Source organism: Muntiacus reevesi, chromosome 3, assembly GCF_963930625.1.
Source record: "Muntiacus reevesi chromosome 3, mMunRee1.1, whole genome shotgun sequence".
Taxonomy (NCBI): domain Eukaryota; kingdom Metazoa; phylum Chordata; class Mammalia; order Artiodactyla; family Cervidae; genus Muntiacus; species Muntiacus reevesi.
Window position 1 is genome coordinate 237,540,791 of NC_089251.1, and position 72,089 is coordinate 237,612,879.

The window sequence follows — 72,089 nt, forward strand, 5'->3', positions numbered from 1 at the left end:
TTGAGGAATATAATGGAAGACATATAAAGTAGGTAGGAAGTCTAAATTTTAGAAAAGATGTCAAATCTCCCCAAAAACTACTCTGTAAATTATTGTAATTCCAATAAAATGTCTACAGTTTGGGAGGTTGATCAAGTTGAAGTTTATTTTGTTCATTTGTGTAAGAAAAGAAATGCTACAGTATAGACAAAAAAAGTTTGGAGCAAAATGATAATAGATTTCTCTAACTGGATATTGAAATATTTTATAAACTCATTTTATTAAAAGAATATGACAATGCAAAATGATGATCATATCCTTGGAACAATGTAGAGTATAGGAACTTAAATTTATTATATTAAAAATGATAGCATTTCAAATCTGTGAATGAAAGGGCACATCATTTATAAATAATATTGAAAATTTGGCAAAATTTGAGAAAAAGAGTTAGATCCTTGTTTCACATCACTCTACTACTAATATGTCGAAAAAACAGGACTTATAGGTTACAATTATAAACTAACTTTGTCTTGTCTCCTTTTTCCTTTAAATGTGATCTGTGGTCTGTTGATACCTGTCTGCCCAAATTGATGACTCTTAGGGACAAGACCAAAGCTGACCCTACCTGGTATGCTTTTGTGCTGAGAGGCATGGTGAAGAAACTTTTGATCACAGGAAATACTCAGGAATCTCTGCTCTGAGAAATTTTCTCTGCTCTGGAATGGAAATCAGCCAATAGGCAGCAATTTGCCTTCTTCTAACATCAAAGAACCTATTAAACTAGCGACCTGTCCCTTAAGTTCTCCACCGGGCATCAGACAATTATTATCCATCATGTCCTGAAATTTTGTAAGACAAACTGAACTTGCTAAATGGTCTCCTTAAAGTAAAGGCAGACCCACCTACATCATCCTTTCCACTGACAATGATAGTAAAATGCATGGTACACTAGGAACTTTGTCTCAAGAATATCCATTCCTTTAATCAGCAACGTTTGACCTTTATTCTATCCTTGATGCAGTCGAGACGTTGAAGAGCACTGAAATCATTAGAATATAAAATTTTAGTGGCTGTATCATGTTCTGGGCCCTCTAGATATTTTAGCATAAGGTATCTATTGTATCTTCTCACCTTAACATAACTTCCAATTGTAGGATCTTCTTACACATATTTATAAAAATAAATTCAAAATGAATTTAATATACCATGAAGAATAAGAAGTATATATGAAGATATATTTATAATGTTGAATAAGAAAGGACCTTCATGGTAAAGAATCTGCCTGCCAATACAGGACACGTAAGAGACCTGGGTTCGATCAAACACGAGAGTTTGATACCCAGTCAGGAAGATCCCCTGGAAAAGGGAATGGCTACCTACTCCAGGATTCTTGCTGAAAAATTCCACTGACAGAGGAGCCTAGAGGGCTATAGTCCATGGAGTCACAAAAAATCAGATATGACTGAGCAACTGAGTATGCACACACGTGCACACCTTAAAGGGTAGAAAAAACCTATAGATTTGACTATATAAAAGACTACACTGGAGGAGACATAAAGAATATTAAAAAGAAATTACAAACTCAGAAAAACACATGCAACATATGTGACAAAGAAATGGTTAATATCCTTATTGTATAAAGATTAGCATAATAGAAAATGACAAAAGGGGTATAAACAGGCAAGTCACTAAAGAAGAAAGAAGCATGGCCTTTAAATACATGAACATATATTAATCTCATTAATAAGTGAATGCAAATTAAAACAACAGTGAGGATGTTGTCTATCAGGTTGGCAAACATTACAAAGATTGATAGTTCTTCATGTTGTTAAAGATTTGGGGCAACAAACATTCCACACACCACTGATGGAATTAGTATATTTTAGCAAATTTTGGGATGGTAATCTGGATCTGGTACAATTTATCAATTTATATATGTATCAAGTTATATGACATGCCCGGCTTATGACTCGGTGCAGTGACGCTCACACAGACCCCCTTTCAGGAAGTCATTGCCCCAGCTGCTGGGAGTGCTGCTGGCAGAAAGCCTTCAGCTGTCAACAGTCTTTGGGTGTCTGAAGAGGACCACCTTGCTCAAGGGCCAGCCTCCTTCCCTGGGCAGCCTGCATCCATCATCTACCTCACTCCAGCACAAGAAAACTCAAGCCATCCCTGGGCCATTCCAGTTTAAAATTTCCCTGGAAGGTCTACCAAGGTTTCCTTGAGACTGCATGGCAGCTAACTCCTCATCAGTTCTGCTTCCTTCCCTTCCAATCCACAGGCATTGCCCCAGAAGCACTCCTTGATATACCTCCTAAGTGCAATCTTATCTTAGAGAGTGCTATTGGGAGACCCAACATGCAGCACCCAGCAATTCTACAGGTAAGATTTCATCATATGGAAATAGACACAGGTTTATAAAGGTAAAAGGGGCAAAATGTCCATTACATATTAGTCTATAAAAGGAAAAAAAAAACAAACTAAATATCCATTAATAGGAGTGTGGTTAAATATACTATAGAAACCATACCACAAAGTTAAAAAGCCAGTTATAGAATGATACACATATGGTTAAATTTTTAAATATCCCTAGAGGATATGTTTAGATATGTATTTATATATGTGTTAAAGAATTTGGGAAGATAGCACAGACTCTCAGCCATGTTTATCCAGGTCTCCACATACTATTGATACCTCTCTGTGTCTGATTCTGTTGTTATTGTTAGTTACACAAAAAGCTACTAAGCTACCCAATAAGCAATGTTGAAACAGGATCAATAAACAGATATAAGCTGAAGGTTTAGGCTTGAACCTCTTCTTGGATAAAGAACACAATTTGGGCCTTCTCTAACTTTAATGGCCACTGGATCATCACGTTGCAAGTTCACAAATTATTTTGATTTTCTCAATTAAAAAGTATTTCATTAGGATAATTGTTAACATGTCCCTAGAAACAAAATCATTCCTCATTATTTATGTACATTCACATAAATGCAGAGACAAGAGCCGAAAGTGAAAAGTACAACAGGCTATAACTTTAAACATTTAAGTTCAAGTTCTGGTTTGAGCTCCAATTCAGTTTATAGCCTGAAATACCTCTCTGTGTCTCCTCAAAGATGAGAAGTGAATGTGAGAATGCATGTCTTCTTCACAGCTGTGAGGATCAGATGCAATGACATCTAGAAAGTTTCTTTGAAAAAAGAGGAAAGTGAGATTTTAACATAAAGGTAGAAAGTAGGGCATAAGTTTTAAATTGTTTTGCCATTCTTGGAGATCTATGTTATCTCACCTAAGTCTTAGAAACCTATTTGTATTGGGTATTCTCATACAGTTCCAGTTCCCATGTAACATCTGTGAGCTCATTTGTTTGGGCCAAATCGAGAAATAGCTACTGGGTCCATGCATGAGATAAAACAATATTTTTTCCAGATGTATAATATGTGAGTGGGAAAGTGGTATTTTAGCCCAGGCTCTGCCAATAATTCCTGATATGACCTTTACTAGTCATTTTCTTCTCTGGGCTTGTCATTTGATTAAAAATAATAGACACAAGCATATATACAGACATCCATCCATCTACACATATGTAAGTAGTTCAGAAAATAGTGAAGATATCACAATGTAATAGCTAAGCCTTCTTCCAATTCAGAAGCACTTTCACTATGTGTTTTTTGACCTATTGTTTATCCTGCTTTTAATATTCAGTTTCTCTGAGCTTCAGCATCTTAATTAGTAAAATATGGACAAATAGTGGAAAAGGATAACCTCTGGGATCACTCTTGATTCTGACATTTAAAAACCTCTTTATGGAAAAACTGTGTCAAATGTGTGGATGTAGGTATATGTATGTGTCTCACTTTGGCATCGAAAAAGCAAGAGAGTGCTAGAAAAACATCTACTTCTGCTTTATTGATTATGCCAAAGCCTTTGACTGTGTGGATCACAACAAACTGTAGAAAATTCTTTAAGAGATGAGAATACCAGACCACCTGACATGCCTCCTGAGAAATCTGCATGCAGGTCAAGAAGTAACAGTTAGAACTGGACATGGAACAGACTGGTTTCAAATAGGGAAAGGAGTATGTCAAGGCTGTATATTGTCACCCTGCTTATTTAACTTATATGCAGAGCACATCATGAGAAATGCCAGACTGGATGAAGCACAAGCTGGAATCAAGACTGCCGGGAGAAATACCAATAACCTCAGATATGCAGATGACACCACCCTTATGGCAGAAAGCGAAGAAGAACTAAAGAGCCTCTTGATGAATGTGAAAGAGCAGAGTGAGAAAGTTGGCTTAAAGCTCAACATTCAGAAAACTAAGATCATGGCATCTGGTCCCATCACTTCATGGCAAATAGATGGGGAAACAATGGAAACAGTGAGAGATTTTATTTTCTTGGGATCCAAAATCATTGCAGGTGATGACTGCAGCCATGAAATTAAAAGACACTTGCTCCTTTGAAGAAAAGTTATGACCAGCCTAGACAGCACATTAAAAGGCAGAGACTTTACTTTGCCAACAAAGATCCATCTAGTCAAAGCTATGGTTTTTCCAGTAGTCATGTACAGATGTGAGAGTTGGACTATAAAGAAAGCTGAGCTCTGAAGAATTGATGCTTTCGAACTGTGGTGTTGGAGAAGACTCTTGAGAGTCCCTTGGACAGCAAGGAGGTCAAACAAGTCAACCCTAAAGGAAATCAGTCCTGAATATTCATTGGAAGGACAGATGGTGAAGCTGAAGCTGCAATATTTTGGCCACCCGATGTGAACAAAAGATCCTTGGAAAAGATCCTGATGCTGGGAAAGATTGCATGCACGAGGAGAAGGGGACGACAGAAGATGAGATGGTTGGATGGTATCACTGACTCAATGGACATGAGTTTGAGTAGGCTCTAGGTATTGGTGATGGACAGGGAAGGCTGGAGTGCTGCAGTCTGTGGGGTCACGGAGTAGGACACTACTGAGCTACTGAACTGAACTGCCTGACTGACACTTTAGCAGTTAGTCCCCAAGTGAGAAAACTCAAGTGGGGAGGCACTGACTCATTCACACATCTTAATAATTTTAGTATTTATATTTGGTAAAGCAGTATGGTGAATGTAAAAGTGAACAACATAAATATCCTCTTTCCCTGGACTAACATTTAAATAGGAAAAATAAAAATTGTATGGAAAAAATGATAGCATAAGGTAGAAGCTAATAAGAAATGCATGAGAAGTATAGATGAAACATTAGAAATTCAGAGTAGGGAGACGATAGTGCTCCCACCTGAGGGAGTCCTGGAAAACTTCATTAACAATATGACCTTTGAACGAAGCCTTAAATATGGGGAACAACCATTCCAAAATTTTTTGTCTACAAAGATCACAGAAAAAAATTCAAGAGCACTATCAGAATTTCTTCCTTCTACCAGCAAGTCACATACTAAGTAACTAGCTGTTTATTATAAATTTTAGAAAGTTCTTGCCTTGTATTGATAGCAAATTAAATGAAAATTTACTGGATTATCCCCCTTGGATTTACATTTGAAAAAACACCATATTACAGCCTAGCTGACTACTATAGAAAACCTAAATATCAATATTACTCCAAAGGTGACCTGGGTGTCTCTGAATAGGTGCACTAATGCTACTTATTGATAACACTCTTAATAATAAAGCTATTTGGATGTGAAAGACATCAAACATGTGAGTTTCTTTCTTGTTTTATTGCCCTAATAGACAAAAGCCCCTATAGCCAATAAAGTGAATCTGCTTTTGTTCTTATTGCTTTCTCTTTGAAATTACTGCCCTTGGTATTAAAACCAATGATAGAGTAGTTATAGATGAGGAAAAGCAATGGGCACTTTGGCGTGTGATGCTTACTTCCTAGAAATAAATAAGCCATTTCTAAAAAATAAAACTGACTTAACTCTGTACTAAGATCTCAGACTTAATAGCCACTCCAATTCTCTCTGACATTTAAAAATTATAAGGCACTGCAAAAAGAAATTCTTAAATGTCAGAATCCTCATAATTTCTTCAACTTTTGCTACTGAATTCTTAACTCTTTCCCCACACCCCCTGCTACCACCCCCACCTGGGAGTACCACATATACGGTTCTGCTGGTAGCAAGGCCAGTCAGCCTGAGACCCACTTCCCATCACTGTCTTCAAGCCAGCCTATCTGAGAGGCTCCTTCAGAATCATTTCACTGCATCATTTAACATCCACATGCTAAAGGTGGAGTTAATGAAAGGAGAAAGGCTGAGAAACTGAGGCACCAGTTCTCTCTCCTGTGTTTCTTTTCCATTAACTTATCAAGAGAATTCTATTTTTGACCACCGCAGTTGTGTCACATTTGCCTTTTATCAAGTGAAGTCTGAGTCAAGAGACAGCTGAAATCATATGGTAATTCTAAATGGGGAGGCAGTGGCAGGGAATTTAAAAATAATAAGATGATGAGGAAGGAAAAATCAAAGGCAAGAGGAAGACAAGAAGGAGGGGGAAGAGGACAAGGTGGAGAGGAAAGAGCATGGAATTTATTCGTATTTACAATAGGGAGACACTCTGGAATTTTGTATAAACCATGATATCAGCACAGGACACATGGCATAGTAACACCTCTTTTATATACAAATATCCAGCGGTAGAGGTTCAGAGGTGTATATAACTTGCCTACAATCACATAACTAATAAGTGGGAGAACTGGGATTCAAACTCCCACACTATGTCTACCTAAGACAGGAAGCTGGTAGCTCTAAGTATGTTTATGTTTAGGAAAATTTACATAAATAGTCCTCAATCTAAAAGTACTAACACATTTCACATGATTTATTGAATGTCTCTCAGTATAATAACATCTTCCAGTGTATTTCTTCTAGTTTCAGTCACAACGCTGAAATAAAGCAGAGACATTCTCATCTATTTCTTAGTATTTTATGTGAAATTATTTCTTATAAATTTCAATTTTAGAGACCATAAAATAAGGAAAGGCTGCATTCACTTTTTTCTCCTATCATATTTCAACATATATTCTCAGAGATGGTGTGCATGTGTATGTGTGTGTGAGAGAGAGAGAGAAAGAATATGTACACATTACACTGCACTTCATAAATTATTATTGTTGGGCAACATCTTAGTCAATCCCCTTTTCTCAGTTCCACATTCTGAGGAATCCTGCTGATTCTGTTTTCAGGTTTTTTTTTTTTTTCAACATTTACTGACTGCCAACAAAGGAGATTTTATTTTCTACCAGTTTCCTCAATTTAGAAATATAGTAATTATCATTATGGAGGGTATTGCCTAATGTTCTAAAAAAAGGAGATTTAGAAAAGGAAACCTCATTTCCTAGTCTATCAAACCATCACATTATTATAGGAACGTTTTCTCTTAATTCTTAAAATATTTTCTAATCAAACAATGCAGAAAAACCTTGATTTGAGTGTAACCGTTTATAGCAACAGAGCTAGATTATATTGCCTTGTCAGAAGTAAATGAACTGTATTCTCTCTAAATTCTACCATGTGTGCTCATTCTAATTATGTTTAGTTGTTGGTTATAAAACTACTACTAAGCAATAAAACACAGGTCAAAAGTATTAAACCTTTGTTGCAAATACCGCCAAATTTTAACAAGGAAATATCAACTAAAAGCCACAATTCCTAGCATTTACTTATAAAAGAAAGTTTAAATAACAGGATTCTTTTTCTTCTTGTAAAGGCTTAAGATTTTGCATTGTTCCCATTGCTTGCCATCCAAATGAAAAGAACTGTTCCTAGAAACTTCTGTATTAAATTCCACTTGACAATAAACTATCTTCAATTATTAAATATTAACAGAAGGTTTGGGTTATATTAATTTTGTCTGGCAAGGAGTTAGTGCCATATAACATTTTGTGGCTCAGATGGTATGGAATCTGCCTGCAATGCAGGAGACCTGGGTTTGATCCCTGGGTTAGGAAGATCCCTTGGAGAAGAAAATGGCAACCCACTCCAGTATTCTTACCTGGAGAATTCCATGGACGGAGCAGACTGGCAGGCTACAGTCGATGGGGTCGCAAAGAGTCAGACACGACTGAATGACTAACACACAACCATTTGTCTCTAAAGTATAATGAAGGAGGATGAATGCTTCTAATACTTGCTCTGGCTAATTCTTCCCAAATCATTTCCCTTCTTTAAAAATGACAGTACAGTTTTGATCTTTTTTATGATGTTTTAAGTTTCCGTAGAGCTCTTAGAAATGTTCTCTGATTTGTAGTTTTGCGTAAGGCTTTAACACTCATGTAGACCAAGACAACCAGGGACAAAATAGTGAGGCAGCGAGTCACAGAGGAGAGCTTGGGCAAAACCAAGCAAGCAAAGCTAAAAAACAATGCTCTGTGGTGATACTGTTGACTTTTTATTATTACGTGACACCTCTCATTAATAAACACTTACTTGACCAAATATTTGTTCCATTTTCCTCCCTTCATTTGACATCTCAATAGATTTATGGCTAGCATTTCTCAACATATACCATTTTTTATTGGAGTATAATTGCTTTACATAGTTGTGTTACTTTCTACTGTACAATGAAGTGAATCAACTATATTTATACATATATCCCCTCCTTCTTGGACCTCTCTCACATCCCCCATCCCACTCATCTAGGTCATCACAGGGCGTCTAGCTGAGCTCCCTGGGCCATAGAGCAGCTTCCCACTAGGTATCTATTTTATACATGATAGTGTATACATGTCAATGCTACTCTCTCAATTTGTCCCACCCTCCCCTTCCCCCAACCACCATGTCTACATGTCCCCAGGACATGGAAGCAACCTAAATGTCCATCAACAGATGAATGGATAAAAAGTATGTGGTACATATATACAATGGAATATTATTCAGCCATTAAAAAGGAACAAAATTGAGTTATTCACAGACACGGATGGATCTAGAGTCTGTCATACTGAGCTAAGTAAGTCAGAAAGATAAAAACAAATATCATGCATTAATTCATATATGCAGAATCTAGAAAAATGGTACTGCTACTGCTGCTGCTGCTAAGTCACTTCAGTCGTTTCTGACTCTGCGCGGCCCCATAGGTGGCAGCCCACCAGGCTCCTCCATCTCTGGGATTCTCCAGGCAAGAATACTGGAGTGGGTTGTCATTTCCTTCTCAAATGCATGAAAGTGAAAAGTGAAAGTGAAGTTGCTCCGTCGTATCCGACTTTTCATGACCCCAGGGACTGTAGCCTACCAGGATCCTCCGTCCATGGGATTTTCCAGGCAAGAGTACTGGAGTGGGGTGCCATTTCCTTCTCCAAGAAAAATGGTACAGATGAACCTATTTGCAGGGCAGGAATAGAGATGCAGATATAGAGAATCAACATACATTTTTAACAAATGGTTGAAAGAAATGTTAGCAGATGTTTACTTGAAAAAGTGTTTAAAGATCAAAGAAGTCTGGGGAATACTAGACTGCAGAAAGTTAGACAGGTTTTTTTCTCAAGATCTTCTTAGAACTTTTAGTATGATAAATATTCACTGTGAATCATAAGAAGTATACAGATTTGCAATATTTCTTTAATATATTTGTCCTGTGAAAATTTTTTCATACAGTATGTTTATGAGAATAATGCTTGACAGAATCCATTTTGGGAGACACTGAAATACACAACTATCAAATTACTGCTGCATGCATCTTTACGTGAAAGAGGCAGGCAAAGGGGTGGGTAAATGAAGAGCTTACCTCTTCTAATTCTGAAATAATTGGCTACAAAGGGAAAGGAACTTGAAACCATTCCAGGAGAAACAATTAATAGAAAAATGAGCATTTTACATGGAAATACTAACACCAACACGATGTGACATGGCTTTCTTTTACATAAATGGGTTTAACTTTAATTCTAACCTCATGAGGTCAAACTGGTCACAATAATTGTGGTTACAGTGTAGACTATCTCAAAAGGTGATGAAACTTCTGTCACTGTAGATATGAAGTACAAACTGAATGACTATCTTAAAGCAAGTTGAGGGACGATGGGATTTTGTTTGGTTGGGTAAGATACTCTAAAGAACTCTTCCAACCTTGACAGTCTATGGTTCCAAGACTGCAGTTTACAGAAATGTGAAAAGTGTTAGTCACTCACTAGTGTCAGACTCTTTGCAACCCCATGGACTGTAGCCTGCCAGGCTCCTCTGCCCATGGAATTCTCCAGGAAAGAATACTGGAGTGGGTTGCCATTCCCTTCTCCAGGGGATCTTCTTGACTCAGGGATCAAACCCAGGTCTCCTGCATTGCAGGCAGATTCTTTACCATCAGAGCCACCAGGGAAACTCACTTAGAGTAATCTGTTCCTGCACAATATTACAAACCTACAATTGGTAGTACATTTTCCTTTTAGAGATTCTTTAAAGAGTGTCAAAATTGATTATTTTGTTTCTTCTCCCCAAATGATTTAGTGACTCTTACAATGTGGGAGCTAGGAATGCAGGAGGCATTCATATAGCACATCTACCCATGCAGATTTACAGGGAGAGATTCTTATCTATATTTCAAACTGTTTTTCTCATATCCTATAGAAAATCTCAATGCTTCACTCTAAAATTCTGAAAGAACCTTATCTGTCTCCACAAATCACAGAATTGAAGATAGTCGTCTCAGTTCATGTACTGCAAATGAATTCATGGACTCTTACAAGGTAAAGCTAGCATGAGAATGTATACACATGTATTTTTGAAGATGAAATTATCATCATCCATAATGACCTTGTGAATATTTGCTATTTATTTTTTAAATATTTATAAATTATTCATGTGAACTTGTTGAAGTGTTATGCTTTTTAAATAGCTGGTAAAACAACTTCATTTAGCAGTATCGCAATTTCTGCAACCACTTTGTTTTACATATGGCCAGGTCCTAATGTTAAAGAATTCAACAGCCCACATACTCAGTCCAGGAGCTGACAAGGAAAACAAGTTCAGTGTTATGTGACTGCTGTCACTGCAGGACGATGTTTCTCTCCATTGCTAAGTCTATAGCATTAGTGGGAGGAATTATTAGTTTATCTCCTCCAAATTAATGAAGCCTGTACTCTTTCATGAATTGTGTTTACTCCTTACAAATACCCTATCTATTTGAGGAAGATTCAGGCTCCTAGGTTTCTCAATCTCCCATAATGTCCCTCACTCCAGAATCATGGGTTGAAATTCATTTATTCCTTAAATCCTATATAATTTTTAACATCCTGATGTATTATTTCATTTAGTTAAACAAGAAGGTTTTAAAGGATAGCTTATGTACATACATATGTCAGGGGACTGCAACACATGCTGCAGTCCATGGGGTCGCAAAGAGTCAGATACAACTCAGTGACTGAACAACAGCAATATTCATATGCACAACTATTTAAGCTCTTCTGTCATATAAGTAAGTACTAATTATGGAGGATTCCTACCAATTTTCTTCTCAGCATAATATTTAAAAAAAAAAAAACCTGGAACTAAGAGTCAAAAGATCTCTAGGACCAATCTTTTGCACATATATGCGAACTGTGCCTTTAACTTATGTATCACCAATAGTGAAATTCTCTCCAAGACATACTCCTCAAAATTTAATAAACTCTCAAGACATAAGCTTCAAACTTAACAAGTTTCCAGTAAAGCCCACTTTCTAGACTATTGTTTTAAAATAATATTATTTAAATAACAATATCCACTTGAATATGGGTTTCATTCCTTTGTAAAATCAGTAGTGTTATTTCATCTATATCTAAATTTTCTATTGAATATATTTCTACTCAATAGAAATTATAATGAATGGGTTATACATTTGCTTAAAAATTGTCAATGTTAATCTGTCTCCATTAAGTTCATTTCTTTTCATTTATATCTAGGAAAATTCATGACATATGTATTTGGCTTTTTTTGTAGCACAGAAACCCTTAGGCTCTAATGTTGAATCTATCACCACAACCCCCAGGGAAAGAGCTAGAAAAAAGGCAGCCTGCCATTGAGGGATATCAACACCCCCAACACACACACATACCCAATTTCTCTCTTGTTACAACAAGTTAATATTCACAACATAAAGTACAAGTTTGTTGCTGGTGGTCTTTGCCTGGGGATCATTGAGAAAAAAGAGAATTCCCAGATTATTTTCTCTATTTTATCCATTTTGTTTCATTTTAAATGAGAAATTAAAGTTAATGAAGACTGTGCATTGCTTTTTTTGAACTTGATTTAAAATAGTCAATATGCACTTATTAGTCAAATGTGCAAATTCAAATTAGCCAATATGTACTTATGAATCAAATACCTTATTTATTGATAAAGTATCTACTTGGATGATTAATTCACTGTGAAAGCAAAGTGAAAATAGTGGAAAGAATGAACAATCTTATTGTGAATAAGACATAACATTATTGTGAACATAACAATATTCACTTCTTATTGTATCTTATTAAGAATATGACATAACTCCTTAAAATGCCTGTTCAAATTAATAATAAATACATTGATCTTTAGTCACTACTGATTGCAAACACTCAAACTTCAACCATATTTTAAGAAAGCAATAAATAACTAACAGATTTAAATCTATATCGAGCTATAAGTTTTTGTCATACAAGTGAAATATGATTAGTTACAATAAGCAGGTGTTGTTTAAATTGCCAGTCAATGGTTTCCTTCATTTTTTACTTAACATAATTTTGTTTCTATCATTATATATGAAAAGGACTATTTACATAAGAAATATGGCAGACGGTAAATCCTGCTTTTTTCAGTAAAAAATAGAAAAATACCTTATTTTTCATTGTTTTTGACATGATATAATGTAATCAGATGTGACTGATGCAATCTGACAAATTCAGTCACAATATGAAATGTCACAGGAAATAAGGGAAAACTACTGTCTTTATCCAAACTGAAAAGGAAAAAAAAATACTTATCATGAAGTATAAAAACAAAGGTTTTAGAGTATGAGCAAATAATATACCAGCATAGAGTTTGTTCAAATATCTTATATTTAGCCCTTTTGAGACATATACTATGATGGATATTAGGCTGATATCACGGATTTTAGAAATTATTTTTTCCACCAGAAAGTATCAGAAATATCACAACCTGAAGCCCTTTTCTGTTTGTAAGCCTGTTTAAACACTACTGGGAACCCATGATTTCTAAAGGACCTCTCATCTGTGGTGTTCATAATTCAAAGTTTGTGCTTTCTCATAGGCTCCAAGGTAATTCTTAATGGACTTCACTTCAGCTGAGCTGTTTTTCTGAGACTGTACCCTGCCTCTGAACTGTGCTAAAATAACCTTGCATTATCCTAATTAGGATTATTCACAATACACATACATATTGCAAAGGGCCATTTTCATTTTCAATTAGTTGAAAAGGATTAGTTGCAGTGATATTCATATGGTCCTGAATGCTATTATTATTAAACCCAATATTTTTTATTGCTCTTAAAATTATGCTTCTTACAGATGTAACTTAGCTAATGGAGTAAAAAGATGGTCTCTTCCTGACAAATCATTCTCTTATCACGAAAACTGTGAAAGTAACAATACATAAACGGAAGAAAATATATGTGTGGTAAAGAGGCTGTTTAATCACAAGTGATGGCAAACCTAAAATTAGTTCCAATTAGAAGAGAAATGCATGAAAACCAATCTGAACATAGCAGATAAAGGGTGGCATGAGAGATTATTAAGCAGTAGCATATAACAGGCCCCCAGGTGCAGTACTTTCTCATTATACCTATTCTTGAACAGCAATACAATGAATGTACAGTAAACCAGAAAAAAAAATAATTCAAGAAATAATTTTACACAGTGGCTACACTTCAGATGAACAAGTACATGTTTTTTGGAAGAACGACCATAACAACTTGGTTTTTACTTCCAAAATACACTGGCATGTTAATTGCTTGATCAGCCAAATGAAACTAAATGTAATTAAGACTAGTGCGGGGTTAATTTGATCCATAATTATGTTATATAAAGTAAATGAAAATTGTTTCTTTCCTAAATTGCAATTCATTAAAATTACAGATATTAAAATAAGATACTATAAAATTACATGAAGCATGTACACATTAATAGCCATTAGTAATAGCTTTATATTTCTATCTAAGCAACAGTTTATTAGAATGCCAAAAGGTGATATTTGACCACTCACATGACTAATTTTTTTTTATTTTGTTTTTCTGCTCTAAGAAATTATTTTTTAATGAAGTAAAGTTTTCTAATCTTACTGTGTTTTGCCATTTTCTAGTTATTTAACATCTGCTTAAATATTTTTGGATCAATCCTCATTGAATCTTCATTAAAATACAAACACAGGTATTTAAAAAATCAAAATGGCATACAGGTATGTACATTTCATTATAACGTCAAATGCATACAAGTAATTGGAAGATTACTTTTCAAAGGGCAAAGTCTGCATCTCTAATTAGTATTACAATCATATGTCTATTTATAGAACATTTTTGTCTTAACCTCATTAAAAAAGAATTGAATGTAAAAAATATTAATTGAAGGAAAAGGAACTAACATTTATCGAGTGCTTATCCTGTTTCAAGCACAATGTTTTGTGCACTTTAAAGAAGTTATTGTCACCCCCTTATGAAATTGATATGATTTATTCTTCTTTTACATGTAAGAGAGTTGAGATTCAGACAGATTAAGGATTTTGCCTTAAATCATCGTTCCCCTTACTTGTACCATTTACTGTGAGCTGGAGAAGGATTCTGTTTCTATTAGACAAGATGGCAAAACAAAGATAAACAATCAATTTGTTGTGAAACAACATGGTGTTTTAGTTCCCACTTTAGATTCTTTTTCATTGAAGATAATTTGTTTATTTCTATGAAAATAAAAACTAGAAAGTCATAGGATTTAATCTCTGTGCCCATTCATGTGACACTAAATACAATTTGGCCAAATAATCCTACCATTTCAATTCTCCAAAATTATCTAACAAAGCCTCTTTAGTAATAGAGAAGGAAATACTGATGGCTATGGATCTATCCTATTGAGTAGTAACAGATGCCTTATACAAGATTCTACACATGGAAAGACTTATTTAGACTAAGAACAGAAATGATTACTATGCTGCTCAACTGGAGGAAGAAGAGGACCGGTGGAAAGGAGTATAAGACAGTAGGTGTTTCCAGATTCTACTGAAGAAGCCTGGCCTTCGAACATGTATAATGCCTTTACATTTACTGTTTTGGGATTGAGGACAAGAGTGGTGACTTGAAGATCTGATATAATTTAAAAGGAAAAGCACTTACAATAGGATTTGCTTATAATACACAGCAACAACAGTGTATCTGTTAAAGACCAGAGATATTAACACCAAGTCTAGCTGAAGCTTCAGGGTGCCAAAATACATTTATTTATGGCTATGAAGCAAGGTATCTGCATACTTGGGAGAATCTGATATACTCTGCAAAATAAAGTATCATTATATTAATATTAATAGTAGCAATGCAAACATTAACAAATGTTTCTCAGTAATTGATTGCTCTGCACTAATAAGGACAACAATCCTTTACATTTCTGGGAAATCGTCTGCATTTCTCCTTAAGTTAAAGCCAGATTTTTATCCATTAAAAAAAAAAAAACCTAAAGGATAATCATATTTAATAAGTTGCCAGAACACATTATTTACAGTAAGCATGTGTGCTTAACAAACCAAATATTTAATATTTCATGCATGAGAAATGGGCAGACATAATTGTCATTAGTATTCCAGGTGAGGCAGAACATGTGAATTTACTCAGCTCTTAAAGAATTAGTCGTATGTTATTTAATATAACAAAATAGTTTGTGTATATTAGAGTAAACAGTGAAATCACAATAGGAAAAAAAGAGTGGATTTGGTTCAGATGTTGAGCTGCTCTGTAAACCAATTATCTCTCCGAAGGGAAACCGCTCTGTCTACAACTACTTAGGCTCCAGGGCCTATTACAAACCCTGGAGTGGGCTGTTGTTGATGTTCTCAAGGGAATTTACCACGTCACACTAGAAATAGCTGACAATAATTAGAAAGCCTGCTTCTGCCAGTATTGCACACATTTTTAATACCTTCCTAAGTATTATGGGAGATAATATACAAGGTCTTTAGAATTCTAGTCATGCCACAACAAGCCATGGAAAGGACATCTAGACAATAGCCCCAAACTGGACTGTGACAGGCTAATTATTGTGGCTTCATTATAAAACCTCTTTCTACATAGGTCACCTGGGAAGTGTAATTAAAAATGCATTATTGGTGTATTTTTTATTGAAGCAATTAAATTAAAAAGCCAAAAAAATAATTATATGAGGAGCAAATAATAATGTTGGTCAACAGCGTTTATCTAAGAAAGAGAGAACACGTTAGTGGTTCATTAGCAGTAAATGTGTTAACGGGAATCTGTTTGAAAAATGAGCCATAGAACAGCTTTTAAATACGCAGATTAAAGGATTTATAATGTCAAGTTTAACACAGAAATTACAGATAGTATTACATAACCATGAGTAATAGCACCTTTAATCTGACTTAGTGAAATGATTTACATCATACTTTGTGCTGCTTCAATTGTATGTGTGTTATATGTGCTGCATCTCAGATGGATAATTTTCCTTATATTTTTTACACTCTTATGGATCTATTTTTCCTTCTTTCTAATTATGTGGTACATCTAAATAATTAGATGTTAAAATATGTATTATCAAGGGGCAGGATGTTTGTCGTGGACATCCATTCTATGCAGGAATACCAGAACATGACACCGTTTATTTAGGGAAACTTTAACAAAGCCCTAAATGTATCATGTCAAATCATCCTTCTCTTATTTCAAAACTCTCCTGGTACTTCTTTACATCATCATCATCATTACTCTATAATTATCATGATCACTAATAATTAATGAATGCTTTCTACTTGCCAGGAACTAGACCTTGTTTACTTTGTTTAGACATTTAATTCTCTAAATAACCTTCCAAGATTGGTATTTTGATCTCCATTTTTCAATGAGGATAATCAGTTAAAATGTAATCAATCTCTATGGATATGTCTATATAAATATTCTCTTCAATAGGCTAGTGTAAAATTACAATTATTTTTTCCTCTGTCTTACTGGAAATCTATCATATCTTAAGCCTGTTTAACTGGATATTTTCCAAATATATAAAAGCAATAGTAAACATATTCTAAGTAAGAATCTTACAAGCAACCCTTATATCACCTTTGGAGGGGAAAATCAAATTCAGAGAAGTAGAGGAACATCAATTATGAAGGGCTGTGGATTTCAAGATGAATAAGTGAATGAATGCATAAATGAGAACTTTGTTGTTAAAATATGGGAATTTTGATTCAATAAAAACATTTTTATGGTTTACAAAAAAATAGTTGTATTTATTTTTCATATTAAAGCTGAGTATTGGTCTAGAGCTAGTTTTTTGCCTTGCTGCTGTTGTTCAGGCACTAAGTCATGTCTAACTCTTTGCAACCCTATGAACTGCATCATTCCAGGCTATCTCATGTCCATCACTATCTCCTGGAGTTTGCTCATACTCATGTCCATTGAGTCGGTGATGCTATCCAACAATTTCATCATTGAAATTATATCTTGACATATTATGATGAGTTAAATTAATAATTTTAGTATTGTTATGCTGCATTATTTCTTTATTAATGATATTTTTTAATATCAGTAGCACCCACTTTTGAATATCTACTGTAAATCAGGTCTTGTGTCAGGGGTTCTACATGCATTATCTCTAAGTTTTCACATATCACAGAATCAAATTATTCTCATTTTAGACATGAGAAATTTGTAGTTCAGTTGGTCCAGTGACTTTTTCAGTGCCATGTGACTGATAAATTGAAAAGCTGAGATTTGATTTCCAATCTATCTGACTCAAAATTCCTTGTTTTTTTCCAATCTTCAACTTTATTTATGAAAGAATGTATAAAAGGTATCAACATAATTTTTAGTTTTTTACATGTAAATCTTTCTTAACCCAAATTTCAAATTCAGATTCATTCAAAATTCATAAAGTTCAAGTGACCAAAATTGTTTGCTGAGTAGTATATATTAGTAATTGGGACTTATCAGAACAACTATAATTATTATAGTTTTTTGGGTTTCTAAGGGAAAAAAACAGATGAACTAGAATTGCAATGAATTCAGTGTTAAGTACCTTTATAGTACAGTTATTAAAAATTGGAAATCCAAAACCTGTAAGTGATATGGGTAACTGTTACTTTGACTGTTAATAAATATTCATGTCCTCAATATTGAGTACATGGGAAAGTACTGATTTATCATCTATAAAATATGATATACTAAAAACCTAAAGTTTACTATGAGTACCTTTTTCAACAGTTTGATAGTTTTTTATTATAGTTATGTTTTAATAGTACATTTGCTGTTTGCAATAGTAGCTGCTCTAAATTTTTATGGGCCTAATTGTATGTATTGATTGTCAGAACTTTATATACAAAGTGAACCAAAAATCAGAATCTATAATTCATGAAATAGGACATCTTTAGAGTTTTTCCATTGAAACTTCAAACTAATAGCAATGTCTTAACATAAGATGAGCTAAAAATTAGAGTCTAGGATAATGGAATGAATACAGTAATGTCAGATCTTTAAAGCAATTGGCAATAAATTATGAGATTATAATGAAAGAGGAATTGGGTGGAGAGGGAGGTGGGAGGGGGGATTGGGATGGGGAATACGTGTAACTCTATGGCTGATTCATATCAATGTATGACAAAACCCACTGAAATGTTGTGAAGTAATTAGCCTCCAACTAATAAAAAAAATAAATAAAATTAAAAAAAAAAAAAGAAAGAGAATTAAAGAGCTTGTTCCCAAAGTAAATAGCTCTTATTTTAAGAAAATAGGTAACTGGATAATCACTGGGTTGCTGCATTCTCCAAATGGTTATCTAAACCCTCTTTAGAGCATTGTTCTCCTCTTCTGTAACCCAGTTGGATAAAGATATCACTGCTGTCGATAGTCACAGATAACATAGGTGTTCAAATAGAGCACCCAATACATCAAGCACTTTGGAAAGTTCAAAGTTGACTGTAAAGACCAGGTTCTGAATCTCAAGGAACTGACACCAAAATTCAAACTAACATACTTGAAATATAGAAAATTCAAGTTTATTTGTCTATAACATCTATTACCTCATGTATCTGTTACCTGTGTCTAGTATAATGCTGCTGCTGCTGCTTCTAAGTCGCTTCAGTCGTGTCCGACTCTGTGTGACCCCATAGACGGCAGCCCACCAGGTTTCCCATCCCTGGGATTCTCCAGGCAAGAACAGTGGAGTGGGTTGCCATTTCCTCCTCCAATGCGTGAAAGTGAAGTCGCTCAGTTGTGTCTGACTCTTAGCGACCCCATGGACTGCAGCCCACCAGGCTCCTCCGTACATGGGATTTTCCAGGCAAGAGTCTGGAGTGGGGTGCCATTGCCTTCTCCCAGTATAGTGCTAATAATGCCTTATAAGTGAGTCCCAGAGGCAGTCCAGTTTACTAAACTAAAGTTACTGAAGTTAATGGAATTCTTTCTGAACCAGTCACTAACACACTGCCTTCCTTTCTCTGTTTGTTTGGAAAAGGAGGAATCATTTCTGGTCACTCCTTCAGGCCTTCTACTTAATATCTTAAACTCTTCTTTTTAATGTTAAATTTTTTAATTGCCAAAATTGCTAAAAATGTTCTCTTGACACACCACTCCGATTTCAAGATGTAACTAAAAATAGGGCTACTTCGAATTTAGTGAAGTCGCTCAGTCGTGTCTGACTCTTAGCAACCCCATGGACTGCAGCCTACCAGGCTCCTTTGTCCATGGGATTTTCCAGGCAAGAGTACTGGAGTGGGGTGCCATCGCCTTCTCTGGTAGATAGAACTATTATTCCTATTTTATAAATGAAAAAATTCAGATTCAGGAAGGTTAAACAGGGCCACACAGATCACAGTAGTTTAGGTGGGATGCAAAATTAGGTTCATTTGACTTTAAACCAGCAGTTTCCAACTTTTGTGGCACCAGGGACCAATTTCATTGAAGGCAATTTTTCCAGAGACTGGGGTGGGGAGGTTTGGGGTGGGTGGAGAGAGAACAGTTTGGGCTCAGACAGTAAAACGTCTGCCTACAATGTGGAAGACCCAGGTTCGATCCCTGGGTGGGGAATATCCTCTGGAGAAGGAAATGGCAACCCACTCCAGTACTTATGCCTGGAAAATCCCATGGATGAAGGAGCATGGTAGGCTACAGTCCATGGGTGGCAAAGGGTCAGACATGACTGAGCAACTTCACTTTCTTTCACCTTTCAAAAGCATTACGTTTATTTTGAACTTTATTTCTATTATTATTTCACCTCAGAGCATCATCATTAGATCCTGGAGGTTGGAGATGGCTGCTTTAAACTCTTGTTCTTTTCCATTATGTCCTACTGCCTCAACTAGACTATCAAGAAGCAATCTCCATTCTAGTTTCTTAGGCTGACATCCCCATTCAGACCCTATCCTTTAGAATCCATTTTACAGGCCATACTGATTAGAAGTAACTCATGCCTGTCCCAAGCACTGCTTTCTGTCATAAGGCAAGTGAAACATTTAATTCCAGAATTACACTGAGTCCCACACAATATCTGTGATGCCTGGACTGAAGCTAGAAGCCTATGATTTGGGGAACCTTGGTAGGTAGAAACTTAGGGGAAAAAAAAACTAAAAATATCACTTTAAAGTTGCAAAAATTTCTTATCTGACAAGAGATGGAGAATTCTGGACAGATTTCTTCTGAGAAAACCACACGAAAATGGTCCTTTTAGATAAACAAATAAAAACCAAAGACCTCCTACCAAAAATGGAAACTAGAACTCCTTCAGATGCAAGAATATACATATTCTTTATATTTGAGACCAAGAAAACTTGAAATTTCTTATCTAGGAGGCATGACAGTGTTAAGATGTCATATTATTGAACAAGATTTGAGAGAGTAAGGGCCAGAAGTTGATGGATCTGTCATCAAAAGAACATTTGTGAGACTTTAAACAGAAGTAGAACTTCTAGAAGAGGGCACAGCAACCCAATCCAGTACTCTTGGTTGGAGAAGCCTACCGACAGGGGAGCCTGGTGGGCTACAGTCCAGAGGGTTGCAGAGTTGGACATGACTGAAGGACTGAGCATGCACACATGCAGGGTTTCTTCAAAGTACAAGATCTGAACCGAAGTGCAGAATTAAGGAAATGTTTCAGTCTTCCATTCTCGGCTCCAGCATGCTGGTGTTGATAGACTATTTTGCATGGCATCTTCCTTTTTTTTTTAAAAAAAAAAAAAGGTTAAAAAATAGGGAAATTTATTGTAGGACAGTTAGACAGTATGCATAAATGGAATGGAAACGCATATGTATCCTTTTGGAAATCAACCATGATTTGAATTTAAAAATCATTACAAGCAAAAATTTCATTTCATCATGATGCTTTCGTGTCTTCTTTTCATTTTCTTCTTTTACTTTTTCAATCTCAGCAACGTATTTCTCAATCTCTTCAGGATTTAAAATCTTGAGGGGTTGATCTCCCCTCATGACAGCCAGCTCTATGTTTTTGCCACCTGACTGCATCACTTCCAGAAGGGCCTTGATAACCAGCTTAATAGTCAGATCATCTGTTTCAATGGTTTCGTCAGTATAATTCTTCTCCAGGAATTCACACACTGGCTTGGCACCCTGGCCTATAGCATTGGTCTTCCAGGCATGGTATGTGCGCGAGGGGTCAGTCTGATAGAGTCGGGGGGTGCCATCAAAGTCAAAACCCACGATGAGGGCAGAGATGCCAAACGGCCGGCGCCCGTTGCTCTGCGTGTAGCGCTGCTTCAGACTGGCGATACAACGGGTGATGTACTCCGCGGTGACCAGGTCCTCCACGGTCAGTCGGTAGCTCTGGCATTCCACCCAGGCCCTGCTGATGACTATTCTTGCATCAGCACTAAGGCCAGCAAATGCCATGCAGATATTATCATCCAGAGCACAGATCTTCCGCACTGTCCTTTCATTCTGCAGTTTGGCCACTGACTTCTCCACATCAAGAATAACAATGTCTTTCCCTCGAACACCGACCGCAGTCGAGCCCTTCTTCACGGCCTCCTGCGCGTACTCCACTTGGAAAAGGTAGCCGGCAGGCGAGAAAATGGTAATGGTGCGGTGTCGCTCATGACTGCTGGACCACGCGGCCGGCCCGGGAGAAGCGCACACTCACGGCCGCATAGCCGGCGAGTCACCAACGTTGCTGCGCAGGCGCCGCGCACGCCCGCCTGCCCCCGATTACGCTACCCCCCCCCCTTTTTTTTTTATTTTTAGCTATTCATTTTAAGTTTTCAAGGCAAAATTCTATAACTGACAAATGATGAATATGCTTCCTTCTTAGCCTTAGTTTGCATATTTTTCTTGTATTATCAGGGTTCTGTAATCACAATTATTTTAAAATGATATGAAGTCATTAAAACGGTTTTCGAGCATCTTTGGGAAGGATAGACTTGAAAAAGATCAGAAGGGAAATGAACAGCTAAAATGCTATTTTGTAATATAATGATGGTTAGGACTGGGGCAACAGCTATGGTGATCAAAAGGAAGCAATATATGAGAGACTTTGGTCCCAGTGAGTGGGGAAATGATTTCAAATGTCCCAAAACTTCAAATCTACATCATTACTTTAATTTACTACAACCAGAAATTTAATATTTTACTCTTTTATTTTTTTAATTTCATTTATTTATTTTTGGTTGTACCATGTGGCATGCGGGATCTTAGTTCCCCAAATAGTGATTGAACCTGTGCCCCCTGCACTGGGAGCAGGGAGTCTTAACCACTAAACCATCAGAGAATTCTCAAATGTATTTTAAAAGTAGATACTAATATATCCATCAAGGTAAAAGAAATTTATTAAAATGATCATTTTACAAAAGAGCTTAAAAAGATTAATTAGAAGATTAAAGAGAAATTAAGATATTTAAATGTTTTATGTGAAAGAGGAGAGTGAAAAAATTGGCTTAAAACTCAACAATCAAAACACTAAGATCATGGCATCCAGTACCATCACTTCAAGGCAAATAGATGGGAAAAAGTGGAAGTAGTGACAGATTTTATATTCTTGGGCTCCAAAATCATTGCAGAGAGTGGCTGTAGCCATAAAAAGACACTTACTTCTTGGAAGGAAAGCTATGACAAACCTAGCTCAGTTCAGTCGCTCAGTCGTGTCCGACTCTTTGCAACCCCATGAACCACAGCACACCAGGCCTCCCTGTCCATCACCAATTCCTGGAGTCTACCCAAACCCGTGTCCATTGAGTTGGTGATGCCATCCAACCATCTCATCCTCTGTCATCCCCTCCTCCTCCTGCCCTCAATCTTTCCCAGCATCAGGGTCTTTGCCAATGAGTCAGCTCTTTGCATCAGGTGGCCAAAGTATTGGAGTTTCAGCTTCAACATCAGTCCTTCCAATGAACACCCAGGACTGATCTCCTTTAGGATGGACTGGTTGGATCTCCTTGCAGTCCAAGGGACTCTCAAGAGTCTTCTCCAACACCACAGTTCAAAAGCATCAATTCTTCCGTGCTCAGCTTTCTTTATAGTCCGACTCTCACATCCATACATGACCACTGGAAAAACCATAGCCTTGACTAGATGGACCTTTGTGGACAAAGGAATGTCTCTGCTTTTTAATATGCTGTCTAGGTTGGTCATAACTTTCCTTCCAATGAGTAAGCGTCTTTTAATTTCATGGCTGCAAGCACCATCTGCAGTGATTTTGGAGCCCCCCAAAAATAAAGTCAGCCACTGTTTCCACTGTTTCCCCGTCTAGGTTGGGGAAATTTGAAATCATTTCCCCACTCACTGGGATCAAAGTCTCTCAGATATATTCCTTCTTTTTGATCGCCATAGCTGTTGCATCAATTCAATAATACTAAGTACTATGTGCAATACCAAAAATACAGAAAGATTTATTAAGTAATCATCTCTAGTTGCTTAATCCATGTCAGAGGAGAAATTAAAACAAATCATTGCAATATGGAATGACAAGTATTGTGAGAGAGGTGCTGAAGGAAGAAACTAACAATGGCTGGAGAGGTGATCAGGTAAAGCATTACACATTATATATGCGTGGCAAATAAGAGAAAGGGACTGAGAAAGGTTTCCTGGGTTTCTGACTTCACTTACCCTATGAATATATTGTCTTCTGATTTGGATAGAGAATGCAGGGAGAGTGACAGTTCTACCTTAGGGAGAACAGTGTGTGAAGTTTGGAGCATCTCTTGGAATGTAGGTACTCTAAATCAGTACCTCTTAAACTTGAAGATGCTTCCGTGAATCATTTGAGGATATTGATAAAAGTCGGATCCTGATTTAGAAGCTCTGTGGTAGGGCCTAAGATTGTGCATTTCTAACAAGCTCCTACATGATGTCAACATCACTGGTTCTCAAAGTACAGTTTGAATCACAAGACTACAGCGTGCTGATATTTTTCACCTGAAGTGCAAACAAGATTCCTGCTAATAACAAGGTGAGGTTTGTGAAAGGAAGGGAGGGAGGGAGCAAAGGAGGAAGAAAGGAAATACGAGGAGGTGGAGGAGGAGGGACATAGGTAGAGGAGAGAGAATGAAGATGCTGCAAGAAAAATGAGAAGAAATGTGCACTAGGAAGAAAAGAAGCATGGATAAGTAGCAGCTTGTTAGCAACATAACCTTAGTTGCTTTTAAGTCACATCGGTGTCAAAGGATACCTATCCCTCCCCATGTAGAAAATATTATAAAGTGATTTAAAAAAAAACTTGCTAGAATTAGAATTTGCCAAAGTTTAGTATCAAAGAGCCAATGTGAATAAGAGAGACATAAAGGCTGTTCTCTTGAACCCAAAGCTTTTATTTTATTTAACCAATGTAATGAATGTTATAGGATACAGTTGGTACATGTGTAGCAAGATGGTCAATACTTCTTTTTTAAAAATTTTTTTTTATTGTAGTGGTTTTTGCCATACAATGACATGAATCAGTCATGGATTTACATGTGTTCCCCATCCTGATTCCCCCTCCTGCCTCCCTCTCCATCCCATCCCTCTGGATTATACTGAAACCCAAAATAACATGAAAAAAAATTTTTTTCTGGCAAAAATAGAAATTCAAGAGACCCAAATCCATCTCCCATTCTATGGGATTTTAGTTTTTAACATTGTTTTGCCTGATTTTCAACATTAGACTGAATTCTTACAGGCTTAGTAGTTTTTAGTGTGGTCCTGCCAGAAAGGTGGTAACCTCCATGACCTCTCCAAGTCCTTTCCAACTCTCAAATTCTATGGCTGTTTCTCCTTTTATCTGTGAAGGCTTAACTTGTCTTTTCCTATTGCATTCAACTCAACAAATACCAAGCATACTTCATTTTTGTAAATTTAGTAACTGTTACTCATTTTCATTCAATTATTTATTTTTTTCCATCAAATTTTTTCAAAATGTTTTCAAGCATAACTAAAAGAGAAAATAACCAAATGCCCATAAATGTATTCCATTTTAAGAAGCAATCTCTGGTCTATATACTCTGTTTCTCATCATCTAAACATAGTCATAGACAAGGAAATTACTAGGTTAATAGTAGAAAATAATCATTTACCAGGAAAAAAATCAAAGGCAAATTATTTTTAGCATTATTTTACCTAGGTAGTTTAGTTCTATCAAATATCTGTTCTGGTGTCAAATTTATGCCAAAAATTTAATTTTTACTGCTTTTATATAACATGTATATGAGTACTAAAAATGTAACTGATTACTGAGACATTCTATGAAAGCTATAAATAATTATTTTCATTTTTCATTGATATCCCAAGTGTTTTAATATTTCACAATAATTAACTTCATTAATCCTTACCTACTCTGATGGTACAGGTAAATACTCTGATTAACCTTGCTTTGGTGCTTTTTTTTTTAAGATAATTGTAAAATAACTTGCAGTGTTGTTGTGTCTGGGGGGACAGGGATAATAGTCAATTCTTGATTCTTACAGTCTTCACTGAGACTATTTTACCATCAAGTCGCAGTGAATGAATTTCTGCAGAATTGACTGATGTTTCTGTTTCTAGTTGTCACAATTTTTACTTTGTTTTTCAAATTTTATTTTTTAGCAGACCACATTTTGCTTGCCTTCCTACCCTGTCAGCAGTATCTCTTTCATAACTTGTTCATTGGGCTTTTCTGGCTCACCTCATTACCAAGTTTTTCTACTTGAACTTTCTTCTGGTTGAATGCTTTCTCTTAGTATTATTATACATTGAATTCTTCTTTCAAGGCAGTGTATCTTATTGTGTAATATAAAATTTTATTTCATCTTGGCTAATTTTACTTTAAAATTAAGTCATTTGTTCATCCCAGAGGACACTAAATTGAATACTACCACTTCTGTTCCCTTTCTGCCATTTTTCCTCTTGAAAATCATTCATATACATTTCAGGAGGAATCATCTTCTCCAAACCATTTGCCTAAAATGTATCTTGAACATAACCCATGAGCATGCTAGCAGTGCCAATTTGATTTTTTTTAAAGCTCTAATACTCTAATTACTTCTTCATATGCCAAACTCATTCACTATTTTCTTCATAACTTCTTTCATAACACAGTCCCTAGAAAAGAATGACAAAAAATTTAACTTTTTAAAGTTAAATAAATTTTAATAAAATTTTAAATTTAAAATAAAATTAATTTAGCCAAATAATTTTTTTTTTCATCACATTGAAAATCAGAGCAAAACATCCCAAAGCTTTAACCATCAGTAGAGTATGTTTTTGGAATGGAATTGACAGGGATAGCAGTAAAAAATACTGTACAAAAATCTTGAAATGAAATTATAAAATTAAGGCTACTTCTCCATATATTTTTGCAAATTAAGGCCCACCTAGAATGGAAGACTTGGTCCCATCTGTGAACTTTAAATAAATGTGAATCTTATATATGAATCTCTTGAAGTTATCCTCTGCTTTATGCAATTTCCCTGCCTGTAAATGAACTGAATCCAGTGCTAATAGTTTTGCAGAACACTGTATAACATGAATTTAGAGTTAGGTCTATTTGTTTGTTTTTACCCTGGTGACTCAGACGGTAAAGTGTCTGCCTGCAATGTGGGAGACCCAGGTTCATTCCCTGGGCTGGGAAGATCCCCTGGAGAAGGAAATGGCAACCCACTCCAGTACTCTTGCCTGGAAAATTCTATGGACAGAGGAGCCTTGTAGGCTACAGTCCATGGGGTCGCAAAGAGTCGGACACAACTGAGTGACTTCACTTCACTTCACTCTTTCATGTATCCTTCTAACTCAGAGAGATACTAGAGGGAGTCCTTTTTTGTACATCTTCTTCATCCTCTGATAATCTTGCAAGGTAACTAGTTAAAGAAAGAAGTAGCATATGTAGCAAATATACAGCAAATTGGTAAATAAAATAGCCTAGCTGGGAAATTATGCTAAAAGAATAAAGACATTAAAGTACTGGGCAAGGAGGAGAATATCTAAAGGCATAAATAGCAAGATAATTAAAGAGATGATCTACTAGGTCATTGGTCCTATCTTCAATTTTAGTTTATCAAAGAAGATTTTCTAACTGAAACTAAAAAAATTCTTCCATGTGTCAAGCATTACTTCTTTGTGTGTACCTGATGTTTCTCAAAATGTACACCAACAATCTTTCTGCCAATATAGCCAATCAAGTTCATTCCTTACTAGTCTCCTAGGAAACCACTACAGCTTCAGAAATGGATAACAGAGTGGAAGAAAACAAAGGGGTAACCAAGTCCCCATTTTAATGTCTTAAAAAATGTGAAGTTTTGTCATTATTTAATTGCTAAAACTTAGATATGTACACCCATTATATGAGGACCACCTCAAAAATTCTCATGTAAGGGAGAATATTTATTTATCAGTTTAATTTTCACAGGAAAAAAGAAAGATGTGGAAAAGTCTTGTCTGACTGCTCAGATGTGAAATATGGTAGCCCTTAGTTTTCTACAAATATGTTGTGGCAGTTTTGCTTATGGCTACGTCTCTTCTCAGCAACGTTCTTTTACTTGCCACCGTTCAGTAACGTGGCTTCAGTAACAGTGGTAAACAACCCGCCTGCCACTGCAGGAGACACAAGGATTCAACCCCTGGGCTGGGAAGATCCCCTGGAGTAGGAAATGGCAACCTGTTCCCGTATTCTTGCCTGGAAAATTCCATGAACAGAGGAGCCTGGACAGCTACCGTCCACGGGGTTTTAAAGAGTAGGATACAACTGAGCATGTACACACACCACGCACTATTCAGTAATATAAGCACTGTTTTCGTTTATAAAATCCACTCTTTCAGAATTGTATCTTCCAAACAGACAGTTTATTTATATGTTTACTAGCATATCCCAGGAGAAGGCAATGGTAACCCACTCCAGTACTCTTGCCTGGAAAATCCCATGGATGGAGGAGCCTGGTAGGCTGCAGTCCATGGGGTCACTAAGAGTCGGGCACGACTGAGTGACTTCACTTTCAGTTTTCACTTTCATGAATTGGGGAAGGAAATGGCAACCGACTCCAGTGTTCTTGTTTGGAGAATCCCAGGGACAGAGGAACCTAGTGGGCTGCCATCTATGGGGTCGCACAGAGTCGGACACGACTGAAGCGACTTAGCAGCAGAAGCAGTAGTATATCCAAAACCTGATGTGCCGAATCTCTTAACTCTAAATCCATAATTCCTTCTCAATAGTTTCTCTAAATTCTCAGTGGGAAGAAAAAGAACTACCCAGCATTTCCAAAGGAAAAAAGTGAGTATCTCCCAAGTAAAATTCCAAACACATACACAAAAAGTTAGAAAGTGATTTCTCCTAAACCTCCTGTCAGGACACACAAATGGGCCTTTGGTACCATTCACTCTCCTCAAGCTATGGCTATTTGAGCAGTAGCTAACCAGTGTTGCCATCCCCAGGCTTATTTACCAGGCCTTAAGTACTCTTGCTATCATCTAGTATCTAGCTGTTCCTATAACATATTCTTTTTTTCAGGTAGTAATAAGTGCTGTGAAATAGAGACCAGGCTGATAGTAGACAGCTGTAGAGAGGCATTAGATAGGACGTTTATGCATCCTGCCACATTCTCATTGGCATGTGGTTGTGGTGACAATAGTAGCAACCTGTTTTGACTTTCCCCACCCTACAGTAGGTGAGTGATGGCACAGAGTAGTGTGCCAGGGAGGCAGAAGAGTACTTCTTTTATCTGTCCTACTCCAGGTAGTGCCAGCAGTGGGGTGGCAACACCTCCGTACTCCACTGTGGCAGTAGAACCTTAAAGGTGAGGTTCTTTTGGCTCTCTTAGCCCTCTTTCAGATCTCTCAATAAGAGCCAACCACCCAATGAAGCTCTTAGAGCAGCAGCAGTGGCAGCAAAGGCCACTCTGGAGGCCCCCAAACTCTTTTGTCTTGCTGTATAACCACAACAAAAATGAACAATCCTCTGGGGAACTCAATAAAAGAAAGGAAAGAATTAGTAAACCTGAAGACAGAACAATAAAATTGTTCATACTGAAATGTAGAGGAAAATAACTTTTAAAAGTGAACAGACCCTCAGTTACCTGTAAGAAAATATCAAAATGTCTAATATTCACATCATAAGAGTTCCAGAAGGAAAGGAGAAATAGATTCGCACAGAAAACATTTGAAGAAGAGTGACTGAAAATTTCCCAAATTTAATAAAAGATTCCAAATTTAGCAGATCCAAGAAACTCTGCAAACCCTAAGCCAGAAACAGGATAGACATAAATAAAGAACTTAAAAGCAGTCAGAGAAAAGAATACATTACTGAGAAAAGGAATAATGATTGGAATGACTATGGATTTCTTATTAGAAACCATGGAGGTCATGAGACAATGAAACAATATTTAGAAAGTGATGAAAGGAAGAATTTGTCAATCCAGAGTTCTATATCCAATGAAAATATCCTTCAGAAATGAAAACAAAATAAAAGAATTTTCAGATGAGGAAAACTTATGACACTTTGTTAATAGTAGATCAGCTTTAAAAGGAATGCTGTTCTCCAAGTGGAAAGGAAATAACAGGAGAGGGAAACCTGAAATAGCAAGATTGAAGAGAGAGAGAAAGGGTGAATTATCTATATAAATGAAATATGTAGGGTAGTCAAACTACATTTCTTTAACCGGTGATAGTTGAACTGAAACTTTAATGAAATAAAGGTGTGAAGCATAGAGATAACTGAGTGGAGCACATTCTAGGCAGAGGGAATAATATGAGCAATGGATCTAGTTGGAGTGTTTTTGAGAAACTAAAAGGAAGCTGGTGGAAAAACGTGGGAAAGGAGGTAAGAAACAAATTATAAGACATAGCCAGGAGTTTTTCTCATTAATTTAGATTATCTGTTTGATAGGTAGAACCATTTAAGCCATCATGAGAATTTTGGATTTTATTTTAAATATAAAAATAAGCTTTTGAAAACTTTTATGTAGGGAAGGGACATGATTTAATATATACCTCTGACTGCTACATGAAGAACAGACTGCAAAGGGGCAAGGGTGAAAACAAAGATACCGGCTAGGAGCATTGTAGATGTTGAGGTAAGGTTCATGGCAGATTGGACTATGATTATAACACTGGAATGGTTAGTTTGGGATACATTTTGAAGACTGAGTTTGACAGAATTTAATTTAAGATTAGACTGATATATGAGGAGGGGGAAAAATTCCCAAAGTGTTTGGTCTAAGTAATTAGGCCAAAAATACCCTAGAGGGAAAAGATTTCTGGGAAGTTATCAATAATTCAGATTTAGACATACAGGTTTGAGATACACAGTAGATATGCAAGTGGAGATATCACTCAGGCAGATGAATACATGAGTTTGGAGTTTAAGGACTAGATCAAGCCAGGAATAAAAACCTGACAATTATCAGCATATAAAAAATTTAGAATAAATGGTAAGATTTCCCATCCAGTAACTACAAAAACACTGAGGTTTAGGCCCTCTAATTAAGTGATTTTGGTTAAAGGAATAAAAACATGCAACTTTCTATTTGGTTACCAAATGTTTTCACGACATAAGAAAGTGGTCGATTAAAAAAATCACAATAACAAATATCATATGGGATATCTAAGAAGTAAGTATAAAATATTAATAAATTAGAACATAGTAAATTGCCAGAATAGAGTGAACTCTTGATTATAACAACTTCAAAAGTTACCTCACAATGTGTCTACAGATTTTTCCCTGGTAGCGCAATGGATAGAAATTTGCCGGCCAATGCAGGCGACACAGCTTCTACTCCTGGTCTGGGAAGATTCCTCATGTCTCAGAGCAACTGGGTCTGTGCACCACAAAAAATTGAGCCCACGCTCCAGGGCCTGTGAGACACAACTACTGAAGCCCGTGTGCCTAGAGTCTATGTTCCACAACAGGAGAAGCCACCACAATGAGAAGCCCATGCACCAGAACAAAGAGTAGTCCCTGCTCAGCACGACTAAAAAAAGTCCCACAAAGCAACAGAGACCCAGCACAGTCAAAAATAAATAAGTAAATCAATAATTAAAAAAAAAAATGTGTCTATAAGCTTTACCCACAAAATCCCAGGAAGCCTAATGTTCATAAGGTACTTCCTGATCATAATGACCATATAAAAAGCATGGAGTTCAGCACTTTTAAAAGCATTGTTTAATGATCAACACAGCTCTGTAAGTTAATTCTACTTATCCAGATAACAAAATCTGACGCACTGAGGTTAAATGACGCCCAACATCATATGTAAGTGGTATAACTAATGGCAGAGGTGAGTAGAAGCGGGGATTATAGAAAAGGAAATGAAAAAGCAAGTGGGTGAAAGTCTACCTATGGAAGCACGAAAGCACAGAGAAAGGGACGGGGCGGGGGTGGGGCTGGGGGAAGAGTGAATAAGAGAAAGGGAAAAGGGGGAAAAGGAAAAGAAGCTGACACTGCCTGGAGTTCAGAAGTACAGATTTACATGTGGTCTCATAAAGAACACCCCTCCCAGATAGGCTGTGGTCGGTTGTGTGCAGGTGACATCAGGGGTGGTGGAGGGCAGCAATGTAAGTGTCCACATATCCAGGTTCCTGAGCGCTGGGTGTGGATGTCCAAGAGTAATTGGAACAAATTTGGGCCTAGATGTTATGTAACCATAATAAGCATTAATTCCAAAGAGCAGAGTCCAGGAGAGGATTCTTAAAAAACAAAAAGGAATAATATTATCTTATATGAAAATTAGTTAAAAGTAATTAGTCATAAAACAGTTGTCCCCTGAGGCCCGAGGAGCAACTGGCCCTAATAAACTTGCCTGTTTCACCCTGAGGCAAGGAAACCGCTATTTCAGACAGCAAGTAACAATGACTGGTGCTAACAAAAGTATCCAAGAGTAGGTGTACAATGAATGCTTGTTGAAAAAATAAATATCCTCATGAGTGATTTGGTAAATGAGTGCCAGACTGTGAATCCCAAGATCTGAGCTCTAAACCTATTTTAATTTCCTAATATATGGGTTATCTTAGGCTAATCACTAAACTTCATTTTTTATAAATTCAAACAAATAAATTATCAATCAAAATCTCTGCCAACTATGGAACAGAACCCTTAGGAGAAGCAAATGAAACTCTGAGGATGAAAGCTAATACTAAGCCTGAATCACTACAGGGATGAAAGATATTCTATCTATTATTTGGAATCCATTGGAAAATGTAAAGTTCTGGGTCAAGGAAAGATAAAGATTTGGAATAAAAATCATGGTTGTCATAATAATCCTTTTCAGAAAGAAAAAAGTAATGGGAATTAATTATAGCCATTTAAGGATCCATAAATATACTCAATATTGTGAATATCATCATATTTAAATAAAAGAAAAATAACAGTAAGAAAAAAAAACAGTTTGCACATTCTAGTTTAAATTTTTTCTTTCCTTTTTCCTGTATAAAGTAAGTGAGGAATAAAATAATACTGTGGTAAACTGCCTTATCTCAAAAAGTATAATATAGAATATAGCAAAGTAAAGTAATACATACTGAGTGATCACTAATGGTTACATTATACTTTTCATATTTAATTTACATTTCCCTCACAATTTACCCTTTTTCAGCCTTTACCACGTTTATCACGTTTCTAATGAACTGAATCTCCTCAGTTATATATAGTTTCCAAAAATGCTTGGTAACTATCCTGTTGTTTTCTGCAGAAGAGGTTTTTGTAAAACAATCAGAGATTTCTAAACATGCTTCTAATAAATGCCTTGCACCCTCAGAGATGTTTCCTGAGCTGTTGTCCAAGTTAATACTGAAGAATAGGGTTTAATGATTTGTCCCTTGAGATTTTTCTGTTGGTTCCTAAGAATGTATAAAGTCTAAGATAATCCCTTTATTAAATGCTTGTGATACGCTTTGTTACTATTGATGTATTTTTTAAAAAGGTAATTATCCACAATTCTTACTTCTTTCTGCAACAACTTTTGTTAAGAAAAAGGTTTTTGTTAACAGAAAGGTTTCATTGTATATCTATCAAGTTGTAAACAGATAGTTGTTATTTCAGCAGATACCTAAACATACACAATCTAAGCATGGCCTCTCCCCTATTTAAATACACTGGATTTTGCTTCCTTGAGGAAAGAAATTTCTTGCACTAAACTGTGTAACATTAGAGTCCTACATATACCACAAACAAATCACTTTATCATAATATTTCCTTTTCTAAAATGGTTTCATTTCCATTACATAATTTTCATTTTTATGTATCCAAAAATGTTCTCAATATTAGTTTGTGAGGAAGAGAAAGAAAGGAATTTATGTCAACAAAACTAGACACAAAACCCAGAAGCTCATGGGAATGCAGGTGATTAATTCCCACTTTGGCACAATTCTGCGGCCATTAGGAGGCGAGGTCTGAGTCTATGGTAGTATGCTTGATGCTATGTGGCTTTGGCTAAGTTCCCTACTCAATCAAGCTTCTGTATCGTGAAATCAAAGTCTAAGAACATTCTGTAAACATCACCTATGAATCTATGAGTTGCTCACTGAGAAAGGCATAGATCATAACAATTAGATTTATTTGGTTACCAACAAAGGCAATTGATTGGCTAGCTTACAGAGGAATGGAATTTATCAGAAAGATACTGTGCACTCCACAGAAACAATACAGTTGGACAATCAGGCCCTAAAAAGAACAAGAGAGAGAGTAGCTCCCAGGTTCCCTAAGAAATAAAGAGCAACTTCTTCAAGGAGCCAGTTTTTGGTTTGTTTTTTTTTTTTTTTTTTCCCGTATCTTTGCAACATTTTCTCCTGTTAGAAGAAAGAGTTCCATGGGCCTACCTGAGGATATAGGCTAGAGGGCATTGAACTCCCTTATTTAGAGTTTTCTTAAGCGGACTCATAATGATGAGCAGTATTTGTTTTGAAGCAAAGATCTGTTATTAACTACATTTGATAAGATTAGATTGACTAGAAATTAGACTATCTCAAGGTATATTCAGGGCTTCCTAGGTGGCACTAGTGGTAAAGAACCTGCCTGCCAATGCAAGAGATATAAGAGACGCAAGTTAGATCACTGGGCTGGGAAGATCCCCTGGAGGGGGGCACAGCAACCCACTCCAGTATTCTTGCCTGGAGAGTCCCATGGACAGAGGAGCCTGGTGGGCTACAGTCCATAGGGGTGCAAAGAGTTAGACATGACAGAAGCAACTTAGACACGCAAGGTGAATTCAGAAGTGAAGAGTCGATTCTAAAACGCAACAGAAGGAGAAGCATCAAACATTTAGTTGGTCTTTTAGTATTATCATTGTATTAGACTTTTTATAATGTGAACACATCTTTTATGGAGCCTAGGATTAATATTACAAATGCAATTCATTTCCAAAGAGTAGAAAATAACTGAGCACTGATCAAGAGAAATGGTGATTCCACAGAAATTAGGCTCAGGTAGATACTTGGGTTAATAGATTTGCTTTCAAGCACTGAAAATAGCCAGAGGAAACATTTAGATATATTATATCTCCTGGATTTTTCAAACAATTGAGAAGACTGGTGTGCTATTTTCTTCAAACAGAGGAAACTTTTTAAATTTGATGGCATACAATGCTGTTTTACTCGACAAGATTCTCTTTCAAATCACCTCTAAATTCTATGACCAGAGAACCAGCATTTTGCCTCTCTTTCAATCACGTGTCCGTTTGTTTACCTGTCCATTCATTTGTTTTTAGCACACAAACCCCCCTACTAGATATAACCCTTTATATCAAGAAAGCATTAATAATAAGTACTATCTGAGCACCTTTGTTCTTCACAAAAGGCAGCTTGGACATCTGGGATGTGTGCTAGAAACCTACCAGAGGCACTTAAGAGGCAAGCTCTGGAAGCAGGGAGGCTGCTTGAGGTCTACTCTACTGAAACTCACTCTCTGGGTTTCTCCACCCAACAACCACATCTAAAATCCCTAGTGACTGGTGAAACTGAAAAACCGAATCTATATGTATTTTACATAAAAGCTAAAGCCTTGATTTTTTTTTAAAGCCCTGACTGTTGTATCAACTCCCCACTCCCAATTATCTATATTTCTAGCCTGTTTTTGCTCGAAATATAGACCAAGTATTTCATAGAGTGAGTTAGCCAAGAACTGTTACACGTGTTGGACATGATAAACTGTGTTTTTCCTTCCCTCAGTTATGTCAGTGCCTCTTTAATTTCACTTCAAATTACTGATTTTATTATAAAGCTAAAAATTCAATCAAAACATTCTTTTTAATATAATAAATAAAAAACAAGTCAGTAACCATTTCTAAAATTGTATATCTATCTCAAATTTGAAGTTTCACAGCTTTGTGGTACATTGTAAAATATTAAAATATTATATTATAAAACTTAACAATATGGAATAGCCTGAATTTCTTATGGCAAATTTTTTTTTGGGTCACTGAATTTATTTAAAGATTGTAACAAGCTTACACTTAAACACATAGAATATGCTTACAATTATTTTCATAATGTTTAAATATCTTAAGAGTAAACAAAATAGATGACCATTTTATTTGTCTGCATGATGTTTTTTAAAGTCTGGCTGATTTTTTTCCCCACACTGGATCAACTTACCACTTAGCTTTATTTTATCACAGTAATGATGAATATTTTGCATTTTAAGTACATACAATCCATAGTTAAAATAAAAGTGTTCTAATATTTAAAAATATAAAAAGAACCTCTGAACAATATTCCTCAAGAGTAGTATAAAGGTAACAGGATATAAGTAGTTTTTACACTTACTTATCCTGGCATTTTTAACGTACACTGTTTGGATCATTATGGTAAAACATACAGTGACACCAAAGTGAAATTTCACTTTTGAAATCAAAACTAAAAGCAAAGAAGCATGAGGCAGCAGTCACAAAATACAAATAATTTTAAGTAACTTTTAACTTGGAATGAGAGCATAACTATTTACTGATGGAACATTCCAAACTGAATTGCCCCAGGGCTGAGTGCCATTACCTCTCCTGGTTTTTTTCCATCTGTCTCTCACTGTCTAGATTTTGATTTCAGACTTGTCAAATTTTCTCTTTCTCAGCAGTACACATTTTTGACAGTAGAGGGCACTTTGAATTTAGACAAAGCCCCCAAAATCTCTGACTCTTCATTCGGAGAGCTTTTGTTTGACTAGAAAGAAATAAAATGCAATTTTAGTGTACATTTAAAATGACACATTTTTAAACTAAGTGATGCTAAAGTTTGTTTCTGTCATGTGAAATCAGTCTCTCAGTATATATTATTTTATAAAAATACTGTTAATATGAATTTCACAAAATATTACTGTAACTAGAAAAGATCTGTGACACAATAAAATAACACACAAATTAGGATAAATCCATGAATGAGTAAATCTTTGATTTTCTTCTAGCCAAAAGAGCCAATGAAAAACAAAACTCCACGTCTATATTAAGTGACACATCATAAACTACATCTAAAGCCTAAAATTACACTGCAAAAATATGGTGTCTAAATGAAATTGGAGACACAATAATTCTATTTACTCAGCTCACCACAGAAATATAAAGACTTTCTCCTTCTTCCTCTTTTTATAGCTACTTAAAGAATATTCTTAACGGAATATAAGTTTTCATATAATGTAACATCATTTTATAAAAATTCCTTCAATTTCACATTGAAAAAAGTATTTAAATGATCTGATAGTCTATTGATTAATTGTCCTTAAGAGAATTCTTTTTAGAGTTTTCTAAAACACGACATCATGTTGTTGAAATATATAAAATAATTTACCTAAATGTAGTATAATTGCTTTTCTAATACAAATGAGTATCTTGATCACATTCACTTCTGTGACAAATGCAATGTTACTTGTAATTATTTTACTCCATTTCAAAAGCCAAATAATAAAATGTAATGCATTTTAAAACTTCAAAATGGACAATTACTTCTTCTGTATACTTTAGTCACATAAAATAATTACCTCTTCTAATTTAAAGCACCAACTTCTTTCGCACTTAAAATATTTTAATTCCTTCATTTAATTGAAACCAATTTTCTTATGTGCACAAGTTGAAATTTTGAAGTTTGGCTTATTTGTCCTCTCCACTCAAAAATGCACCTACTTATGGCTAGTTGTGAGGCTGGTAGCTTCCAAACTATGGAGAAATCCTCAGTTTTGCTGTTCAGGCACTTATACTTTAAAAACAATTAATTTAAATCTCCAGCAAGTGAATAACTTGCCTAAACTCTTCAACTGTTAAGTGACCAAGTGTATAAAGACATTGTAACTGTACAGAAGGGTTAAAGTTCGTATATGTGAAATACTGTAAACTTGTTGGGTAGAATTTAAAAGTCATATGGGATAGGCTTAATGAAGGCAAGCAGGTTGATTATAAATGCCAAAAATGTACAGTTGGTTTTGCTTGAATATTTACTAGAGGAGAGAAATCCATACTAAAAAGGCTTATTGATTTTTTTTGTTTACCTAATTAAGGAAAATAAAGTTGAATGCCTCCACTCACCCTGACTTCCAAAAAATATGAGAAAAAAATATAAAGATATGTCTCACATATAGCCTTGCCCTGACAAATTTTCATAAAAGAAAAGCAAATAAACAGCAATTGCCACTACTCTAAATGTACCACCGCACTCGCTAAGATTTATCTTTACTGCTTCGCTCATTTATTATTGCCGGTAAACTGTGTATTTGCCACTAACACGGTCTGAATAGATTTGAAACAGTAAGTGTAACAGGCTCAAATGGACGGTGCCTATTATCCCTTCCCTCTTCCCTCTTGCCCTTTAATGGCCTATCACTTCATTCAATCTGTAGCTACATTTGTGTTCCTTTTACAACAAAAAGGGTCATAATGTTGTGTCTGATAATACTGAAATTGCCTCATTTGTTCATCTTTCGGTGGCTTGGAGCTGGTCACCCTCTCAAGTGATGCCTAGGTTTATCTCCATCAACTTTGAATATTAAGGTCTGGTTTAGTCCCCGGCAATCTCACCCACCAAACGCTCCGGGTTTGACGGGCCGCCCCGCAGACAGAGGCGAGAGAGGCCCGGGTCTAACTGGCTCCGGCCGCTCGCGCCCGAGGCCGCAGGGACGCCTGCTAGAACAAATCCGGGTGTCACTGGCGCGCTCCGCGGAAAAAAGAAAGGCGGCTTTGCCAATCCCCAGGGCGAGGGAGAGGCAGCAGCCGGTCAGCTGACGCTGAGAAGGCGAGAGTGAAGGCATGAGAAGAATGTGCTTGCTCAGAAGATGGGAGCGATAGGGGCTCCCCACTCTGACCCCCGGCGCTGCAGCCCCGAGGAGAAGCCGGGCCTCCTCACAGCTGTTGCCGCTCGGGCTGTCACCGCGGCGGCCGCTGCCTGCGCCCGGGACGGGTTTCTGCCGGCGTTGGGCCGGCCGCGGCAGCTGCTTCTGCCTTGACTGTTGCCCCTGACCCTTCTGCTGTTCCTTCCTTGATTTCAGCATCAGCCTTTCTTCTCCCGCCCCCCGCCCCCACCTCCTGGCAGTACCTCCTGTAAAAGGCAGAAAATAGCCTCTGCGTTGGCCAGAGAGCGAGGGCGCTGGGAGAGGAGGGTGGGGTGGGGTGCGGAAAGCTTCTGACGAAGCTGGGTTCCTGGGGCCCCTCCTGTCTTTTTCTCCCCGGCTCCGTTTAGCATTTTCCTTCCCGCTGCATCAATGCTTTGTCAGCCTTGGGCTGGGAACTAACTCCCCGTGTAGCCTCCACCTCCTCCCTGACTTTCCAGGATGCTTCATCCCTCACCTCTCCAACAAGGGGAAAAAGTACCAAAGGGAGAAAAGGGAAGTGAATCAACCCTCCAAGAGAACTTCATCGTTGGCAATCCAGATTTTACTGGGATTCCTGTAAGAGCACGCGGATCTTTTCAAGTCCTGGAACAATAAAATAAAAATTAAAATGGATGAATATGGCAGGTTGGGGAGCAATTAACTGGGAATTTAAAAGAGCTCTTCTTGAGGATTTTCTTGACCTGCCCACTCAGGTTACTTCCCTTTCTAAGATCCTCTTCCCCTTTCCAGGCTAGAAGCTGGGTACAGCTCGGCTCATAAAAATATGTGGCAGCAATTGGAATTTACCCTTTGACCTTCCCTCTCTCACCACCACCTCGCCTACACACACACACACACACACATACACACACACACACACACACACACCCTCTCTCACCACCACCTCGCCTACACACACACACACACACACACACACACACAGTCACACACAGAAGCTGCAATTCACTATCTAGCCCTGTTTTCACCAAACAGATGACTGTGTCACTGGTGAAAACTCCCTTTTGCACAAGATAAAACTTCTAAGATCCTAGGATGGGACTTACTTGCAAAAGGAGTTCAAAGGGGCATTTTCTCTGGTGTGTATGTGAATGCTGAGATAGTTTGGGCGACAGATGAGACAGAGAGATTATATACAAAAGTACACACACACACACACACACACACACACACACGCGTCGACAGATGAGACAGAGAGATTATATACAAAAGTACACACACACACACACACACACACACACACACAGAACCCTGTCAGTAAACAGCAATCTTTCAACACCATTCTCTATTGAATTTGTTTTTGTGGGTCAGTTTGTATGATTACATTCAGAATTTCTTGCAGGCGTTCTAGTGACTAGATTTAAAACACAGGAAAGGTGCAGAAACCTGAGTCTAAAATCTATGAGAAGAATTTTCTAGTTTTTCTTAAAACCTGTTCACCTTTCCAAATAATTTTTCCTTGCCTTTGTACTATGAAAGCCCCATTACCAGCTATGGAAAAAATTGTGCTAAGTGTTTTGTACAATTTCTTTTTGTGTGTGTGAAGCTTGAAAAGCCAAGAAAATGGGCAAAATACTGAATCAGGCCACCAGGGCCAGTTCAAATGCACAGAGAGACATTTTTACTGCATTATTTGAACTATTACTAAATAAAATGCTTTCTTCCTTGGAACTTGGCTAAGTACTAATTTTCCAAAACATGAATACAACTTCTGGTGGAAAGTTAGAAATAATTTAAATGCAGGTCTACACCATTGTACCCTCTCAAATTAAAAATGTTCCCTTAGCCCTTCCCTACATCCTGAAAGTGCGGACTCAAATTACATTAGGAGGGCCTGAAATGTCCAGAAAGCCTTCGAATCTAGAGGTTTGAGAACATAAGGGACAAGTTTAAACACTGTTTTCTCCGTCAATGTGGGGACTAGAAATGATAAATTGAAACAGTTTCCGGAAACTCATTACCAGGTGCCTAAGTAGTGACTGACAAGTAAAGAAATTGCTCAACAGCAATTTAGTTTTTAACATTAAAATAATTATACTCTTCTTTTTGAAACAGTTATTTTGCTCCTCTGTTTCCACAACAAGCTGTAAACACTCACAGGCTTGAACCCACAACCCAGAACATACAATAATAATAATGCATACAAAACTACTTAAGGTCTTTACTAAGTAACTCAGTGCCATTTTTCTCAAATCTGTATATAAAGCTCAAATTTTCCATAGTAATTTTTCATATTTGCTAATACTATCTCTGCTTAGCACAGTATAGATGATAATTTAAAAACATCAGTCTATAGGTAACAAATTTTTCTTTGCTGTTTTTATGTGATTAAAGTTTAGGGGGTTTTCCTTCTTTTTAAACTCCATTTTGTTTGGAATTCATGGATAAAGATAAATCTGCAAATAAACCTGGATACTCTTTATCATTGTCACTAGCTTAGTGGTGGTCTACCATTTTTACTGAAACTTGGGTACCAACTGCTGGTTAGAAATATTTTTCATGGAATTCTTTGTACTTTAAATAAACTACTACTTCAAGATCTACCATGTGTCCCTCATTTATCTTTAAGGCGCAGAATCTCATGTACTTTCTGTGAGCTTTGAATCTGAAATATCTGTCTCATATGCAGTCTCTAGCAATCTCTGAACTCAATGCAGTTTTATTAATGACTCAGCAAATTAGGGCAGAAATATGTTTTGAAGGTTTGTGCTATGATTCATCTTAAGCAAAAAAAAAAAAAAATTCATTTTGAAAAAATCAAGCCTATATTCAGTTTCCACTCTTTTTGCCAAAGACTAGTTCTAAAAGGTTTCTGTGTGGGTTTCACATAATGAACATCACAGAGGGGGAAAAAATTGCTGTTCCCTTTGGCATTTCTCCTCTTAAGGTGGTAGAAAAGTACGCATCTGCTTTTCCCGTGGAGAGGGAGATAATATGATAACCTTCTGATTATATACATAAGCGGAAACTGATCAGCTTCTCTTGTGGTTCGTTTTTAAGGGCAAGTTCCAGTTGGATTGTGCTAATGCACATATTCATGAATCTCTCCAAACAGGATTCACGGCTCTCCAGGGAACCCTTGAAGTATGCATCATTGTTTCAATGAAGTATCTTCATTATAAAACATAGGGACTATAAAAGGTGAATACCATTTGCCTCAGCCTAATGTAATCTCTGGCCTGACTTTTCTCCACTCTGATTTCTCTCCTTCCTTTCTTTTGCCTACCATCCTTCCCTTCTTTCTTTCTTTCTCTTTTTCTTCCTTTCTTTCTTCAATTTTTTTTTTAACAAACAGAAAAAAAATGAGAAAAAATCAAATTAGGTATTAGACAAAATCAAGAAAAAGATATGTTTGCTTTCAAAGTCAAACTTAATCTCCTTTGAAATGTTATGTAGGTAGAGGTAGGAATCTTAACTCTAAAATCCAAAAATCCTTTTATTTGTACAAATGTTTTATTTGATAAAAAAAAAAAGTAGCTAGCTTATGGAAATGTTTGGTCGCTGGGTGAGTATAAGTTTCTTGAAAAAAATAAGGCCAAAGGTGGAAGGTATAAAAAAAATAAGTAGGTAAATACCATTAAAGCAGGCAAAGAGGAGAGATACTATCATCAGAACAATGTAATGAAAAAAACAGGCACACAGATTTTTCATCTCATTGGCCTTACTGTAAAGGGTACAATATCTTGAACTGATCAGTCTTTTATTTGTACCAAATATAAATCCTAATGTTTCCCCCTCTTCTCTTTAGAATTCTTCCAGAGAACCTGAGATTTTAAGGAGTTCTACTAATGTGTGTGTTACAAAGAGGTCTTTATTAGAGAGGACATGAATGGAGGTCTGAGTGAGACTACAAAAGCCCTACATTGCACTCGGGTATAATGGGGTGCTTTATAGCGAAGAAACACTGTCTTTGGGGGATGAAGGACAGTTTAATACAACATCTATTGCAAGGGAACAAAGGAGTTATGTAGCTCACAAATTAGGGTATTCACATCCAGATATATTAGTGGTAGAGTGTAGAGACTTGGAATTCAGTGTAAAATGATCTTGTCATCCAACAGAGCACACTGGAATGTGGCATTCCTTGGATGTAAGTTGTATGGTCATCAAAATAGATCGTACAAGTCACAAATAACTGACACTCGGTGACTCTGCAGCGATTAGCTCCCAAAGATAGTAATTCTTAGTGGCACTAAAAATAAGATGAGACATCTATGATTAAGCAGGAAATGACAAATGCAATTCAAGATACTATATATTCCAGTTGTCTTGGTCTCTCAGTGAAAATTAATTGAGGATAATATTTTTTAAGAGGCATAGGGGCAGAGCACATACTACATGGAGTCCATGAATTACTGTCGCAGTTTAAGTCACCACTTCAGATGGACAGTCAAATCTCAAATCTCTGTTGTTTGATATGTCATGAGAAGAGAAAAGGAGACAGGATTTGAACAAAAATTCAAGAACTCAGCACCATGCTACAGGAACTCCTTGTAAAGTAGAAAGGCCAGTATGCTCCCTCCTCACCACTGAAATTAGCAAGGTCATGGCTAATTCCATGTTGCTAAATCCTCTAGATTTACTTTCAATCCTTGATTTACTGTTACTGTTTTACATTTGACATTTGTATTTGACACTGTTTAGCAGCCACACTCTCATTCCCTTGGTGTCCCCATACTCAATCTTCATAATTTTACCCCAGACCCCTCTAGTCACTCTTTTTCACCCTGCTTCTTAGAATCCTTTGTCTTAGCCCACTCCTAAAATGGAAGTATTCCTTTTAAATCTGTCTTCAAACCTTTGTTCTGACTGTTCTAAACTTTCTACTTGGATGGTATCATCTGTTCTCATGACTTTAATTATCTGTATAATTATGATGAGGCTACCCCAGCCCTGATTTCTCCTCTGAGTCCAAGCTCATGGAGCTCACTCTTTCATTGAAAACCATCTAGATCCCCCATAAGAATCCTGAATTCACTGTTTCCAAAGCTGAATTCATATTGTCCTCCCCCATCTTCCATATTTAACCTATATCTGCCTTCTGTATCCTCAGTTTAGAAAAGCATTATCACCCAAACCACTAAAGTCAGAAAACTATGAATCATTCTTCTCTTGTATGCTTTATTGCAAACAAGTCATTAATTCCTATCCTAAATGTTTGGATTTCCCTCCAGACCCATCACCATTCTCTTGGTTCAGGTCACCATGATCTATCATTATGATTATTGCAACAGACTTAATCTCTTCCTCCTTATTGATCTCCTTCTAGTTATTATACTTTCATCTAATATTTTCTCCCAATTTTCCTGTCCAAAATACAAATCTGACTATGACAAAAGTATAATGTGTTTATGTAGAGTAGAAGAGAAAGCAGGGAAGATAGATATTACATACAGCATGATACTATGAATACCCAATCTATTAACAAATCCTGTTGGTTCTATCATAAAAATATGATTTAAATTGGATTCTTCACATAAATTACTGCAATAGTCCCTAATTAGTCTCCCTATCTCATCTTTATTATCCTAGAGTCTATTTTTAAGAGAATACTAAGAGTAATAGTGTTACCCCTAAGTCAGATTGAGTTGTGTCTCTACTCAAAAGCCTCTAGTGATTTTCCATTTCATTCAAACTCAAGTCCAACTCTTAAAGGCCTACAAGGACCTACTTGACCCAGCTACTGATTTCATGTGATTTCATCTCCCACCATTCTTTCTCTAGTTCACCACAGATTTCAACATTTAGAAGCACAGAACAAGAAAATCGAGTTGACCAATGCCAGGGTAATTTTGGGACTGTATCCAGGTTCTATAATTACCTGGTTAGGAAACCGTCAGCAAATTATTTTATCCCTCTGAGCATCAGCTTCTGTATCTTTCAAAATAGAATGAAATGCCCAGTTTAAAGGGCTTTTGTGAGGAAATCAGGTATATAATAAGATGTATGCCTGCCATTATAAAATTTTATTTTTCCCCATTTAATCACCTTCAAAAGTAATTCAAGGAGGATTTCTACTTTAGTACAGCATTAATTTTTCCTGAAAACAGAGTTATCTTTATTAATTTTTAAGACTAGTAGTTCATATAATATCTTACAGTAGACCAGATTTCAAAATGAATCTTTGTGTTACTTTATCCTCAGAAAATTCACTGAATTGTCTTCACTTATCATTATAGTTTAAAAACATATAAGGTACTTCCTGGAAGTCCAGTGGTAAGACTCTGCGCTTCTGCTGCAGGGGATGTGAGTTTGATCCCTGGTCCGGAAACTAAGATCCCACATGTCATGGGGTGCAGTCAAATAAATAAATTTTAAAAACCACACAGAATCCTACTATCTCTGATAATCTTGTTACAGCTTTTTCTTTTTTAGTTTTCTAAAATATTGTAATATAAGAAAAAAAATGCTGACATAACATGCTGAATCAATTAGCTGAGCTGTATTGAAATTTCTTCAGTAGAATGCTAAATTATACCCTGGAAGAACTCAATTATTTAGGTTAAGATTTTAGAGCAATGTCATAGGTTTCATATCATACATTAAAAGAAAAAGAAGATGAGTCTGTGCTCAAATCCTAATGTCAACTTTTACTAGTTCTACAACCTTGAGAAAACTATATAACTACTCTGAGTCTCAATTTCTTATTCCATAAAATGTGCTTAATAAATAGTCATCACCTCATAGGAAAGTTTTGAGAATTAAATAAGATATGCAAGTAAGACAGCTCAATAATGGTAACTAAGAGTAGCAGAGGAAAGAGTAATAATCATAGTAGGATATTAGTCTCCTTACAGTAAGACCAGGATTCTGGAAAAGAATGCTGAGTTATCTTGAAAACTCTATATTATGATTGCTTTCCTCATTCTCTTAAGGGACAACCAAATATTTCTTCACCCTTTGATTTTTATAATTTTCTTAAATTCTCACATATGATTCAAACATAAAACCTGTTTTTGATAGAGTCAGGAAATCACCATTTGATACTGTTTCTGAAAAGTCAAAGGATCACACCCAGATATCCTCAGTCAGATTTTTCTGAGGCTGAGATTCATTGTCATATGAAGAAAACAGCCATCAAGAGACTTGGTTTTAAAATATGTAGGTTTTATTTTCAGCTCTAACAGTCACTAGTTGTAGGTACCTAAAAACAAAAACAACAACAAAAAAACTAAGCACACACAAATCCATTCACTGAATACCTACTAAGGGCTCTGGTGTCCACTGGGGGTAGAAGGCAGAGAAAAGGATAAATTTCATGCAGCCCCTGACTGTCACAGCATAGTACAGTGGTGAGACATATACAAAGGCAAGTGTGTTCCTTCACTTAGTTATTTTATGCACATTTAAGAGCCTCCTGTGTATCAGACACTATCCTAAGCAATGGGGCGAGAACACTGAATAGTTAAATAAATGAACAAAAATTAAAATCTCGCCTCATTGAGCTTATATCCCAGTGAGTAGAAATAAACAAAACCCAAAATATATATATAAAGTTCTCCAGGCAAGAATGCTGGAGTGGGTTGCCATGTCCTCCTTCAGGGGATTTTCCCAACTCAGGCATTGAACCCATGTCTCCTGCATTACAGGCAAATTCTTTAAAGTCTGAACCACCAGGGAAGCCATGTTATAGAAGTTCTACACAGAATATAGTGCAAGGAAGGAGGATGGAGGCCCAAGCCTTAAATACATGTATCTCATGAGACCTCACTAAGATGACATTCCAGCAAAGATCTGAAGAAGGTGAGAGAAAACTCAGGCAGATATTTAGAGGAAGAGAATTCATGGAAAGAACAGCAACTACTGAGTCCTTGCATCAGAAACATGTGTGATGAGTGTGGGAAGCAGTAGAAAGTTCTTATACCCAGAGCAGAGTGAGCAAGGGGATGAAACAAAGAGACGGAAGAGAGGCAAGATTGTTCAGGGCCCCAGAGACAAGCTTGTGAACAGACGTCACTTGGTGTTACAGGGACAGAATGTGTTGAAGATAGAGTACAGAAAGAGAAGGGCAGAAACAGGGAGATGCAGTAGGCACTCTTGTAACAGTCAATGAGAGATGCAATATTGGAAGTTCTAAGAAGTTATGACTTCCCCAGTGGTCCTGTGGCTAAGACTCCATGCTTCCAATGCAGTGGGCCTGGTTTGATCCCTGGTCAGGGAACTAGACCCCACATGCCACCACTGCAGCTAAAGATTCTGCAACTAAAAATCCTGCTTGCCACAGTGAAGACTGAAGATGCAGTTGCCACAACTAAGACCAGGTACAACCGAGATAAATTTAAAAATAGGCTTTTTAAAAAGAAGTTATCTGATTCTGGGTAGATGTTGAAGGTAGAGCTGACTTCATTTACTGATGCATAGGAGGAGTAACTCTAATACCACATTTATCATATTATAAAACATGCAACAGTAGTCTGGGTCTCTTTTTTCTCCTTACCACCTCTAACCATGCATACACCACAGATTAATTTTGTCTGAGAGGTTAGGAAAGACTGCACAGGAAAAATGGCATTTGACAATGAGTTTGTTCTTAAAGCATGACTAAAATTTCTGGCTGAGAGAAAGGAAAAAATATTACAGGGTTTTGCAATTAGTAAATCATTGAAAACTTCGACAAAGTCAGTGCCAGTGGGGGGGTTGGAATATATTACAATTACAAAACATGTGAGAGCATCAGTCCATGGCCTGAAAGGCAAACAAGCATGTGCACGTGCGTGGAGTTGGGCCAGGAGCTTTTGTTTATATAATACAGAAACTACATTCAAATGATTTTATTTAAAAAGGAGTGTAAACATGGCTGTATCCAGGGTCAGAAAATATTTTTTAGAGTTTGCTCTAGTATTCTCCATTTCTCATCTCTGCTTTCCTATATATGTTGCCTTTATTCTGCTGACAGGCTCTCTTCATGAGGGAGTAAAATGACTACAATAACTTCAGTAAAAAGAAAAATTTGTTTCTCCCATACTTTAATATTTCCCATGAATGGAAGAATTCCTGTTGCAAGGGAAAGGGCAATAGGGTTTGTTCAACCTGCAGCCCATGCCCATCTCTGGGCCTCATACAGATACTGTGGAATGATGGAGAGGTGACTGATTCCCTGCAGGGAAATGGAAGTGTGGGGCACATAAAACAACAGATAGATACTCCAGTTGGCACAGGAGTTTAGGTCAGATAAAGGGTCTGATAAGCCCAGGGAAGAAGTTTGTATTTTATCTAAAATGCAACCAACAGATTTTAGGCATGAATTAACATGATAAAATTTACATTTATAAGAATTAGTGGTAATAAGGAAAACAGTTTGGGTTGGGAAGAAGCTACTCAGTGTGGTAGCTTGTATCATTGGTTCCAACTCTTCATTCACCCCTGTATCCACTGCCTTTGTCATATGACAAAAGAAGCAGAGTATATTTCCCCACTCCATGACTTTGAGTACAAGTCAACATGACTTGCTTTAGCAATTAAATAAACTATAATTGGTGGGCTAATTCCCAACCTAGAACACAAGAAGCCTTCAGAGTCTTTGCTTTCACACATGTGACACTACAATTGCCATACCTGGGCTATATTCTTGTCCTAGGAAGAGGAAGACAGACAGGTGGAGCAGAGTCAAACTGCCCCAAAGTTTTCTTTTTTTTTAAAATTTTTTTTATTAGCTGGAGGCTAATTACTTGACAACATTTCAGTGGGTTTTGTCATACATTGACATGAAAGTTTTCTAGTGACTGCCCTAGAGTTTGCAATGTATCTTTTTCACTAATCCAAGTATACTTTCAAACACTATACTACTTCACACATTCTACAAGTACCTTACAACAAAAAGCAATCTAATTTCTACCCTGTCCTTGTATTCTTACTGTGATTCCACTTATATATATATATATACACACACACATATACATATATATATATGCATACATGTATAGACTCAATTGTCTATACATAATTGTCACCCTACTTATTTAACTTATATGCAAAGTACATCATGCGAAATGCCAGACTGGATGAAACACAAGCTGGAATCCAGATTTCTGGGAGAAACATCAATAACCTCAGATATGCAGATGATACCACCCTAATGGCAGAAAGTGAAGAGGAACTAAAGGGCCTCTTGATGAAGGTGAAAGAAGAGAGTGAAAACATTGGCTTAAAACTCAACAGTCAGAAAACTAAGTCATGGCATGTGGCCCCATCACTTCATGGCAAATAGATGGGAAACAGTGGAAACTGTGTCAGGCTTTATCTTTTTGGGCTCCAAAATCACTAAGGATGGTGGCTGCAGCCAGGAAATTAAAATACACTTGCTCCTTGAAAGAAAAGCTATGATAAACCTGGACAGCTTATTAAAAAGCAGAGACATTACTTTGCCAGCAAAGGTCTGTCTAGTCAAAGCTATGGTTTTTCCAGTAGTCACACATTGATGTAAGAATTGGACCAAAAAGAAAGCTGAGTGCCAAATTGATGCTTTCAAACTGTGGTGTTGGAGAACACTCTTGAGAGTCCCTTGGACAGCAAGGAGGTCAAAGCAGTCAATCCCAAAGGAAATCAACCCTGAATACTCATTGGAAGAACTGATGCTGAAGCTGAAGCTCCGATCTTTGGCCAACTGATGTGAAGAGCTGACTCATTGGAAAAGGCTCTGATGCTGGGAAAGACTGAAAGCAGGAGGAGAAGGGGACAACAGAGGACAAGATGGTTGGATGGCATCACCAACTCAATGGACATGAGTTTCAGCAAGCTTTGGGAGATGGTAAGGGACAGGGAGGCCTAGCATGCTGCAGCCCATGGGGTCACAAAGAGTTGGACACGATTCAGTGATAGAACAACAACAATACATATTTAAAGTATACACCCATCATAAATATATATACACATACACAAAAAATAAACATACATAATAAAAGTATACATACATGTTAGAATACATAATTGAATACACTGCTGCTATTATTACATTGAAAAAAACATATCACCTGTTAAACTAAGTATAAAAAATGTAAACTTTTATTTCACCTTTACTCTTTTCTTCTCCAGTACTTTTCCTTTCTTTATGTAGATCTAAGTTTCTAACCTGCATCATCTTCCTTCTCTGAAAGACTTTTTAATATTTCTTGATAGTAAGGTCTACTAGCAACAAATTCCTTCAACTTTTGTTTGCCTTAGGAAGTCTTTATTATGCTTTGTTTTTGAAGGATAATTTCACAGGGTACAGAATGCCAGCTGATGTTTTTTCTCCTTAATAGCCTAAATATTTCAGTCCACTTTCTTCTTGCTTGCATGCTTTCTGAGAAGTTGAATGTAATTCTTTTCTTTGCTCCTCTATAAGTAAGGTGATTTTCCTTCTGATTTGTTTCAAGATTTTTCTTTTAGCTGTGATTTTCTGAAGTCTGAATATCATATGCCTCCTTTGTAGGTTCCTTGGGCATTTATTTTGCTTGGAGCTCTTTGAACTTCCTGCATGTGTGGCTTTGTGTCTGACATTAACTTTAGGGAAATTCTCAGTCATTATTGCCTCATTTACTACTTCTGTTCCTTTCTTTCTTCTTCTGATATTCACATCGCATGTATATTTCATCTTTTGTAGTTGTCTCTTGGATACTTTCATTTTTTTCAGTCTTTTTTCCTTTCGTTCTTTCATTTTAGAAGTTTCTATTTATACATCCTCAAGCTCAGAGATTCATTCTTCGGTGTGTCCAGTCTACTAATGAGTCCATCAAAGGCATTCTTTATTACTGTAACACTGTTTTTGATCTCTAGTATTTTTTCTTGATTCTTTCTTACCTCTGCTTACACTGCCCATCTGTTCTTGCATTATTTTATCCAGTAGAGTCCTTTGCATATTAATCATCATTGTTTTAAATTCCCCCCTTGATAATAACATCTCTTGTAACCTGAGTCTGGTTCTGACTCTTGCTCTATTTCTTTAAACAGTGTGTGTTTTGCCTTTTCTTATGCCTTGTAACTTTTTTGATGACTGGACTAAGAGAGGCACTGAGGTAGACAGGCCTTTAGTAATGTGGTGGTAAGATATGAGGGGCAGATCAAGTATTCTGTGATGTTATAATTAGGTCTCAGTCTTTTAGTGATCCTGTGACTCAGGACTGTGAAAAAGGGTTTCTCAGTCCTCCCCTCCCCCCAACTCCCTAGGTGGGACAAGATGGTTAGAGTGGACTGGGGTTGGGTATTTCCCTTCTCCTATCTAAAAGCACAGTGGGAGTTGGAACTGCATATTTCCTTCTCCTACACAGATGGCTAAAGCCAACTGGGATTCAGTATTTCTCACCCTCGAGTCAGTTAGGCTCTGACAGAAGCCTAATAGTTTAGGCTCTGGTAAAATATTTTCTCTTGAGTTCAGGTCTTGCTAAGAACAGAATACTCAGACATATTTCAATATGGTTCCTTTCCCTCCAGAGGGAATTTTTCTCTAGTATTCACCAGAAGAGCCTGATCAAGATTGTGCAAGTAAAACTCACAAAAGTTTTGGAACTCCTCCCAGGACCAGAATTTTTAACTCTCAGACTTACCTACTTTAAGCTCCGGGCAATTCTTCAGTGGGTACTCCAAGTTTTCCTACCCTGACACTGCTTCCCAGAGAGGTTTCTGCCAGGGGATATGCCATGATTCTCTGTATTCATTTGTTTTTAGCGGTAACGGTTTGCCTTGTGACCTCATTTTTCTGACAAATCCAGAAAGAGTTGTTGATTTTTCAATTTGTTCACCGTTTTCATTGTTGGTAGGGCAGAGGGACAACTTCCACACTCCCTCAAGCTAGGACCAAAACCAGATGTCAAAACTGGCTTTTGAAATACATTTCTTAAATTTGCTGTTAAATTATTTTTCTTAAATCTGCTGTTAAATGGGCAAAAATATGTGCTACTGAGTTTTCTTTTATATTAATTTCACCTAGATGTCTTCATATTTATTGGGCAATTGTAGATTATTTAGACTGATATTTATAGATTTATAATGCCAAAGTCATATCACCATGGCATCATTTTTCTTTACATTTTGGCCAGGCTTTTTAGTTGCAAACAGCAGGAATTTTCTCATGTTAACTTAAACTGAAAAGGAATTTATTAGAAGGGTGTGAATTAGCATAAATGAGAATCAGAAAGGCTGAAACACAGGCCTGGAAAGACTCCAAGAGACTAAAGAATAGCCAAAATCCTTTCCATCTGTTTAAGATGTCACCTAAGGACACCTAAGTACCTTCAAGGGATCAAACCATAAATCCTCAACACCACTGGTTTTGCTATAAAAACAACTTCAGTAGGAATTATTACCTTTGTTTTAGGTACCTAATATTCAAACTTGGGTAGGAGTGCCTGACTGGACACATATAGGTCACTTGCCTTCCTCTCTAGGGTAGAAGAGGTGAATTATTTGCCAATATTATGAATGCCATTTACATTTGGCTTTGGAAGGCACCGTGTGGTTTGTATAGCAAACTTATCCCCTGATTTTACTTACACTTAGTAAGAAACATAAAATAAAACTAGTAATTGCTTGAGCCCATTCTACTGACCAGTAGGGGAAGATAGCTCAGAGGCCTACTGGGTGTCATTAACCATCTACATAGACATAGTCAAATACTGGTTAATCAAGGATTAAGGAGTATTGACTAAAGTAGTTTGCTGTAGTTTGGAAGGACACCTAAATTTAGTGAGAGATTTTGGCACAACTTGAAAGTTGCTTATCCTAAGCTTTTTAGAAACTATCTGAACCTGTTCGGTCAGAAAATTGGGCTGTAAATCCCATGATACTAAATATTTCTTATAAGATATCAAGAACATATATGTTTAAATTGGATTGGAAATTTTGCAGAAACAGCATTTTTTACAGTACTGGCGTATTTCTGACTGACGCCTGTCCTAATCCAGGCCTTGCATGCATAGTTTCATGAAATGTGCAACATCAAATAAATTACCAAACTTTTTGAACTTTGAAAAACAAAAACAAAAGCTAAAAGTTTAAAAATTCCTTTATTCAAGCTAAATTGTTCAACCTTTATCACATCATAACAACCTATTTTAAAAACCTCAAATAAATAAGTTATCCATGTAACCTTGTCACTTCAATTTGCAGATGTTCCTTTTATCTCTGGGCTTGTATACCATATCACACTTACATCTCTGTTTCTTTCTACTATGTGCTACAGACCATATTATAACAGAGTTTCAAAACTACCAAGCATCATGGGAAAGGTAATATTCATACAAATAAAAAAAGCACCGGAGCTGATATCTGTTCCCTTGATGTTCACCTTCAAAAGTTCTTCAGGTGCCCTGTTTCTACTCCCAGCCACTGCTATAGCATAGCTCTAGGATATTAGGCTAAGGAGCCATCTGAAGAACAAATAGTGGAAAGTGAGTTTGGGCTACAAATTAATATACCCCTGCATTAGCAAAGTCTTTCTTGCATTCAGCACTTTCAACTGGGATTAAAATTAAAAACAATTTCCAAGAGAATAAGAATTTAAAACTGCCATTGTTAATTAAACGCGTACTTTGGCCACCTGATGTGAACAGCTGACTCATTTGAAAAAACCCTGATGCTGGGAAAGATTGAGGGCAGGAGGAGAAGGGGATGACAGAGGATGAGATGGTTGGATGGCACCACCAATCAATGCACATGGGTTTGGGTGGATTCCGGGAGTTGGTGATGGACAGGAAGGCCTGGTGTGGTACAGTTCATGGGGTCGCAAACAGTCGGACACAACTGAGTGACTGAACTGAACTGAACAATAAGAGAGCAATTTCTTCCACTAAAAAATAAGAAAATACTTGAATATTAAGAGAAACAGGAGTTAGGACCACTGTAACAAAAGGAGGAAATAGTGATTAATGAATCTAAGAAAAGCTAAATTTCTAAAAGAAGAGAGATTATACATTATTACTTTCATGTAAGCTGGCTTATTAGTTATGATGCAAGTAAATAAGGTAAATCAGTAGCAGTCAGTATTCATATTGAGCATCTATTTTGTGCCAGGAGTATATGCTATGTGATGATACTGTTCAGATGAAGGAAAAATAGTCCATAAACTCAACGGTTCATATTTTAGTGTAGGAGGACAGAAATGCAAACAAATGACTCAAACATATTACATTTAAAGATATATTACTATCTTTTATAGAATGTGTGAAATATTTTTAAAAGCTAAGATTATTCAGAGTCTTATATTTATTTTAATGTTTCCATAGATTTAGCCAAGTATTATTTTATTTAACATTAGAACAAAATAAAATAATCTCAAACTCTACAAACCTGGGCTTCATGCCATGTACATAGTGTTTTATTTTGCTTTTAGCCTAGAAACCAAAAGAGAAATTATAGTTCTCACATTTCATAAATTTTTTGAGTAATGACTAGATTATACTGTCATATCCTTAAAGAACAACAACAATTTTGCTGGTAATAGACAACTGACTTAGATAAAATCCAGTCCTAGCCTGGGAGACTCTATCAATAAAGAGAAAATGAAAGACACTAGGAAAAGGTGTGTGACTCACATTTTGGGAAAGTAGCTGTTGTTAGTTTCAATTTTCTTCAATTAGGATGGATGTTAGTGAAGATGTTAACCCCGTCATTCTGGCTTAAGTCCAGCTTGGGTAATTACATCCTGCCTACTTAAGTTCTCTCTGGGTCCAAAGAGATCCTTCATTCTCCCCTCACACTGTTGTGTGAAGATGCTAGCATATAGCTAAATCAAGTCCACATTTAACCCTGGGAAAGGCAGTGTCTCTGTGGTTAAAATATGATCCTTCTGCACAGTATCAGTATAAATCCACTTTTGGGGTAAAGGTTTTAGAACATATAATGTAATAAAGCAAAATAAGTCATATGACATCCTTAACTAAAGATACACACACAAAAATATCCAATAGAATGAAATGTCTCTGACAGGGTCTCTGCAGTAATGGGAGACTTTTTTTTTTTAACTTGCCCTAGCTGCAAATGTAAGATCATTATCATTAGATCTTTAAAATACCAACAAGCAAAATATAAGAGATTTAAAGTCACCTTTAAAATCACCCCAAAAGTTCATTCTCAATTATCTACAATCAATGTCATTCTCCTTGGCTAGAAATTGGTACCAGAGAATAAATTCTAAGAGGAAAATTTAAAAGTACAATTGATGCTGACAGTTTATCAATGGAAGTGCATTTCTAAGTCGTGCTCATCTATGCACCAAACCTCTTGTTTATTTCTCTGCTCCATCTACTTTGCACTTTTGCCACATTTTTGTAGGGACATTAGACGTTGCTCAAGAGTAACCTTTCCTACAAATACTTCAAACCATTTCTGTAAGATTTCATTCGGTGATATGCATTGAACTTCATGTACTGTGAGATGGCAAAAATTTTTACAAATGTTTGAAAGTTTCCATGGAGATCTCCCTCTGTCTGTAACACCTCTTAATAAAGCTGCTCAAAGTTTATATTGCTTAAAACCAATTTTTAAAATGACAATATGTACACAAGATTATACTTATGTAATATAGCTATGGTACAATTACCATATAAAATGAATACCAATTTTAAGATATATTAAGCTAAAAATAGATAAACTGACAAGACAGAGATAACACAAAACACTAATAGGTAACTGGACAAATAATTATTATAGGTGATTTATAAAGGTGAAAAGAGCACAGGCAACTTATAAAAGTATTATAACAAAAGCAACTTATGAAAGTAACAAATGAGACATTTTTAATGTCATAGAAATTACAGCTAAATAACCAACATATAATATTTTTGGCAAACAAACTGTCAAAAATGGAATGTTCGATAATGATAAATATTTAATAAGCATTTTTACATTGTTGGTGAAAATGTAAATTGGTATAATCCACCTGGATGATATTTATCAAGGAGTCCTATTCTCAGTAACCCTATCACTGGGAATCTGTTTTAGGAAAATAATCCTTTTAACTAGATGAAGATTTATGAACAAAGGTGTTTATGTTAGTAAACCATAAAATTGCAATCAATCAACTAATAAGTAAAAGAAACACTAAATGCCCAACTCTAGTCCCTAGAGAGCTTACATCTATTTGGGTGAGAAAAACAATAAATAATAATGTGAACTGTAAATTACTTATACAGTATGTTAGATGGTGATAAGTGCTAAAGAGAAAATCAAGCAGTATAACAGGGAATGGGAGTACTTAGAAGAGGCAGGCTGTAGTATTAAATAGGGTAGTTAGAGTTACTCCTCACTCATAATCAGATATTTGAGCAAAGTGAGAAGGATGTATAAAAGTTAGTTTCACAAATACTCATGCAAAGAGAATTACAGGCTAAAGGCCCTAAGGTAAAAACATGCTCTGTCCTGTTTAAGGAGCAACACACATGCCAGAATGGTCCAAGAAGGATGAGCGGAGAGAGAAGTGGTACATGAGGGTGGGGAGGTAGAAGACAGCCAGAGCATGGGTCCTTGTGAAACACTGCAATGACTTAGACTTACTTGGACTGGCATGTGAGTCCCATACATGGGTTTTGGGCAGAGAAATGACTTGGCCTGACATGTTTTCATGGTATCAGTTTAGCTGTTGCTGCTGCTAAGTCGCTTCAGTCGTGTCTTTGTGCGACCCCATAGACGGCAGCCCACGAGGCTCCCCCATCCCTGGGATTCTCCAGGCAAGAACACTGGAGTGGGCTGCCATTTCCTTCTCCAATGCATGAAAGTGAAAAGTGAAAGTGAAGTCACTCAGTCGCGTCCGACTCAGCGACCCCATGGACTGCAGCCCACCAGGCTCCTCCGTCCATGGGAGTTTCTAGGCAAGAGTACTGGAGTGGGGTGCCATTGCCTTCTCTGCAGTTTAGCTGTAGGCTTGATTAAAAAAAAAAAATACTGGCTGCCAGAATAGCAGCAGAGAGGCCTATTAAAGAAATCATTATTGTCATACGGATAAGAGAAACTGGTGACTTGGACCAAGATGTTATCAAAATGAGAAGTGATCATATTATGAAAATATTTTGAAGAAAAAAATCAATAGGATTTCCTAAAAAAACTGTATGTGGAAGTAAAGAACGGGAAGGGTAATAGATGATTCCAAGTTTTTTGGCCTGAGTAACTAGAGGGCAGATTTGAGGTCAACTGAGCCTGCAAAGGCAGAAGAAATAGTGTTGAGGATGAGAGAGATCAGGAATTCCATTTTAAGAAGGCTGACTTGAGATGTCTATTAGACATGGACAGAGAGATGTTGTATAGGTGGTTAGATATGAGTCCAGAGTCCAGAGCAGAGGTCAAAATCACATATACAAATTAGGGGGTCCTCAAAAAATATGTAAGATTTATTAGCATATAGATAATATACAAAGTAAGGACCCCGGATGAAATCACTAGGAAAGTAAATATAAATGAAGAAGAAAGAGATAGAAGGACAGAGCTTTGGATTCTCCAATGTTAAGATTTGAGTAGAAGAGGAGGAATAAGAAAACAGTGATCAGTGAGGTAGGAAAAATAGTCTATGAGATAGGAAAAACAGTGTATGATGTTCTTGAATTTGAATAAGGAAAGTACACAAAAATAGAAGCATTGTATTACACAATATTGATAATCAAGATGAAAACCAAGAATTGATCATGGCGTTTAGTAATATGGAGATCATAGGTAACTGAGATAAGGGCAGTTTTGCAGAGTGACAGGAATGAAATCTTGTTTGGACCAGGTTTAAGATAATATGTTAAGGAGAACTGCATCATCTCTATCAAAGATAGTCACCTCAATAATTTTATTTTTACTGTTGTTTTGTTGTCTGTGACTGACCATATGTGGTGGTTATTTTATTCTATTTTGTTTATTCCTATTTCAGCTATATTCAGAAAATGTATGTTTAAACTGAATAATGGCTCTATATACAACTTCATTTACCTTTTGATAGAAGTATATAAGAAGAAAATCTATCTAAATTTATGCCCTCGTGGTTAGTGATTCACTGAAATTTTACTCACAAGATCTTGATATTATTATTATAAAATTTTTAAAAATATACAAGTGGCTTTGCCCAAGCACAAAGCTTGAAGCACTTAATTATTCTAATTAAGATATGCTGAAACTCTATTTCAGTTTTGAGCCTTACCTATGCATTAGCTTTGATACTAGGAGAACACTGTGTAGCTGGAGAATGTAAACTCTGTTCTTCAGAAGTGGTTCTAAATACTTATGGGTCATCAGGCCACCACAGATGGCATATGGGATGGATAGGAGGCAGTTCTTTGCCAGTTTTCAAAAGTTAGCTCCCTTAGGGATGGATGGTACTCTCAACTCAAACTTATCCCATCTGACATCCTACACAATACTTTAAATAGCTTCAGACACTTTGGCAAAGAGATCAAAAGGAGGACATAGATTCTTAAAGGCAGGAGAGAGACTGTTGAGGGTTGGCGGGACAAAGTAGCAAAAAATTAAAAACTGAAAGGAGGTATTAAAGAGAACAAATTAAGGATGCTAATTAATTTTTAAAATATTACATACTTTTCAAAATTGCATGTGACCAGTTCCCTCAAAGGGGCTTCCCTGGTGGCTGAGATGGTAAAGAATCTGCCTGCCAATGCAGGAGACTCCGGTTCAACCCCTGGGTAGGGAAGTTTCCCTGGAGAAGGAAATGGCTCCTCACTCCAGTATTCTTGCCTGGAGAATCCCATGGACAGAGGAGCCTGGCAGGCTATGGTCCCCAGGGTCACAAAAAATCAGACACAACCGAAGTGACTCAGCACAAAGAAACACTACCACACCAAGACAGAAAATGAAACAAGTCCCAAAACAAACAAGCAGACACACAAACACACAAAGATAAAGGATTCAGGGCTGAAGGGAAACCATTCAAATCATAATCAATCTAATGACAAGTGTTACATATGCCATGAACTGTTAAATACTATCAATTATATTATTGAATCTTCATATTAATTCTGTGAGGAAGGAATTTTTAGTTTCTTACTTTTAGATCAAGAAATGAAGCCTTAGAGAATTTAAATTACTCATCTAAGTTCACAGTGCTAATGATTATCAAAAGCTGGGATTCCAGTCCCTGGTTGACTGACTCCAAAGTTGATACTCTTAACCACCTAGACATTAAATTGCATAAAATGTACACCATAAAGTCTAATACAATTAAAAGGAGTTTATGTTTGGAATCAGAGTCCCAGTGGCCAAAGAAAACAACAAACCACATTACAAGATGTTCAGATGAAACAAACAAAACTTATTCTTAGGAATAGGAAAATCTTCACTCCCCTATCCCCACAGCCACATACACATCTTCATTTATTCCTGAAAAGGATATGTAAAATGTAGTGGATTCTATCCTCAACAATATCCTATAATAATATAATACCAAGTTTTGTACAGTTTTTGTTTGTTGAGTCCCTCAACACAAGTCAATGCAAAAATCCAAAATAGAATTCTTTAATTGGATTTCAGGTTATGGAAGAAGTAGGAAAGAAATGCAAGCCAATTGGGCAGCCCTCTGACGGTTTGCTAGATACAAAGTTAACATTGAGAGTATTTAGGATATCTCGGTGGATGGTTCTCAACTGGTGACAGACTTCATCACTTGCCTGCTTCATCACCTGCTTGCCCCCTACAAGGTACAAGTATCTCAGGAGGGAAGCATGAATTATGAGGCATATTCAAAATTGTTATTTAACATTCACAGTATTAAATAATATTATTATTAGAATGCAAAAGTAAAGCACAAATTATTGACTGGCAGAAATATGCAGAAAATAATTATATTCAATAGATAAGCCTTTAAGATTCTAGGAAAGTATGAGATTTTTATGTTTATGAAGCAGGGGCATAGGTTTAAAAACGTTGGGAAACACTGATTTTAATGAGTACAGACCACATATTCTTTGCGCAGCAATCACTGTTGCAAATCTGAGATGAAATCTTGAAATTTTATGCTACTGATTAAGAGCAGATACATAAGCTTTAATAATGAAATGAGCCAAAAATAAACTTTCCATGCTCTCATAACAATTCATAAGTCTAAATCTGACCTTAATCTAGTCAGATAGTCCCACTTCCACATAGAACTAGGCCACAGGAAAGTTTATGTAAAACAAACAAACAAAATTGTCTTTACCAAATAGTCCTGAGTCCACTTTATAGACAAGCGGCTATTTGCACTCTTACTTATCTCCTCCTTCAAGATTAACATTCTGAGAACAGTTCTATTTAGAGAGTAGTTCTGTTGATCATCATTTGGGAGCATGATCATGTAAAGAATACTCAATTTTATAAGATTTTTGTAAGAATTTACTAGGCAGCTAAGGTCTTGTTGTCACTTGTGAATACATGCTCTTTCTTAACCCTTCCTTAAACAGAAATTATTCTAAACCAAACTATCTTCACTCTGTTTTGAAGACAATGTGGTTTGCCATTCTACATGGTACAGAAAGAAAACTGGCAAATTTGAGAGCAACTTGATGAAGACAAGATAATTTCAAAGAAATTTGCTTTATGTCTCCTCATAGACATGGACTTAAACAAAAATAAACTTAAAGAGAAAATTTAATGATAACATTAACTTAGAATAACATTGGCTTATTCTCTTAAAATCTAGGGCAATTGATTTGTTTCTTGGTTCTAATTGTGGTAAACAGACAGTTGCCATGTACCTATAAACACTTGAAAAACATCAAAATAATGCTTAGAAGTTAAATAATTTCAGCTCTAACTCAGTTTTCATAAGTTGTATATTTCCAGCCCAGAATCAGAAGGCCAATTTTCTCTCTCTACACTCCAGTCTGGCTTTCAATCTTCATCCATGGTTCCTAAGCCCAAAGCTTAGTCTGTTTTCCTGGTGGGACCTTATTGTTTCCCTTCCGTCAGTGAAAATTATGTAAGAAAATCCCCAGGGTGAATGGTTAGGTGAGTACTGCTGAACAACAAGGTCTCCTGGATCCTACATGTTTCAGTGACACTCTCAGCCATTAGCACTCGCTCCTGCTACCCACACACACCAACAGCTTCCTGTGATTTCACAGCTCCTCCAAAGAATGGCCCCTTTTTACAGAATCCTGAATAGCTACAGGAAGCCTTCACTACCTAAAATCAACTCTAGCCTCCCTTAGCAATTTCAGAGCTAATGCTCAAATTTTATTTAATGAATAAAGTTTTAACAAGCCTTTATGTTCTCCCAAAAACTCCAAGGACAACATCAATGTTGTATAGATTTCTGTAGAAATAAGATCATAGTACTTTTGATGTGTGGAAGCCTTTGACCGTATGGATCACCACAAACTGTGGAAAATTCTTAAAGAGATGGGAATAACAGACCACCTTACCTGCCTCCTGAGAAATCTGTATGCAGGTCAAGAATCAACAGTTAGAACCGGACGTGGAACAATGGACTAGTTCAAAATTGGAAAAGGAGTACATCAAGGCTGTATATTGTCACTCTACTTATTTAACTTATATGCAGAGTACATCATGCAAAATGCTGGGCTGAATGAACCTCAAGCTGGAATCAAGATTGCTGGGAGGAATATCAGAAACCTCAGATATGTAGATGATACCACCCTTATGGCAAAAAGCAAAGAGGAACTAAAGTACCTCTTGATGAAGGTGAATGAGAGTGAAAAAAACTGGCTTAAAGCTCAACATTCAGAAAACTAAGATCATGGCATCTGGTCCCATCACTTCATAGCAAATAGATGGGAAAATAACAGAAACAGTGATAGACTTTATTTTCTTGGACTCCAAAATCACTGCAGATTGTGACTGCAGCCATGAAATTATAAGATGCTTGCTCCTTAGAAGAAAAGCTATGAAAAAAGTAGACAGCCTATTGAAAAGCAGACATCACTTTGCTGACAAAGGTCCATATAGTCAAACCTACGCTTTCTCCAGTAGTCACACACAGATGTGAGAGTTGGACCATAAAGAAGACTGAGAGCCAAAGATTTGACACTTCAGAACTGGGGTGTCGGAAAAGATGCTTGCGAGTCCCTTGGATTGCAAGATCAAAGCAGTCAATCCTAAAGTAAATCAACCCTGAATATTCATTGGGACTGAATCAGAAGGAATGATGCTGAAGCTGAAGTTCCAATACTTTGGCCAATTATGTGAAGAGCCAACTCATTGGAAAAGACCCTGATGCTGGGAAAGATTGAGGGCAGGAGAAGGAGGCAACAGAGGGTGAGATGGTTGGATGGCATTATCGACTCAATGGACATGAATCTGAGCAAACTCTGGAAGATGGTGAGGGACAGGGAAGCCTGGCATGCTGTAGTCCGTGGGGTCACAAAGAGCAGCACACTACTGAGCAACTGAATAACAAAAAGAACTTTTGATATATAAAATGAACATGAGTTAATCAATGACAGTGTCACATTTCTAGCTATTTTCCTGGACCTGTTGCTGCTGCAGCTGCTATTGTTGTTTCAGGCAGACTAAACTGACATTTCTATATCTCCCTCCTGGCAATGATCAAATACAAGTATCTAAACCAGATATTTCTTTTGTCTTGCCAGTTGTAAATTAAGACTATGAAATACCCCTGAGCCAGTTATAGCTGAATAACCTAAAGCTAAAACTATATTTACTCTACACACATACACACACACACACACAATTTCCTTACTAAATAAAATTGCTCCTTTTTGTACCTCATGAGTTTGTAACATAAGCTTAATTCTGACATCAAAATCAAATTTATTCTACTTGTGTTTTTACCCCAACGCAGTGCTCTCAAGGTCCATTTAACATTACCTTATGATTTAGGTATGACTCAAAAATATATATATTATCTATCAGCACTTGCACATTTCCCAGATTTTAGAAGAAACCAAACCATACTATGATTTATTATAGCACAGTATGGTTCCAAATAGGAAAAGGAGTACGTCAAGGCTGTATATTGTCACCCTGCTTATTTAACTTATATGCAGTGTACATCATGAGAAACGCTGGGCTGGATGAAGCACAAGCTGGAATCAAGATTGCCAGGCGAAATATCAATAACCTCAGATATGCAGATGATACCACCCTTTTGGCAGAAAGTGAAGAACTAAAAAGCCTCTTGATGAAAGTGAAAGAGGAGAGTAAAAAAGTTGGCTTAAATGTCAACATTCAGAAAACTAAGATCATGGCATCTGATCCCATCACTTCATGGCAAATAGATAGGGAAACAGTGGAAACAGTGACAGACTTTATTTTGGGGAGCTCCAAAATCCTTGCAGATGGTGATTGCAGCCATGAAATTAAAAGACGCTTGCTCCTTAGAAGGAGAGTTATGACCAACCTAGACAGCATATTGAAAAGCAGAGACATTACTTTGTCCACAAAGGTCCGTCTAGTCAAGGCTATGGTTTTTCCAGTAGTCATGTAAGGATGTGACATTTGGACTATAAGGAAAGCTGAGCACCAGAGAATTGATGCTTTTGAACTGTGGTTTTAGAGAAGGCCCTTGAGAGTCCCTTGGACTACAAGGAGATCCAACCAGTCCACCCTAAAGGAGATCAGTCCTGGGTGTTCATTGGAAGGACTGATGTTGAAACTGAAGCTCCAATATTTTGGCCACCTGATGCGAAGAGCTGATTCATTTGAAAAGACCCTGATGTTGGGAAAGATTGAAGGCAGGAGGAGAAGGGGACGACAGAAGATGAGATGGTTGCATGGCATCACCAACTCAATGGACACGTGTTTGGGTAGACTCTGGGAGTTGGTGATGGACAGGGAGGCCTGGCATGCTGCGGTTCATGGGTCGATGAGTCACAATGAGTCAAACACGACTGAGTGACTGAACTGAACCGATGATGCCACTGAGATCAGAAGAAAGCTGAAGAATCAACTGAGGAAGTAATTTTCTTAGGGAGTTTTTTATACCTCTGTGTTGAGTGATTACAATCCTTTCCCTTCATTTCAGACTCTAATCATTGACAGGCCAGCAGGAAAAAGGTAAGAACCATTATACAAAGCAAGGTGCCATCAACCTCTTCAGTCATCACCAGAATATATCGCTCTTCAAAGCGTTTCATCTGTGCCCAGACACCTCTGCTATCAATGCACCAAATTCATGAAAAGTAAAGAACCCCATTGGATTCTGCTAGCGTAGAATTTACAAAAAGAGGAGAAATGTAAAATGATATGTTAATGAAAGCATTGAAGTCATCTAATAATTTGAGAACACACTCAATTAATATCAGTAAGAATGCTGGCATTTTTATTCCATCACATGGAATATTCCATGACATGGCAGAGTCAGTTCTTCTCTTCCCATCCTGGGGTGTACCTTCTAAGAAAGATCTAACTCATTGTTTAAGGTTCTGCTCCAATGTCTTCTCTTCTTTCACCTTTCTTTGAGGATCAGTTTTCTCACAGTCATCCAGATGAAATTAATTGCTTCCTCTTTTGTATTCAGATAATACACTACACAAACCTTAATTTACAGCACTTTCTACATTAAATTATATCCTGCCACCCACACATATCAACAGCTTCCCATGTTTTGGAAGCTTCCCACCATGTAGCATGTCTGCAGAAAAGGAAAGCTTTTGTTCTTTCCTAGTAGGCCATGAGGACAGTATTCTGTCTCATTATCTTGAAATCTTCATTACCATGCATTATGCTTAGTATAGAGTAGGAGCTAAGTAAACATTTGCTTCAACTTTTTCTCTTGCTAGTTCTGCTTATAAGAAAAATGATTGCCTGGTATGAACTGTATTATTTATTCAGTGTGTTCCAAAACTATGATACTATATATACTAAGCAATAATAGGAATAATGAAGAAAGAAAAAACCAGTTAATGTTCAAAACATAATGGCTTATTAAAAGATCCATAAAACTATGGGTGCTTTGCTAGTTGTCCTGTATTGTGCAGACTTTCTAGTTTCATTCATTCATTTTATAAGAAATATAAACAAATTCTCACCAATTTAAAAGCAATTTGAGTAAGATCTGAGTTTCAATTCCAAAAATGTTTAACTAAATGGGTTTATATGCTTACATTCTATTTTTAAAATAGTATCAACTATTGATATCAATCTCAGGTTATTGATGTATTATATAGCTATGATTACATATAAATAATTACATATGTAAATAATACTGGTAAGATGTAAATAATACTGGTAAACTAGCAGATATAGAATATACATCAAGCAACACAATTGGTATCACTAGTACATTAAAACCAGAAGAAAAAATGCATGTGATTGTCACCTATAATATTTTTTGAGAGAATTGTTCTGCACAGCATCTTTTCTACTAGGTTCATTCTTAAGATTCTTTTAGTCACTGAAAAAGAGAGTTTGAGATCAAAGTTCCACAATACCAAGAATTATCTGTGGCATATAAGCCCCCATTAGATCCTGCAAGGTGAGTTACTAACAGTTCAAAGTGGTGAACCAAGAGAGGAAGTGCTTCTGCCAATGTAACATGAACTGAAGCTTTGAAGTCTATATTATAAAATTCTGAAATTCTTCACTCTACCAATTATAAAGAAGTCTTTAAGATAAGACTCTGTAGACATACTAGAGTAGAATTCAAGACTAACTTTACTTCTCTACACACTTTAGTGTATTTCAGTTCATGATAATGCATGTATATTCACACGTATGTGTGTGTAATAATGCATTTAAACATGTGATATGTACATAATAGCCTATTTGCTATTCCAGTCTTTTTTATCCAAATTAACAACCTACAACTCCTGTGCAAATTGCCAAATTCTGCTAAATAAGCAATACCTACAGGCATATTAATCTTTTAAAATATTTTCAATTACAGGAAATAATACAGCCAGTGTACAGGTGGTAACAAATCGGCCTGCCAATGCAGGAGATGTGGGCTTGATCCCTGGGTTAGGGCGATCCCCTGGAGAAGGGAATGGCAACCAGTATTCTTGCCTGGAGAACTCCTATGGACAGAGGAGCCAAGCAACTACAGTCGATGGCGTTGCAAAGAGTTGGGCACAACTGAGCAGACATGACTGACTGAATATTTTAAGATAGTATATGTTCTTAATCCTACTGACTCCAACACAACTGTCACTTTTGCGTCAGTTTTTCAGTTCTTTAATACTTGTGTATGTTGGCATCATTATAATCATTGTATGACGGTGAAATCATTCATTTTTCCTTTGCTTATTTACTTAACTACTTCACTATTTGCTTATACAGTTTGTAACAGTATTTGCTCTGCTACAATTTTTTCAATTTCACTTTTTCTGTTTGCCCCAAAAGTGTACATCAGTTTTGTAATCAATAAATAGAGAAAGGTATAAAAAAGAAAGGAAAAATCCCTTCAAATTCCACAATATGAACACAAGCAACCACAAATGGAATTTTGCTGAACAACTATAACTGTTTATGATTCAGTACAAAAATGTACTTATCAACATATAGGAAGTACACAATTCAAGTAAATAAATTCCTTCTATATATGCTGCTTTGCAGCCCACTTCTCTCAACAAGATTTTGTAAAGATTTTACCATATCAATGTATGCCTTTTTATATGTTTCACAATTTACAAAGCCTATGATTACATAAAAATCTTTAAGCACGCTCCCCCACTGAATCTTATATTTATGTATATTCACACATTTGTCTAAGTATTTCCTCCAGATAAATTCCTACTTGGGAATATCGATTTAAAGAATACAAATTGCCTTTTGCAATACAAATATGACACTGACTTGTGCAGGTAGGTCTGTATTTTAAATCTGTCCCGTAAGAATTTTTAACTTCTTCCTCAAAATCATGCCATGGCATATACTTGAATAGGGACCCTGCCAAGCCCATCACCCCTCTGGAGAAAGGGAGGGAAGCGATGCTTCCTGCAGGAAGTTGCAGTGACTCTGACTACACACACCGAAGTAAAGCAGACGTGCTCCCCGGGACCACACACTGAGAAGAGAGATTAGAGCATAAATCAGAGGATGCAGTCAGCAACCGGGCCTGGAGAAGGACAGCGAAGTTTGTTAAGTCTTAGGAAGAAAAAGGTCTGATGAAAATGAGAGTAGCTAAGGAAAACCACTTTAAACAGGCTGATCAGAGAAGACCTCTCCGAGGAAGCGGGCACTGAGCTAAGTCCTCCATCACCCAAGTCACGTTCTGTCTGTTCCAGGACAAGAGCAAAGCAAACAAGTACAAAGTTCTGGAGCTGAGGAAAACGTGAAAGTCCAGTGAGTGTGGCGTTGCATGAGATGCAATTAGAGATGGGATCACAGAGAGAAATGTGGATTTTATTCTGAAAGCTGCAGATTGCCACTGAATAAATTTGAGTATGTGAGGGGTGTGGGGATGGGGATATGACGGTGTGTATGTGTGTCAAAAACCAGATTGAGGGTTCTAAAAATTCACTGGTGGCTTTGTAGAAGACATTTTATGGTGAACAAAAATGAAAGCAGAGAAATCATTTAAGCAGTTCTAGGTGTAAAGAGTCGTTATGCTTTAGATTACGGGGTGGCAGCAGAAATAGAGAGAAGAGCCTGGTTTCTGCAAGATTTTCTGAGTGATCGTAGGTTTCTACCCCTCTGAAGCTTTTGAAACTCATGAACAACAGAATAGTATAATTTTTTAAGCTCAGAATCTTACGATTTTTACAGAAGGTATCAGAGGCTTAGAACATCAAGGAAAGCAGATATTATTGTACATAGTAGAATTCTGGACTAATGTGTGGAAAATTAAAATGAAAATTAAATGAAGGTGTCATATGGGAAAAATGCAAGGGGATTTTGGTCTTTAAAAGCCATGAAATAAAATAAGTATAACATTTTCATTTTCCAGAAATATTGCGTATGCATGTTTGTGATATTATCCACTGCAGTATTCCCTCAGTACCTTTTTTACAGGCAAAAATCATTGACATGTTATCAATGTGTCCTCTAAAGTAGGACACTGTCACTATTGTGCATATTACTTATTGCTTAAACCCTGTGCTTGCTACCAAAGAAAACTAGAATCCTAATCACAATAATTCTGACCATTTAAAGCAATGGGCAAAGAATGTCACTCAAGATTGTGACCTCATTACTGGAGAGTTTGCTCCCAAGTTCAAGGGAAGTTGGGGCTGTGTGGACTAATTTTAAATTAACAAGCAGGATGACAGGACATCTTTCTAGAGGTTTTAGATTGGCAGTGAGGAGGCAAAGGATGAAAGTTAACATTATTTAGCCCTATTTTAGAAGGTATATCAAACTCAGTTACTCAGGGCTGATTATACAGTCAAATAACCAGTGTCTTGGCTTCTCTCCTTTCTAAATGCTAAAATTAAAGCATTTCACTAGTCTTTAAAATCCTGGTTTGGACTTCATGTTGATGTCTGAGTGCCCTTTTGGTTGAGATGAACAGAGCTCAATCTAGTCCCTTAAATACATTAGAAACTTGTTTTAATAATACACAAAGGAATATCAATAAGTTCCACCATGTTGCCAGGCTTTAAGAAGACTGGACTATCTTCTGGGTCCAAACATAGCTTTGGTGGGATGGTAAATTCCAAAAATGTAATTCCAACATGCATAATTAATTCCAAAAATGCACAAGTATTCCTGAGAAGTAGGTACCCTTGATTCTTACTTTAACACTCTGAAAATATGCCTTGTATATGCCTCCATTATGTTTACAAATACATCCACCAGTTGATTATTTCCTATATTTGGCTAAGTTTTTGAAAAAGAGAAAATTGGGCTGGTTGATCACCATTTTACATTTCTTTGCAGAATTTACATTCAAGGACAAATCACAGATACTTAGGGTTAGGAATCTATTCACCCAGTTATCCGTGTTACCAGGCCTATGGGATAAGCTCAAAAGGAACTACAAGAATTATTCTTTCAGTGAAGACTGTGGCCAAATGATGGTTACTAAACTGTGGCATATTTGAAAATAACCTAAAGATCTCAATAAAGGACAGAAATGATATGGACCTAACAGAAGCAGAAGATGTTAAAAAGAGTTGCCAAGAATATATAGAAGAACTGTACAAAAAAGATCTTCACAACTCAGATAATCACAATGGTGTGATCACTCACCTAGAGCCAGACATCCTGAAATGTGAAGTCAAGTGGGCCTTAGGAAGCATCGCTACGAATAAAGCTAGTGGAGGTGATGGAATTCCAGTTGAGCTATTTCAAATCCTGAAAGATGATGCTGTGAAAGTGCTGCATGCAATATGCCAGAAAATTTGGAAAGCTCATCAGTGGCCACAGGACTGGAAAAGGTCAGTTTTCATTCCAATCCCTAAGAATGGCAATCCCAGAGAATGCTCAAACTACTGCACAATTGCCCTCATCTCACACGCTAGTAATGCTCAAAATTCTCCAAGCTAGGCTTCAGCAATACGTGAACCGTGAACTTCCAGATGTTCAAGCTGGTTTTAGAAAAGGCAGAGGGATCAGAGATCAAATTGCCAACATTCACTGGATCATCAAAAAAGCAAGGGAGTTCCAGAAAAATGTACATTTCTGCTTTATTGACTATGCCAAAGCCTTTGACTATGTGGATAACAATAAACTGTGGAAAATTCTGAAAGAGATGGGGATACCAGACCATCTGACCTGTCTCTTGAGAAACCTCTATGCAGGTCAGGAAGCAACAGTTAGAACTGGACATGGAACAACAGACTGGTTCCAAATAGGAAAAGGAGTATGTCAAGGCTGTATATTGTCACCCTGCTTATGTAATTTATATGCAGAGTACATCATGAGAAACGCTGGACTGGATGAAGCAAAAGCTGGAATCAAGACTGCCAGGAGAAATATCAATAATCTCAGATTTGTAGATGATACCACCCTTATGACAGAAATTGAAGAGGAACTAAAAAGCCTCTTGATGAAAGTGAAAGAGGAGAGTGAAACAACTGGCTTAAAGCTCAACATTCAGAAAACTAAGATCATGGCATCTGATCCCATCACTTCATGGGAAATAGATGGGGAAACAGTGGAAACAGTGTCAGACTTTATTTTTTTGGGCTCCAAAATCACTGCAGATGGTGACTGCAGCCATGAAATTAAAAGATGCTTACTCCTTGGAAGGAAAGTTATGACCAACCTAGATAGTATAGCAAAAAGCAGAGACATTACTTTGCCAACAAAGGTCCATCTGGTCAAGGCTATGGTTTTTCCAGTGGTCATGTATGGATGTGAGAGTTGGACTGTGAAGAAAGCTGAGCGCAGAAGAATTGATGCTTTTGAACTGTGGTGTTGGAGAAGACTCTTGAGAGTCCCTTGGACTGCAAGGAGATCCAACCAGTCCACCCTAAAGCAGATCAGTCCTGGGTACTCATTGGAAGGACTGATGCTGAAGCTGAAACTCCAGTACTTTGGCCACCTCATGCAAAGATCTGACTCATTGGAAAAGACCCGGATGCTGAGAGGGACTGGGGGCAGGAGGAGAAAGGAACAACAGAGGATGAGATGGCTGGATGGCATCATCGACTCGATGGACATGAGTTTGGGTAAACTCCGGGAGTTGGTGATGGACAGGGAGGCCTGACGTGCTGTGATTCACGGGGTCGCAATGAGTCGGACAGAACTGAGCAACTGAACTGAACTGATCCTCCTTTATAGTTTCTTTTTAGCTGTTTAGTTACCTCTGATTCATCTTAATTCTTAGTCTCCATCTGCGCCATAGTCCTATTACTTTGAATATTTCTCCGTAACACTGAAATGCTATACATATACAAACACATAATCTTTCTACACATGTACTTTTTGAAAATGTAGCCCCACCCCCAAATTCTTTAAAGAATACACTTTCTGATTCTAAGCATTTATTTTTATTCATCATTATGCATTTTTGAATGTATGTACATTGCTTTATATGTTCTGCCTTAGTCTTCAGTGATTTTTGTGTGCATGCCGTCTGAGTTGCCATCATATTTTAAATCCTTTTTAAAGGCAGGAACTAATTTTCTACCACTTTGCCACAATCAATTCTCTTCACGTTTCCTTGTTCTCAGAAGTGTGCTTGTTCTGGATGACTCATTTTGGGGTTGACTGAGGCTTCTCAGGTGGTGCAATAGTAAAAAATCTGCCTGCCAATGCAAGAGTCACAGGAGATGCAGGTTCAATTCCTGAGTCTGAAAGATCGCCTGGAGAAGGGAATGACTAGCTACTCCAGTATTCTTGCCTGGAAAATTCCACAGACAGAGGAGCCCGGTGGGCTACTGTCCATGGGATCACAAAGAATAGGACACAACTGAGCATGCAGGCAGGGAAAGTTCTGAAAAATCAAAAAGCAGTTGTATTTTCAGCATTATAAATATATAATTTATAAACATTTATACACTTTTCTATTTATTAGAAACTATGGTAAAAGATTTGGAGAAAGAAGAGATTGTAAAACTCATATCTATGTTTTCCTTATTGTATTTGATGATTTTATATAGTTTTATGCTGCTGCTGCTGCTGCTGTCACGTCAGTCGTGTCCGACTCTGTGTGACCCCATAGACAGCAGCCCACTAGGCTCCCCCGTCCCTGGGATTCTCCAGGCAAGAACACTCGAGTGGGTTGCCACTTCTTTCTCCAATGCATGAAAGTGAAAAGTGAAAGTGAAGTCGCTCAGTCGTGTCTTACTCTTAGCGACCCCATGGACCGCCACCCACCAGGTTCCTCCGTCCATGGGATTCTCCAGGCAAGGGTACTGGAGTGGGTGCCATTGCCTTCTCCATATAGTTTTATAATGACACTGTAATGAGGATTAGCTATACAGGAAGATTTATTATTCATGATTAACCTTTCAAATATTATTTTAAAATCACTAGGATTTAGTAGATTGTGAAGCTTTCAGAACTTCACCAATTTCAGATGATACAGGATTTCTCAATAATGTTTTATAACTTAAAAATACAATCAGCCTGTGGTTAAATTGTGTAGCTCTGAGAAGTAGAGTGGACCTTTCCAGTATCTACCTGGAAATTACTGCAAATTTTCTAATAATATTTTCTAAAAATGTGTTCAGCTACTCCTGCATAATGATTTATGACTAAAGATTATATTATAGACAATTTTGAGGGTATTTTGAGCCCATGATAATTTCATTTTGCAGACTAGTGCTTAAGAAAAAATACACAGTTAAGTAAACTCTATCAATCTGATGGGAAAAAAATATTTTCTTCCAACATGAGATCATCTCTTTTTAAGAGGAGCTCAGCTTTCTTATTAAATTTTTAGACAAATAATGATGCTAATGCAAATATATTTAAGAGCTCTCTAATCATTTGGCAAGAAGAGATTCCCACATGGAAACAAGCCATTGAAAATAGACCATGCCTTCAGTTAACACTGTGTCATTTTCCCAAGTGCTCTTAATAAATATTATTTGTT

At 36.8% G+C, this 72,089-nt stretch overlaps 1 pseudogene; it reads right to left on the minus strand.

Annotated features, from left to right (window-relative positions):
- Nucleotides 1–8,170: 8,170 nt before the first annotated feature.
- Nucleotides 8,171–38,968, minus strand: LOC136164231 (proteasome subunit alpha type-7 pseudogene; annotated as a pseudogene).
- Between the last annotated feature and the right edge of the window lie 33,121 nt (nt 38,969–72,089).